General features: G+C 44.4%; 1 protein-coding gene across 2 annotated transcripts; it reads right to left on the reverse strand.

Annotated features, from left to right (window-relative positions):
• Positions 1 to 7,006: 7,006 nt before the first annotated feature.
• RALB (RAS like proto-oncogene B) lies at positions 7,007 to 55,053 on the reverse strand. 2 transcript variants are annotated; one of them, XM_041739767.1, is made up of 6 exons: positions 54,902 to 55,015; positions 54,126 to 54,165; positions 28,346 to 28,511; positions 19,046 to 19,254; positions 14,944 to 15,121; positions 7,007 to 8,575 (listed from the first exon to the last, which is right to left on the reverse strand). In XM_041739767.1, the coding sequence occupies exons 3-6, from the start codon at positions 28,457 to 28,459 to the stop codon at positions 8,477 to 8,479; spliced, it is 600 nt and encodes a 199-aa protein (XP_041595701.1). In that variant the 5' UTR covers positions 28,460 to 28,511; positions 54,126 to 54,165; positions 54,902 to 55,015; the 3' UTR covers positions 7,007 to 8,476. The 2 variants fall into 2 exon arrangements, with proteins under 2 accessions (XP_041595701.1, XP_041595700.1); XM_041739766.1 differs by lacking the exon at positions 54,126 to 54,165 and having other exon boundaries at positions 54,902 to 55,053.
• Positions 55,054 to 72,089: the final 17,036 nt, after the last annotated feature.

The raw sequence follows: 72,089 nt of genomic DNA on the forward strand, positions 1-72,089 counted from the left end.
CCTGCAGCTGCGGGACATTTGGAGGGAAGAGATGATCAGATCTGGGCTGTAGAAAGAGAATTTATTGTTTGTATATTGTTCTACAATAAACCTGAATTTAAAAAAAAAAAAAAAGTGGGCAAAAGTGAAGGCAGTAAAGGAATGAGACCTCAGGAGAGTCAGAGGTGCAGGGAGAAGCAGGACAAAGCCGAGATAGGAAAGCATGAGCAAAGATTGAAAAAGGCTTCCAATTTTTCAAGAAATCGGAATTTCCTTTTTTTGATAGGAAGTCACCTGTGACTTTGCCCCCAAAGAGCCCGGCAGAAATGGAGAGGACAATAGGCTCTCTCTGGTTCACATTCCTGGAAGATGAGGCTCCCTCCCCTGGGCATGAGGTAAATAATCATAGCTTTTACTGTTAAAGACAAAAAGACAAAATATCGATAATATTTTCCGACACCTACACAATTCAAGCACCTCCGCAGAAAAACCAAACCAAACCTGTTCACACGCCAAACGCCATTTATCCCAAATAAAGAGCCCAATCCACACAGCAGGAGTTGGGAGATGGCCAGTGGCATCTGGGGGTGCTCCCGGTTATCAGAGCCCTTTGGGACACCGCACTGCAGAGCCCCCCGGCCGGACACCCCCCAGCACCTCATAGGCCCAGCTGGCCACCCATCCCCAAGGGCCACCTATCACCCGTCCCCACAAGCTGAGAACCAGGCCCCAGCTGGGTTGGTGCTGCACCCAGGTGAGGAGGCTTCGGGCCGAGGCAGCAACTCGCCTTCACCTGCTCACTGAGGTCAGCATGTGACTCAGGAAAGTAAGTCCCAGTGGCCATTTACATATTTTGCCACGGGCTTAAAATGACACCAGAGGCCCCTGGGTGGCTCAGCAGCTCCGGCCGTGATCCCGGGGTCCTGGGATCGAGCCCCGCATCGGGCTCCCCACAGGCACCCTGCTTCTCCCTCTGCCTGTGTCTCTGCCTCTCCCTCTGTGTGTCTCATGAATAAATAAATAAAATCTTTACAAAAATAAAATAAAGATACCATTTATTTGTTTGCACTGGGTGAAACAGATTTTAGGAAAGCTTTTCCGGTCGTAGCTACTGAAAACACACAGGGATTATTTGATGACTTAGCCCTTAAGAAGTTCATCAACTTACCTTTATGATTGCTGTGGCACACTCACCTTGAGATGCATTCGGTTTCACCACTCGAAATAATTAAGCTTGTTTTAAAATAGGAAGTTGACAAAAGCCCTCTCTCCTAAGGATTCTGGGACTCCGAAATCGTTCAGGTGTCCGGACTTCTCCAACGCCCAGGAGATGCTCCAGTGGGAGAGTGGGAGGCGGGATGCTATACCGAAGCAGCTCTGCCCTCGCAGCAGCTCGGGCCTGACCGTGCTGCACAGTTCACAGCCTAGGTGGGGGACACTTCTCAGCTCAGCCGTGCTACCGGGGTCCTGACACAACCTAAGGCTGCGTTCTTCTGCAATGCACATACGTGTCAGTCCTCCTAGCGCTACTTCGGACAGTACTACAACAGAATGTCTAGCTTGGTGGCACACATGTGAATGAGCAAAAATGAACACTTAGCTACCCTACGTCAGAACACACTCTAGCATTTAAATTAGACAAAGATAGGAGGAGGGCGGGTAGTATCAGGGGAAGTATCTTTTCATAGAGAAGATTAGCTATAAACCCAAGAGCCCAAATTAGCTCTACAATTTTTACATTCTTTCCACAATCCTCAAAAAGTAAAACTTCTGTAGTCACTCATTAAAAAGAGGTCGGGGAATTGGTATCAGCAATATGCATTTTTAAAAAGATTTTATTTATTCATGAGAGGAGAGAGAGAGAGAAAGAGAGAGAGAGAGAGAGGCAGAGACATAGGCAGAGGGAGAAGCAGGCTCCCTGCAGGAGCCTGATGCAGGACTCGATCCCAGGACCCTGGGATCACACCCTGAGCCAAAGGCAGACATTCAACCATTGAGCCACTCAGGCGTCCCAGCATATGTATTTTTAAAAGCATCATTGCCAGGAAGCCAGACAGCAGACTGACTACAAATTGGCAGACAGGACAGACCTAAGCCTGATAACAAAACAGATCTCCATGATCACCAGTCCCGTGGGTAAGTCCATTCAGATTTCTTGACCAGATTAACATAAAAGAACATCTAAAGTCAACCCCATTTTTAAAAAGATAGGACAAATGAGAAATCACTACTTCATATAACAGTTTTATCTGTTTACACTCAAGAGATAAAAGACCAAAAAATATGAATGGAATCAAGACAGGCTTAGGGAGAATCCACAATTCCCTCACCTTAAAATTGACGGTAAATAAATATAAAGTAAAAATAAAACAAAATAAAGTTGATGGCAGAAGGCAACCGTCCAGGGATGCCTAGGTGACTCAGCGGTCAAGTGACTGCCTTTGGCTCAGGTCATGATCCCACGGTCCTGGGATCGAGTCCCACATCGGGATCCTGCAGGGAGCCTGCTTCTCCCTCTACCTGTGTCTCTGCCTCTCTCTCCCCGTGTCTCTCATGAATAAATAAATAAAAACTAAAAAAAAAAAAAAGAAAACAACCATCCAGACCCGGACCTGACCCCAAATAATGAAGTCCACATCCCTGTAGAACAGGGATTGGCACAGGCACCTCCTCATTTAAGATGACCCATGCAGGAGCTCAATTGTTTCACTCTATGCTTTATTCAACACTGATATACAAAAAAAAAAAAAAAGGGAAATAGTAAGTACTTGTGAAAATGACAACAGGTCAAAATGGAAGCATGAGCTCAAATGTTAGGTCCTCCTGTTTCCTGACCCCTGCGTTCGAGTCCTAGTCCAGAAAAACTCCAACAGCCAAGAGAACAAGAGAGGGCTGCTAGTCCAGGTGGAAGTTTGACAAATTTATGAAAGCCACACTCTGGAAGGGCAGTGATGGATGGAAAAGAAGGGAAGAAGGCTGTGAAGAGGATAGGTTGACTGCCCAGTGGGGGCCCCGAATCTATAGACTTGTGAACTTCGAGCAGCAGGTGTATGGAGAATGGCTGAAAATAGCGAGGTTGGTCAGGGGTGTGCTGGCAAACAGTCCACCTCGCTCCCGCAGACAACACTGCATCTGTCACCAGGGCTCTGCTCTTTGAAGAAAAAGAGTGTCTGGGGAGAACCAAGGAGGCCAGCTTGGCAGCTGGCATCCCCAGCTCAAATGTATGCATTTGAGCATACAAGTATGCTTCCCTGGTTTAGACATTAGGGGTCTGCAGTACTGTGACTGGTTTCCCACATTCACCCCAAAGTCAAGCCTGCTGCTTCACAACTCCCTACTCCTGTACCTGGAGCTCCTGGCCCATCTCTATAGTCCCTCAGAAGGGCTGGACAGCCAGGTCACTGGATGCTTGAGGAAAACTGCAGCTTAAAGAAAATAAAGAACAGAACAAAGAGAAAAATCAGATAAAAATTAAAGGTAACTCTGGGAATAGAACTTTCCAAAGATCTAATATCCTCAGAGCCATGCCATGGGGGTTGCCTGGGGAGCCTTAGTTGGTTGAGCATCTGACTCTCAGGTTTCAGCTCAGGTCATGATCTCAGGGTGGTGAGATCAGGCCCCGCTGAGCATGGAGCCTGCATAAGACTCTCTCGCTAGCGCTCTCTCTCTCTCACTCTCTAAAATAAATAAACAAACACAACCTTTTTTTAAAAGTCATGCTATTGTATCCATGAGGCCAAGAACAGGTGCTATGAAAAAGGAACAATTACAGGCAAAGAAAGCTCTTGTTTGCACAAACAAATACATGAATAATGAGTTGGGAGAAAAAAAAAGCTGATTGCACTACTTTAAGCTTCAGGAGGGCAAAGGATTTCGTGTTTGGTCACTGCTGAATCTTGATGACCTCCAACAGTGTTTGGCAAATCACAGGTGATGAGAGGAGGGGGAGAGAAGGGGGGAGAGAGAGAGAGGGAGGAAGACAGGGAGGAAGGGAGGGCGGGCAGCTCTGGGAGAAGATAAATCTGGAACATACAGGAAGAGATGGTGCAGATAATGCATCAAGGTGGTCCAAAAGCAGAGATTGGGAGTTCTGGAAAGCAAGCACAGAAAACAGAAGAGGAGGATTATTCAAAGAAATTTCAGAAATGCATTTCTAGAGCTGAAGAGATGCAAGTGAAAGATGCTACTGAGTGCCAGGCAGGATGAACAGGAAAGACCCACGTTCAGATCTGTCGCTGTGCCATTTGGACACTACAGATAGAGAGGATCCTCTACAATTCCAGAGGAGGAGGGGGAAGCAGAGCACCCATTACAAAAGGATGGCAGTAATAATATGTGCTCAGAGACAATGAAGCAGAGCTGCCAAGTTCCAAGGGAAAATTATTTTGAACTTAGGATTCCATGCCAAGCCAAACTAGTGATTAAATAAAGGGCAAAGGTACCAAGACTTCCATACACAGTGAGAGACTCTGAAAGCTTACCACTAAGGCACCCTTTCTGAAAATGTACTCCCACAAAATACAGTTAAAAACCAACAAAGGAAGCTATGGGACACTCAGGAAACTGGAATTGACCCAAGAATCTATGAAAACCAACCTCAGTACAGCAGTCGTGTAGAAGATCTAGAAAGTCATGAGTCCAAATGAGATCAGGCAATCAGAGAGCTCTATGAGGAAGGTCTTCTGAAGAAGAATGGAAGCAGATCCCAAGCAACAGAAAGAACGTGGCATTGGGGAAATAGGATGTATCATTATCCTCTCTACAAGAAAAAATGCAAACTTCAGGAAAAATGGGAGGAAGGAGTGTGGCGGGGTAGGGGGGCCACTGCATAAGAAACCATCCAAAAATGAAGCGAACTAAAATGGGGCAACTGATGGAAGAGACCATGTGACCGGATACTAGGGCCACTCTCTTCTATATGGTGTCAACAGAACTGTGTAGCCTGGAGAAGACTCAGTCACCACATGGTGCTTGGCTCAGCAATGAGTCATATATACGTAAGTCACCATCATCCAATTGTTGTTGACTGGTATTCAACTTTTAAAATTAATCTACTGATAAAGCAGGAAAGCAATACTCCTTTCCTGAGTTATGGTCACAGAAGAGAACATTCATGTCATCGACCTTGACAATATAAAAGTGAAAGCTGTCACAGGAAGGAAAGAAAGAGGTAGGAGGGGGCCAAGAGATAAAGGGCAGGAGTGTTAATATTTTCATCCTTCAGAGCGGGGAGCCAAGAGATGCTGTCAAGAGTTGCATGAATAAGAAACAAGATGCTTAAATATAGTTTTAAAAGATGTAACTGTCACCAAGACAGGAATTAAAACAGTCCTATTACTGTCAAAAATGGGGTAGGGGTAAGGGACATGAGAGAGCTACACCCTCATCTCCCACAGCAAGTCATCACTGGGAACGTCTGAGGTCTAAGATCAAGAAATCATGGCATAAGAGGAGTATTGAGAAACTCAGGAGGACTTGAGAATAGAAACAGCTGAATATGACTGTCGGGGAACAGGACTGGAATAGAAAAGCCAGACCAAAGAGCATCCATTACAAACACTTCTAGACCACTGGAATTTTAAAGCACATGCAGTTGCAATTTTGATTAAATAATTTTGATGAATTTTTTAAATAAAAATATCCAAGTCAAATTTACTACATGAACTGTATGCCTGTGTATTTCCCCACTGTTACTATTCACCCACTGTTAAGCTTCTATTGTATTTTTAATGTAGCTTCTAGACCAACAGAGGTGAATTCTGTATTTCTATTGCCATTTAGGTTTATATATTTTAATTCACCTCATCTAAAACATGCACAGTTTTCCTCACACTTTTATGTCACTAGAATCAGGATGGGTTCACTTAATTGGCAGGTTTTTTCTCGGTGGTCTATAAATTATGGTGACATCTTAAAAATAATGGTGTCTTGGATTTGATGCAACAGGATACTTATAGCAAATTATAATGTTTAGGTATTTTCCTCCATGTTATTTTATGAAACCATAAACTGCTGCACCTTTTTTCTACTACTTGGCCCCTCCCTCATTATACTGCATCCATATGGTCTTGGGGTCTTTTCCAGAACATCTAGGGCCTTTGGACCAGCTGTTCCCTAGCCTGGGAAACTCCCTGCACCCACCCAAGCTGTAGGCACATGGTTTCTCCTTCAGGGCATGCAGTCCCAGCTTAAGTGTCACTGTGCAGAGATGAGCGTGCTTGTTGACCATGCAATTGAAACCAGCTCTACTGCCCAGAAACACTTATCATATTACCCAGTTTTATTTTCATCAAAACACTTACTCTGATATTTTCATTTGTCTCCTACATCACCGGAGCATAAGCTCTGGGAGAACAGAGCTCTTGCCTACCTTGTTCAATACCATCCTAGCACCTAGAACTGAGTCTGACACCAAGTAGGTGCTCAAATATTTCTAGAAGGTATACTTTAGGAAAATAATGGTAGGCTCTTGGACACAATAGATCAACATTTAGCAAGTAACCGTGCTTCAATTTTATAAATAACATTGCATCCCTAGTTTTCTATGTAAATGAATCTCATATATATAAATTCTTTTGTTAGGAAGATGCATTTCTGACTGCTATCCAGTTTAATATAATTTTAGAAATATACTAATAGCACAAACCAAGAATAATTTCCATAGCGCGAGATAATTCATACCATCTTTAATATACTTGTACATCTTCCAAATCTACCTATTGACTACAACTGATATCACAAAGGTTGTTTCAAAAACTTCAAGAGTGTGACTACCTTCGAGTTTTTAAACTTTACAAAGAAAGAGTAGTCTTCTCTCCCAAAGGAAAGATGAAGTTAAAATTAATGTTTATACTTAAATTTACTTCCCACAGACCAGTTCAAAGGATTAACTGAAATAAAGTTTGTCTGATATCGCAGAACATCTAACAAGATCAATAATGAGTAAGTTACTGTCAGTTTCTCTAATACTTGCATTTTACATATATGACAAGAGGGGAAAAGAAAAAGGCTGAAACCCTTGAAAAAGTGTTTTTGTCTGCTTTTTTTTTTTTATTTAAAAAAAGACCATGATTCTTTGGGAGGTGATACAAGATTGCTTTCCAGTCAGATCATAATTTCCACAATTTCTGTAATAACTATAAATTTGAAAGTTTCCCACTCTCCCCACCCCAATTCACTTTTGGCATTGTGTGTGAAATGTCACTTCCAAAAAATGGGGGAAAATATGCTGAATACTGGGTTTTCATCACACAGGACTCCTTTCCTAGGAAAAATTTTCTGGTGCTAAATTGAGAATATTCATACAACAATGCTTAACAATATCTCATCAGTAAAAGCCATTTTCTAACCAACTCTATGGCTGTCTGAGAAGAAAATTACATAGAATAGCAGCCAATTCTCAGAGGTAAAAAGGCAATGGCTTATCTTATCCTTTTCCACTTCTCCTAATTTTACATTCAGAATTAGAGCAAATCTATGAGAGGTAGCAGAAGGTCTGACACAGGCTCTGGCTTCATGATTTGAAAATACAATTTCAACTCATCACATTCTTCAGAAGAACTCATTATACTTAAAAGAAACACACAAAGAGGCTCTCTTAACCTCTGCATGCAGAGGTTGGCCAGAAGGACATACATTGGTTACCAGCAGAGAAGGATGGGCCTAACCATCTGGCAATTAGGAGATGGTGTATCCAAAGATATAGTCTTGATCTGGTTAGAAAACTGTGTCATTTGTAAAGTATATTACTCTCGAGTCTTCACTTACTCTGCTAAAAAGAAGCTTCTACACAAAATCAGGATGCTACAGGAGAGAAATAGCTAACACAGGCTATCGTTGGCTAATATTTAAATGCAAAGAATTCAACTTTCATTTTCAATATGTGGGAAGGGTTTGTGAGCTTGTTACTGACGTATTTGGCCCAATTCATATTTATTTTTATTTTTTCACTGTGCTTCAGATCTATGGGGTATTGCCAAAAAACTTATCCCAAAAATCTCTGAATTTTTATTAGAGCTTAATGGATTTATTTGAATACTTCTGTTAAGCTGATAAGAGTTAGGGAGAGTCTTATCCTACTCCCTTCCCCAGACCTAATTAGACGTTTTTATTTCAAAACAAAAGATGGTGATATTATAAAACTAGGGAGGGAAATAAGATGCTATGACAGTACACTTCTTTTTAGTTAACACTTATTTCTTACCTATAGCACTACGTATGTGATAAAACTTTTGGGAAGGAGAAGGGAAGAAGGAAATTCCAAAACCTCCCAACAAAGTAGCCATTCCAATGCATGGACAAGGGCTTATTTCTTCTGCCAGCCACTGATTCACAAATATTTTCCCCATTTAAAGTAGTATGTGTGAATGAGGTTGGGGAGAGCAAGGAATACATCAAGGAGTCAACTCTACTCTTCTCTTAATGAGCCCGCCCTATGTCCTTAGTGGTGACTGACTTCATCCGCCATCTTGGCTTTCAGATTAAGCAACATCTTTCTTTAAAACTTTTCTTGTTCTTGCTGCTTTTCTTGCCATTCTTGTCTTTGTTCTCGGACATTTTTTTTGGCTCTGATTTCTTTCCTTAGGTCAAAGAACACCTGGGGTGGGGAGGAAGGCATGAAAAGAATAGGGAAGAAAAAGCCATTTAATGATTTCATGAAACAATTCCACTAAGCAGGATATGTAGTTACATTTTAAAGCATAAAGCAAACTTATTTTTAGCAACCCTGTACCAAAATTTGCATCAGACTTTCTAGCATTTCCAACCAGGAGTCAAGGTTAAGAATAGGAGTGCCTGCTACCGGGTGCTTTCTTAGATACTACCATGAAATCTTTATCATGACCTTACTAAGGTCAGAATATCATTATGCCTGACAGCTTCCCCAGCAAAACTAGCAGACTTGGAACATGGTGGGGTGGGGAGAAAAGCATAAACAAACTAAGGCTCCTGCACCAGGAAATCGGGAAACGGGGAGGAGAGATGTGCTGTCCCACACCCTCCCACGCCCATGCCCCTGCCCTTATTCTCAGGAACAGCCACTGTTCCATTCCTTGTGATGTTCGCTGAAAGGAACTTTACCAAGAACTGATAGAAGACTTGTCCTTTGAATGCCAGTGTGTTACTCAGATACAAATTATCATTTGTCACGATAGTTTGGGTTTTGCCCTCTGCTACCAGCAATCATGCCAAAGTGCTGATGATACCCAAGCAGACAAAATATGCCTCCTACAAAGAAACATTTCAGATTTCTCAGAGGGAATGACAGCATGAGACTGAGTGTAGCCTTTAATCTTTGGATGTTCGTACAAAACTACACACTCCTTTTATTTTCATAGACATACCTTCTTCTTGGTGAAAAGTAAGATCAAGCTTTCCAAGTGGGAGACTCCACATGCATTTACTACCAGCTCTGAGCCCAGAAAAGGACCCCCTTCCCCCAAAGTGACCTAAGCACTCCACCCACAAGAGCAGCAGTGAACAGCTTCAGATGTTACAGCTTTTTCTTTTTGTTCTAACAGCAAAGGCAAGAAGGGAATGGAATGTGTCCAATTGAAAATGATGACGAAGTTGTTCATAGCTGATCTTATCAACAACCTCCCGTCCTTTCGTGTAAATTGTTTACAAGTGAATACAATGCTGCCAGTCATAAGTTTCTGCTGGGTCCTGTTTGGCAGGTCAAGCTGGTCCAGTAGAGGAAGGGGAGATGCAAGGTGCCCTGCAATAGCCCCAACCACCACCACCCTGTCAAAAAAAAAAAAAAAAAATACACATCCATGGTTCCATGCTGAGAAAGCCTTCCTGATTTTTTTTTTTTTTTAATAAAATACATGTCTGGATTTCCTGCATGTTCCTACACGTAGGAAACAATTTGATAGAAAGAAAGAGATTTGGAATAGCATAGGAATAAATATAAGAGGTGAGAAATAATATGAAGAAAAAATACTTAACAAGTTAACATGTTTCACCTCTCAGACAGATTTATATTGTAGATGCTACCAAAGTGCTTCTAAAGTGAACGAGTTCTGGGATCCCTGGGTGGCGCAGCGGTTTGGCGCCTGCCTTTGGCCCAGGGCGCGATCCTGGAGACCCGGGGTCAAATCCCACATCAGGCTCCCGGTGCATGGAGCCTGCTTCTCCCTCCGCCTGTCTCTCTCTCTCTCTCTCTGTGTGACTATCATAAATAAATAAAAAATTAAAAAAAAAAATTTAAAAAAAAAAAAATAAAAAAAAAATAAAGTGAACGAGTTCTGAGGAGAAATAATGACGGACACCACAGAAATACAATGAATTATAAGAAAATATTTAAAAATGATATACCAACAAATTGGACAACCTGGAAGAAATGAATAAATTCCTAAAAACATAAAATATCCCAAAATAGAATCAGGAAAAAGAAAAACAAAATTTGAACAGACTGATTACTAGTAATAAAATTGATTACTAGTAATAAAATTGAATTCGTAATCAAAAAACTCCCAATAAATGAAAGTCAGGGACCAGATGGCTTCACAGGTGAATTGCACCTAACATTAAAGAAGAGTTAATACCTATTCTTCTCTAACTAGTCCAAAAAAAGAAAAGAAAAAAAGGAAGGAACACTTCCAAATCCATTCTGTGAGGTCAATGTTTCCCTGATACAAAACCAGACAAAGAAACCACAAAAAAAAGGAAACTACAGGGGACCCTGGGTGGCTCAGTCAGTTAAGCATCCGATTCCTGATTTCAGCCCAGGTCATGATCTCAGGGTCATGAGACTGAGCCCTGCATTAGACTCCATGCTCAGTGGGGAGTCTGCTTGAGGTTCTCTCTCTGCCCTTCACCCCCCATACCCTCTATCTCTCAGATAAATGATAAATAAATCTTAAAAAGAAAAGTATAGGCCAATATCTCTGATAAACACAGGTGCAAAAATCCTCAACAAAATATCAGCAAACTGAATTCGACAACACATTCCAAGGATCATTCACCACAGTCAAGTGGGACTTATTCTAGAGATGCAAAAGTGGTTCAATATTTGCAAATCAATCATCACATTAAAAAGAGAAAGAAGGGCAGCCCCGGTGGCTGAGCGGTTTAGCGCCACCTTCAGCCCAGGGTGGGATCCTGGAGACCCGGGATCAAGTCCCATATCGGGCTCCCTGCATGGAGCCTGCTTCTCCATCTGCCTGTGTCTCTGCCTCTCTCTATCTCTCTCTCTCTGTTTCTCATGAATAAATAAATAAAATCTTTAAAAAATAATAATAAAAAGAGAAAGGATAAAACCCACATGATCATTTCAATAGATTCAGAAAAAGCATGTGACAAAACACAACATCTGTTCATGATAAAAATTCCCAACAGAGTAGATTTAGAGACAACGTACCTCAACATAATAAAGGTCATATCTGAAAAACTCACAGCTAACATCATACTCAATGGTGTAAAAATGAGAGCTTTTCCTTTATGATCAGAAACAAGAATGTCCACTCTTACCACTTCTATTCAAAATAGTATGGAAATCCTAGCCACAGCAATCAGATAAGAAAATGAAATAAAAGACATACAAATTTAAAAAGAAGAAGTAAAACTGTCACTATTTGCAGGTGACATGATACAATATACAGAAAACCCTAAAGATACCACAAAAAAACCTATTAAAATGGATAAATTCAGTAAAGTTATAGGATACAAAATTAATACTCAAATTTGTTCTGCTTCTATACACCAAAATTGAAGTAGAAGAAAGAAGAATTAAGAAAATAATCCCATTTACAATTACACAAAAAGAATAAAATACCTGGAAATAAGTTTTACAAGGAGATAAAAGAACTACACTCTGAGAACTATAATACGTTGATAAAAGAAATTGAAGATGACATAAACAGGGATCCCTGGGTGGCGCAGTGGTTTAGCGCCTGCCTTTGGCCCAGGGCGCGATCCTGGAGACCCGGGATCGAGTCCCGTGTCGGGCTCCTGGTGCATGGAGCCTGCTTCTCCCTCTGCCTATGTCTTTGCCTCTCTCTCTCTCTCACTCTGTGTGTGACTATCATAAATAAATAAATAATTAAAAAAAAAAGAAGATGACATAAACAAATATAGATATTGCATGCTCATAGACTGGACGAATATTATTAAAATGTCCATACTTCCCAAAGCCATCTACATATTCAGTACAATCCCTATCAAAATACCAATAGTATTTTTCACAGAACTAGAACAAATAATCCTCAAATTTGTATAGAACCACAAAAGACTCTGAATAGCCAAATCAATCCTCAGAAAGAATAATAAAGCTGGAAGTATCATAATCCCAGATATCAAGATATACTTCCAAAACTTTAGTAATCCAAACAGTGTGGTCTTGGCTCAAAAGCAGACATATAGATCAATGGAACAGGACAGAAGGCACAGAAATAAACCCATGATTATATGGTCAATTAATCTAAGACAAAGAAGACAATAATATATACTGGAGAAAAAAACAGTCTTTTTAATAAATGGTGTTGGGAAAACTAGACAGCCACATGCAAAAGAATGAAACTGGACTACTTTCTTAGACCACATACAAAAATAAACTCGAAATAGACTAAAGATCTAAATGTGAGACCTGAAACCATAAAACTCATAAAAGAAAAAACATAGGCACAAGCACCAAGTTTTGTATGGAAGTCGTGAATAACTATATTGTACATGCACACCTGAAGCTAATATTGCACTGTATGTTAACTATACTGGAATTTAAATCAAAGCTTGAGAAAAAAAGAAAATATAGGCAGTAAGTAATTTCTTGGACATCAGCCTTAGCAACATATTTGTGGATCTATCTCCTCAGGCAAGGGAAACAAAAGCAAAAATAAACTATTGGTAGTACACCAAAAGAAAAAGCTTTTGAATAGGTAAGGAAACCATCAACAAAAGAAAAAAACAACTAATAAATGGGAGAAGATATTTGTAAATCATAAATTTGATAAGGGGTTAATGTCCAAAATATATAAAGAATATACAAAACTCAACACCTAAAAACCAATAATCTCATTAAAAATGCACAGAGGACCTGAATAAACATTTTTCCAAAGAAGACCTACAGAAGGCCACAGGCACATGAAAAGACACATCACTCATCCTCAGGGAAATGTAGATCAAAACCACGATGAGGGATCACCTCTCACACCTGTCAGGCCAATAACAAGACAAGAAAATAAGTGTTAGCAAGGATATGGAGAAAAGGAAACACTTGTGCACTATGGATAGAAATGTAAAATGGTACAGCCACTATGGAAAACAGTATGGAGGTCCCTCAAAAACTTAAAAACAGAACTACCATATGATCCAGTAATTGCACTACTGGGTATTTATCCAAAGAAAATGAAAACACTAATTCAAAAATATATACGCACCCTGATGTTTACAGAAGCATGATTTACAAGAGCCAAATTATGGAAGCAACACAGGTGACCACTGATAGATGAATGGATAAGGAAGAAGAGGTATACATACAATGGAATATTACTCAGCCATGAAAAAAAGAATGTGATCTTGACATTTGTAATGGCATGGATGGGCTTAGAGGGTACTATACTAAGTGAAATAAGACAAGCAGAGAAAGACAAATGCCATATGATTTCACTTATATGTGGAATTTAAAAAGCAAAAGAAACAAACAAAAACAGACTCTTAAATACAGAGAACAAACTGGTATTTGCCAAAGGGGAGGAGGGCAGGAGGATGGGTGAATTAGGTGATGGAGATTAAGAGGTACAAACTGTCAGTTATGAAATAAGTCATAGTGATGAAAAGTAGAGCACAGGGAACAGAGTCAATAATACTGTAATAACACGGTGTGGTGACAGATGATGAGTACATTTATCGTAATGAGCACTAAGTAATATACAGAATTGTTAAATCAACTTGTTGTACACCTGAAATGAATATAACATTGCATGCCAATTATACTTGAATAAATATTTTTTTAAAAAAATAAAGTGAGTCCTCTCTAACACCAATATTCTAAATACCAATGTTCTTCTAGCATCACTTCAGGCTAAAGCTTGATTACAAATCTGTCCCTCTTCAGGTAATGAGTAAAGGAGAATCATTTCCCCCTAAGAAAGAGCAATGTAAGAAGCGCTTTGAGGGATTCAGATGCTGCTGCTGCTGAATACAAAGCAGATAACAGCCACTGCCGGGCTGCCAAAATGAAATAGGTTTAGATGTTACAAGAGCATGGATCATGAGGTAAGAGCCAATGAACAAGGTGAAGGCAGAAGGCAAAGCCTCATCTCTAAGGCTGTCTACTTTAAGTGTGTAGCAACCACTTTGAACCTTAATTCTTTTAAAAAAAATACTAACAATGGCAATCACTGGTAGGTGGATTTTCAAATTGTCAATGTCCATCATTTTCAAGGTCACCCTTTCATTGGCTTCAGAGATCTGAATGAGAAAGTACGCTGGGGATGAGTAAGAGAGAGAAGAGAGGAGAGATCCCTAGAGAGTTGATCCTAAGAGCAAAAACTAATTAGAAGCTAAGTTATAAAGACAGAGCACCTTGGCTCTGCCAGTGGCCAGTTAGGTGAAAAGAAGAAATCTAACTAATATCTCAATGACAGCAAAACCAAGATACACCATGTGTCTTTGGGGAATCTCCTAAGAACCTGCTGAAGAATGTGATCCTGAAGAACAGGCCACAGAAGATGAGAGCAGAGGGAAGCTACTTATGTCCGTCCTACCCGGTCTGCACAAAGCCAGGGCCTCATCTTACCACACTTCCAAGGGCCATGCCAACACTAAGCATACCCACAAAGGTGCATGACTCTGAGTTGTTTTAACTCCAGGGCCAAATCCTTCCAGGGCTTCTCACTATACTGGTTGAGACATCTGGAAAAATCAGTCCTCCTCTACATTCCATAAACAGTTCCCTCAAAGCCAAACAGATGAGGCATCTACATTCTGCTGTTTCTAGGAAACACACACAGAGCACACACCTACCTTGTCCACATTAGCTCGCGTTTTAGCCGATGTCTCCACGTACTGCACACCCCACTCCTCTGCTTTAGTCCTCGCCTCTTCGATGGGCACCTGCCTCCGCTCCTCTAGGTCAGACTTGTTTCCCACGACAAGCAATGGAATTTTATCTTCTTCAGCCTTAACACGGAGGATCTGTTCCCTAAGGCATAGCATCAAAATAACCAAAACAAAACAATACAATACGGCTGAAAAAGCTTAAATAAGAACTCAATTTCACTGATGCCTTTTCCTAGGAAGCAGAAAAACTTGTTACACTTAGGACATGTTCCAAGGACGCACTCCGTAGATCCTGCCATAAACTAGACAAGTGTTTTCAAAGCCTGGTTCTCAGTCTGCCTATACCAGAGGGATGGGGGTTGCTCATCACAGATACAGATTTCTGGGTCCAACAGGAGTCCTGCAGAAGTAATGTCTGAATAGGGGCCCAGGATTCTGCATTTCAACAGGGTCCCAAATTTATGTTTAGGCATTGAAAAATTTTTAACAAAAAGAACTTGGGAACCGCTGAGATAAAAACAAGCTAAGAGAAGTATCTTCATACATATAAAATGCTTATTAATTCCCTGTAAAAAAAATGCTATGATTTCTTTGTGAGAGTAACAGCTATGAAGTCAATGTTTTTCATAATGAAGGTAGTGGTCTATTAGATCATGAAATGAGTTTAATGAGTCACAACCAGTAATTTTTTTCCTCAATGAAACAATATTATAGAACAGAAACTCAGAGGGAATCTTGATCAAGTATGGTTTTGTGAGACTTCTGTTTCGATTCTAACTGTATGTGTGTATGCAGCTGTTCCCCCAAAGACAGGTTCCATTTGGATACAGTAAATGTTACAGCCAACAGAATGGAGTCAGTTATGTTAGGCTGTGTATTTTAATGCATATTATATTTCTACTACAAAGTGAAAAAAGAAAGAAAATAATGCACATTAAATTTTACCTCTACTAAAACTATCAGCTATCTAAAATGATTAATCTAGGGGCACCTGGGTGGCTCAGTGGTTGAGCATATACCTTCAGCTCGGGTTGTAATCCTGGGGGGTCCTGGGATAGAGTCCCATATCAGGAACCCCGCAGGGAGCCTGCTTCTCCCTCTACCTCTGTCTCTGCCCCTATCTGTGTGCCTCATGAATAAATAAATAAAACCTTTTCAATAAATAAATAAAATTATTAATCAAAATCCAGCATTAAAAAAATTAAACATTCCATTGTCATTCTTTTGGTCCAGTAAAAACACTTCTACTTTCTAAAATACTCCAAGAAGAGACTCCTTCAAAAGCATATTTTATGGAGCTCTGCATTGATTTTTATATGACATAGGTAATATTTCATAATAAAAATATATTATATAATTACAAGTTTTCCATTAGAGTCAATTTAAGTATCCGATATCAAATGTTCTAAGAAAAATGAAAAAAAAGAAAAGTAGATGCTTGAAAATTGCCTTTTAGCAGCTTTGCTATAGGTTACATTTCAACAGAGGTCAAAGAACATACTAAACTTAGAAGTTATATGATCAACACAACTATGAACGAGAAAAACTAATAGCTCTCTGGTTTATTAGTCATGCAGACGTTTGTAACATTACCTCATTAATAAACATATTCAATCAAAAATGGGAGTATCGAGTCTGGTCTCTTCTTACAAACCTATTTTTCTAGCTTATTGAATATCATCCAGGGAAATTTTCAAGGAAGATAGAGCATATTAACGTTTTAAGTTGGGACCTTCCCATAGATTAGAAATGCTACGTTTGAAAACTGCAAACAGGCATATGGTGAGTTTAACTGCAAAGGCTCAGATACTGTGCCTCCACTCTTTGTTTCCGATGCCTTGAGAAACCTGGACAGACCTGTGACTTTTATCTGATTCTCCAGAGTTCAAGTCAGAAGTAACTTGCCCAACCTTTTTTTTTTTTTTTTTTTTTTTTTTTTTTGTAGTCATCTGTCCTTTTGCTTCTAAGGATCCCTGTTCTCACATAATGACTGACACCCATCTCTCAAGATGAGATGAGACTCTGCTTGGAATCTCTGAGAATGCATGAATGTTGTCTGTGTGTGTACGATAGTGTGGGGGGACAGGACGAGGGCTGTATTGTCTATTCTCTTGTCTGGACTCTTCCACTGCCCATCATTTCCCTTCTTGGCAAGTCATGGGGTAATGGGAAGTCAAAAGGTACAGGATATGCAAGAAAATAAGGAAGTGTGTGCATCTGTCTTGTTTTATCCTGAAGGACAGAGAAAATAGGATTATGTAGCTGCAAACACAATTATGAATATAGGGGCTATTCCCACAGAGAGAAAAATCTACGTGTATTGGGAAAGTCTGAAAAATTAATAGGACTGCTCATAAGAGTCGTGATCATATAACTGATCACCACAACACACACACTTTAGTACCAGAGAATTTAGGTGTTCCACCTCTGAAGACTTGACACTATGCAGCATAGCAACAGAGCGCTACTTTGTTTACCTCCCATTCACTCTGCTGGTTTAGCTGGGTTCACCCCTTGAGGCCTCCCGGGCTCACGGATGCTTCTTTCCCAATATTTAGTTTCCCCATTTTGATCTTTGGCTAATCCTTTAATTTCTGACCAAAACTTGCTAAAAAATGGCGGGGGGGGGGGGGAGTTTCTTTTCTCCCCTTCTTAGTTCCCTATTAGACTCTAGATCTGGTTCTTAAAATCAAAAGTCCTCTGGATATAAGGAGAGTAGATGAAAAAATACAGTTGTGTAAGAGAAACACAAAGCATATGAGGCAAGGAGAAAGACGCCCTTCTCATTAGAATTCCTAAGGATTATGCCTAACAGCTCACATTTCTTTATGACAAAATGAACTTCCAGTAACTTTAACTACTGCATTTAGGGCCGCCTGCTGGCTCAGCGGGGAGCCTCTGCCTTAGGCTCAGGGCGTGATCCTGGGGACCTAGGATAGAGTCCCATATCAGGCTCCCTGCATGGAGCCTGCTTCTTGCTTCTCCCTCTGCCTGTGTCTCTGCCTCTCTCTCTGGGTCTCTCATGAATAAATAAATAAAATCTAAAAAAAAAAAAAAAAAAAAAAAGCTACTGCATTTAAAATGAATTGCAGCAGTTAATATTCCACCACACAAGCACCAGGTGCTCACAGTGTGAGAAGGCACGGGGCCACCATACAATGCAGTGGCCATGCAGCCTGCCCCAAGAGTTTACAGCTTAGAGCCTCATTTCATCTCATCAACTAACAAGTGCAGTTTCAGACAGAGAGAATCTCCAATGTTAAGTAAAGTTGCCCAGGGTCACAAAACTGCTAAGGGGCAGGGGATGGATTCAAAGCCAGATCTGTCTGATTCTAAGGCTGGGCCCTTTCCATTCACCTCTGCTAACAGTCCTTACGGTAGCAGCAAATGGTCACTCGGACACACATCCTTCACTCTCCTGACAATGTTTCATCAATCTCAAAATAGATCAAAAGTATTACTTTTCTGCAAAAGTATAAAAAAGATAAAAATGGTTGAGGTGCCTGGGTGGCTCAGTTGGTTAAGTGTCTGACTCTTGATTTCAGCTCAGGTCATGATCTTAGGGCCCTGGAATCAAGCTCCACATCGGGCTCCGAGCTCAGTGGGGAGTCTGCTTGAGATTCTCTCTCTCCTTCTCCCTCTGCCCCTACCCCTGCTTGTTGCTCTCTTTCTGTTTCACTCTCTCTCTCTCTCTCTCAAATAAATAAATAAAATCTTTGGGGAAAAAAAGATATATTTTTATTAGTGAACTCCTCAATCACTGTCCCTTAGGATTTATATGAAAACAAAATTATAGATTCCTGAGAATATGGAATGGCTTCATCCTCTCTAGGGACAACAGATTCTTAAGATAATTTATATTCAGAAATTATAGAAACAGGGAAACCCAAAGAGATTATAACAAATGGTGGACTATCATGTGCCAAGATTCAAAAAGCCGCAGAAAATTCTTCTTAATAGCAAGCTCAACCCTCTACTACTGTGCTCACCCCTAAAGTCCTGCCAAGCCAAAAAAGAGAGGCAAAAAGCCTCCCAGAGTCTGGAGGCTATTTCACTTCAAACATACCTGAATTCAGCAGTTGCTGTAAACGATTCATGTTCTGTGATTGAGAACACGAGGAGGAAGCCTTCCCCACTGCGGAAGTAGTTGTCTCGAATGGCTGCATAGTCCTCTTGTCCAGCCGTGTCCAGAATATCTATCTGGACTTCTTCTCCATCAAGAACCACTTTCTTCCTGTAACTGTCAGCTTTGGTAGGTTCATAGTCTTCTACAAACTGAGGAAGTAAACAACACGATCAGTAATTAACAAAGTTTTAAGGGAAAAAAAATCTGCCAAAAAATACATTTCAATACATGGGCACTTGACCTACAATCAACTGAGTATTTATTGGGTGCCTATCATTATCACACTATGTACAAAGCACTATGAAATAAAAATAACTCCTTATATAACACTTCTGTTCTTTATTGCTCTCAGCTCTACCACTTTTTATTTATTTTGCTTTTAAACAAGAGCAGATATTCCCATTTTGTAGATGAGGAGACCAAGCACAGGGCAGAAGGAACACTTGGCATTATTATTCTCAGGATAAAATTACAATAACAAACACTGGCAAGAGTGAGAAGCAGAAGCTCTTACATATAATCAACAGAAGTATAAAACTCATCTGAAAAGTAATTTGGCAAAAGAAACTAGGAAGATTAAATATACACATAATGAAATATAAAAATAAACCCATCAAGCACCAGAAGAAAACATGGGTGAAATCCTTTTATTACCTTGAAGTAGGGAAGGCCTTTTTAACTATGACTCAAACTCCAGAAGCCATGTAAGAAAAAATTGATAAATTAGACTACATAAAAAAACTTTTAAAACTTCCATATGGCACAACACACTATAAAGAAAGACAAATGACAAACAGGGAAAAAGTATTTGAACCCACATCACAAAGAGCTATATTTAAACAGTTCCTAGAAACAGGGAGAAAAAAAGATCAACAATCCAATGGGGAAAAAGTGGCAACAGACATAAACAATTCACAGAAAAATAAATACATATGATGTTAAACATACGAAAAGATGTTCATCCTCACTGAATATAGAGAATGGAAATTGTTAACTACATGGAAATAGCATTTTTCACCTACCAGACTCGCAAAAACCCCAATGTTGGACAACACACTCTGGGGAAATAGGCCCTCTTGTACATGGCTGGTGGGAGTGGAGAACAGTGCAGTCTTTATGGAGATGAACAGAGCAAGACCTAAGAGCACTGGAGAAGCACTCATCCTCAGTCCCAGCCACTCTGCTTCTAGGGATCTAATCTACAGCAACATACAAGGTGATCCCTGTGGCACTGTGACAGCAAACAATTAATAACCACCCAAACATCCAGCAGCAGGCACCCACCAATGGAATACTATGCAGTTATAAAAAATGACAAAGAGAACTACGTACAGATACATAATAAAGGTCTCCAGATTAGAAGTCTACCTTTTGCACAAGTAGGGAGAATAAGGAAGAAATGTGTGTGTGTATAGTTGTTTGTATATATATTATATATATTATATATATATATCTTAACATATATGTATATGCCTACGTACCTATGTATATATGTATGTATATGTTTGCCAAAAAGATACTCTGAAAAGAAATAAAACAAACAAACTTAAAAGTTATGAAACATGGGATGCCTGGGTGGCTCAGTGGTTGAGCGACTGCCTTTGGCTCAGGTCATGATCCCAGGGTTCTGGTATCAGGTCCCACATAGGGCTCCCCACAGGGAGCCTGCTTCTCCCTCTGCCTATGTCTTTGCCTGTGTCTCTCATGAATAAATAAATAAATAATCTTTAAAAAAGAATACTTTAAAATTAAATCAGTGCTGGTTTAGGCAGATATCCACATGCAGAAGAATGAAGTTAGACCTGTACTTCACATCACATACAAAAATTAACTCAAAATGGATTAAGACCAAAATGTAAGAGCTAAAACCACAAACTCTAAGAAGAAAACACAGGTGTAAGTCTTTATGACCTGAGACTTGGCAATACATCCTTAGGACCTCAAAAGCACAAGCAACAACAAGAAATAAACTGGACTTCATCAAAATGTAAAACTGTCATGCTTCAAAGGACACCATCAAGAAAGTGAAAAGATAACCCATAAAATGAGAGAAAATATTTGTGTATCATCTAAGAAGGAACTTGTATTACAAATACATAAGACACTTAAAATTGAACAATAAAATAGCTCAATTTAAAAATAGACTAAGGACTGGAATAAACATTTCTCTGAAGAAAACACACAAATGGCCAATAAGCCCAATATCATCAGTCATCAGAGAAATGCAAATCAGAACCCCAATGAAGTACTACTTCATACATACCTAGGATTATAATCAAAAAGAAACAATGACAAGTGTTGGCAAGGGTATGGAGAAACTAGAACCCTCATACAATGCTTGCAGGATTATAAAATGGTGCAGCTGCTATGGAAAACAGTTTTGCAGTTCCCAAGAAGTTATACGTACAGTTACCATAAGACCTAGCAAGTTTCACGCCTCAATATATTCAGGCAAGAGAATTTAAGACATAGGTCTATAAAAATTTATACACAAATGTTCATGGTGACATCATTCAAAATAGCCAAAAAGAAGAAAGAATCCAAATGTCCATCAATGTATGAATGGATAAACAAAATATAGCATACCCAGACAATGGAATATTACTCCGTGATAAAAAGAAATGAAGTACTGCAGTGCCTGGGTGGTTCAGTAGGTTAAGCATGCAACGCTTGATTTCAGCTCAGGTCATGATCCTAGCATCATGAGATCGAGCCCCACATTGGGCTCTGTGCTGGGTGTATAACCTGCTTAGGATTCTCTCTCTCGGGATCCCTGGGTGGCGCAGAGGTTTGGCGCCTGCCTTTGGCCCAGGGCGCGATCCTGGAGACCCAGGATCGAATCCCACGTCGGGCTCCCGGTGCATGGAGCCTGCTTCTCCCTCTGCCTGTGTCTCTGCCTCTCTCTCTCCCTCTCTCTGTGACTATCATAAATAAATAAAAATTTAAAAAAATAAAAAAAAAGGATTCTCTCTCTCTCTCTCCCTCCACTTGAGTGCATGCGCTCTCTCTCTCTAAAATAAATAAATAAGGATCTTTTTAAAAAAAAAAAAAAAAAAGAACAAAGTACTAATACAAGTTACAACACAGTGAGCTTTCAAAACATTATGCTAAGTCAAAGAAACCAGATATAAAGACCACATATGATATGATTCCAATTATATGAAATGTCTAGATAGGCAAATCCATAAAAACAGAAAGTGGTTGTCAGGAACCAGAAGTGGAAGCAGGGGAGGCAATAATGAGGAAAAATTGCTTATATGTAGGGAGTTTTCCCTTTTGAGAAAATTCTTCTAAAATTATATAATGGTGATGATTGCATATCTGTGTGAATACACTAAAAAGTCATTGAATTGTACATTTGAAAAGGGTATCATGGTATATGAATTATATCTTAATATATTGTAATTTAAATTTTTAAAAATTTAAAAATTGAACTGAGATTATCAGTTTGAACTTATGGCCCCTCTGAAGAATACCCTTAAAAAAAGCCTCATGCTAGGGCACCTGGGTGGCTCAGTGGGTTAAGCATTCAACTACTGATTTAGGCTCAGGTCATGATCTCAAGGTTGTGAGATCCAGCCCCACATGGGCCTCTGCAGTCAGCAGGGAGTCTGCTTCTCTCCATCTACTACCTCTTTCTCCCCTCTCCCTCAGCCCCTCTCACCACTCATGCACACCTTCTCTCTAAAATAATTTTTTTTAAAAAGAGCCTCATGCTGCCAATTGAGAGCTAATGGTTCAGATTATTTTAAATTTCAAATAAAAAAATGAAAAGAATTTTATATTAGGTTCTTACATTTGTATTAATAGTTGTATTAAAATACACAATATGTGAAAATTGACCTATGCTTCACACAGTGTCCTTTTAACTCCTTTCCAAAGAGACAAATCCATGACCCCAAAAAACCCCACCACCCAGTGCAAATCTCTGAATACCACCATAAAGCACCTCAATTGTATATTTCTGAGCTTTCAAGTTTAAAACCAGCAAGAGTTCCATGGACTCCCGGGACATAGGAAGTCAGAGTGTCCTGATATGACTGCATACCTCTGTGCCACTGAAAAGTGTACAGATTATTAGGACATAGATTACAATCTTGATGTTTCCTTTTTTCCACTAGAAACAGGAAATCCCTGATGTCTTGGTATCTGTTAAGATGCTCCATGCTCCTGGTCTTGCAAGGCTGTGTGTGATTCAGTTTCAGATGCCCAAGACACAAAACTGAAGCAAACTTCATAGAGACTCCTTCTTACTGAGCATGTCTAAGATGCCTTAGCTAGCCACTGAGCTAGCCGCAAAGGAGTATAAAAAGTCAAAAATAAAAAGGTTAAGCTCTCCCTCCAATTTATCTCAAAGTCAGAACTTAGCCAAAAAGAAAAACTTCTGAGACCACTGCTCCTCACATAATCCAATTTTCATAGCAATTTCACCATATAAGCTAATTTTTTTAACTTGGGGTAAAGCACTGACCAAGAACAAAGAATGTGGGTAGCCCATGAGACTTTAGATAACTGGCATCCCCAAGCACAAGACTCAGTTTCCTTCTCTGTGAAATCGGGCCTTACTAGCTGACATCTCAGGCAGGAGTCACCACACTTGACCATATATCAGAATCGCCAGGAGAGCTTCCCATTTCCCATTTCTAGAACACTCTAGAAATGTTATCCAGAAGGTGTTGTTTTTTTTATAATAAATTTATTTTTTATTGGTGTTCAATTTGCCAACATACAGAATAACACCCAGTGCTCATCCCGTCAAGTGCCCCCCTCAGTACCCATCACCCATTCACCCCCACCCCCCGCCCTCCTCCCCTTCCACCACTCCTAGTTCGTTTCCCAGAGTTAGGAGTCTTTATGTTCTGTCTCCCTTTCTGATATTTCCCGCACACTTCTTCTCCCTTCCCTTATACTCCCTTTCACTATTATTTATATTCCCCAAATGAATGAGAACATATAATGTTTGTCCTTCTCCGATTGACTTATTTCACTCAGCATAATACCCTCCAGTTCCATCCACGTTGAAGCAAATGGTGGGTATTTGTCGTTTCTAATGGCTGAGGAATATTCCATTGTATACATAAACCACATCTTCTTTATCCATCATCTTTCGATGGACACCGAGGCTCCTTCCACAGTTTGGCTATTGTGGCCATTGCTGATAGAAACATCGGGGTGCAGGTGTCCCGACGTTTCATTGCATCTGAATCTTTGGGGTAAATCCCCAACAGGGCAATTGCTGGGTCGTAGGGCAGGTCTATTTTTAACTCTTTGAGGAACCTCCACACAGTTTTCCAGAGTGGCTGCACCAGTTCACATTCCCACCAACAGTGTAAGAGGGTTCCCTTTTCTCCACATCCTCTCCAACATTTGTGGTTTCCTGCCTTGTTAATTTTCTCCATTCTCACTGGTGTGAGGTGGGATCTCATTGTGGTTTTGATTTGTATTTCCCTGATGGCAAGTGATGCAGAGCATTTTCTCACATGCATGTTGGCCATGTCTATGTCAGACGGTGTTTTTTAAGAAGGTGCCCCAGGAGATTCTGCAATCACTACTAACATTTCTTCAAGCTCCACAATTATGATTCTGAAACTATACTGTCCAATATAGTAGCTACTAGTCACGTGTCACAGAGCTCAGCAGCCACATGTATGAACAAGTATAGATACAGAACATTTTCACCAAGGCACTATTTTAGAAAACTGGGGCACCTGGGTGGCTCAGCCTCCTGAGCGTCTGCCCTCAGCTCATGTCATGATCCCAGGGTCCTGGGATGGAGCCCTGCATCCGGCTCCTTGCTCAGTGGCAAGTCTGCTTCTCCTTCTCCCCACCCGGCCCTTGTGCGCACTCTCTCTCTCTGTCTCTCAAATAAAGACATAAAATCAAGAAAGAAAAAGAAAAAGAAAAGAAGAAAAGAAAAGAAAAGAAAAGAAAAGAAAAGAAAAGAAGGAAAATCAATTAAAGACTTCTAAAAACATACATCGTTTCATCTCCATTCTTTCCTTGTTCTGATTTTATTTTGCCATTTCTTCAATAAATGCTGCTCTTGGGGATCCCTGGGTGGCTCAGCGGTTTAGCGCCTGCCTTTGACCCAGGGCGTGATCCTGGAATCCCGGGATGGAGTCGGGCTCCCTGCATGGAGCCTGCTTCTCCCTCTGCCTATGTCTCTAACCCTCAATCTCTCTCTCTCTCCCTGTGTCTCTCATGAATAAATAAAATAAAAATCTTTAAAAAATAAAAATTTTAAAATTTTAAAATTTAAAAATTTAAAAAATAAATAAATGCTGCTCTCCAGTCCTCAAATGTTAGCACACAAAAAAATAGACTATAATCAAGCCTCACATCCCCTTGTTTCTCTGAAGATACTGGGAAGAAGGGACAAAGCACTTCTGCATGCATCTTTTCCCCTCCCTCTTACCATATGCACACAAACAATACATAATAAAAAGGAAAACCCAGATGTGACTGCACTACTTAGTCTCAACTGCATGAGCAGCCATGCTATTGATAAAACTACCTGGACTGTATAATTCTTTGTTGTGGGATCTCTCCTGGGTACTGTAGGATGCCTAGCACCATCCCTGGCCTCTACCCACAAGGGCTAGTAGTATCTGTCCCCTAGTTGGGACACCCAAAAATATCTTCAGACATCACCAACGGTTTCCTGGGAGTGGGGACAAAATCCTCTTCCTCATCTTGATTAACAAGCTACTCTAGTCCTGTCTCCATCTTAACTCTGCTCCTCACCATCTCTTCTTCCTAGACTTCATAGAAGAACAATAAGAAATTTTCAGTAAGCAAATCATCTTACTAAGCAAAAACAAAGACTTTCAAAGCCATTATCAAAAACTGCCTCTCCTCTTTGCGCAAAAATGTTCTGGGTAAATCAAGTGGATTCTGCTAGATTTCCCCTACTTTGGTCTCTAGTATAAGATAAAGAGAAGGAAGGGGATCCCTGGGTGGCTCAGCCGTTTAGCGCCTGTCTTCAGCCCAGGGAGTGATCCTGGAGTCCCAGGGTCGAGTCCCACATCAGGCTCCCTGCATGGAGCCTGCTTCTCCCTCTGCCGTGTCTCTGCCTCTCTCTCTCTCTCTCTCTGTGTCTCTCATGAATAAATAAATAAAATCTTAAAAAAAGAAAAAGAGAAGGAAACATCAAAGACAAGAGTTTCTCATTGTAAAATATACAATGACCCAGGAGGAAATCAAGGTTTTGGTCCAAAGCTTATTCATTTTGGGGCCCCCTTTTAAGGAAAGAATATAAAAATATACATATAATATTAGATACAAAAGTGAATATCTAAAGTGAGAAAAAATCATAATCCATTAAAAGTTTTTTTAAGTGGACAAATACTGTGGCAAATATACCTTCAGGAGACCCTCAGTGAGTCATGCCTTGTATGATGCTCTGCCCTTAAATGCAGAGGAATCTGTGACTGGCTTCTTACCAGAACAGGCAACGGTCACGAGATCACCCCATGATTACATTTCCTTACGTAAGAATCTGTCTTAGCTAACCAGAGAGACTCTCCTACTGGCTGTGAAGAAGCAAGCTGAAGTGTGAACTACCTATGGAAAGGGCCTGGTAGCAAGGACCTGCGGGCCTCCATCCCACATCTGCAAGAAACTGATCTCTGCCAGCACCCAGAGCTTGGAGGAGAATCCAAACCTCAGCTGAGCTCACAGCCACAGCCAACACTGCTACAGCCTTCTGGGACCCCAAGCAGAGCACTCAGCTAAGCTGTGCCAGACTTCCAACCCCTGGAAACTGCAGATAACAAATGTGTGTTGTTTCAGACTGCTAAATTTATAGTATGTCACATGGCTATAGAAAACCAATATGAATACCACTTATTTCACAAAATAACACATTTTTATTAATTAGCTGCCTGGTATACCTCTAGTATACCTTGCTGCTGATTTGTTTGCCATGTACTCTTTGATTATCTCATAACACCTGCCAATGATTCTCTAATACTTCCTATAGTGAATAAAAAACAATTTAGTCTTGTCCTCTAGCATAATCGGTCCAAATTTCTCTTTTATTGAAAGTTTAGAAGGGTTTTTTCCGCTTCATAATGACGTGACATTATTAGTAACAAAAGTTTTAGGACTATTGTCAAATTTAGGAAATCTTTATTGAACTTCCTTGTAAGAAGGTCTAAGATCTAGAAGAAACTTCCAGACCAGTCTCTTGCTCCGTAGGTCTCAACCCTTGTTTCCCCTCCACGGCACACACATTTTCAGAGCCAGGTGCCATTTTCAAGACAACATTCACACCACGATATACTCCTGGCCCTGCACCTCATGTCACAGTGCCAGATGAGTCAGCAGAGTGGGTGGTGGGTATATTCCTGGAAGCCATTCCTCTAGTGGGAACGCTGGTAATAACCACATACCAACATGACTCCAAACCACATAAATATATTCCACTAATTCCCAGCTAAACATATCCTAATTCAGCTTCACTCAGCTAGATCCCAAAAATGGCCATCACCACTCCAATACCATCCAACATTAGAGGAAGTTGGACAGAGGGCAAGTCTAGTGAAAATAGATCTATCTAAACAGAAAGATAATGATCAGAACCGAGCGTGGTTAAAGGTATCTCCCTTTCACAAATTTTGTAAAGCACACACCTGTGTGAGCTTATGCAAGCTCTAGTCAGAACACTCTTACCTATAGTATCAGCCAAGGGCCATCAGGCAGGGACATTTGTTGCCATGGAAATCAAAACTGTGTTGTCACATTGGACTCGGGACCAGTTCCATTATCTACATTAAGTGATACAAATTTGAGGCAAGGACAGTGAGAGCTTTCCTTTGCTGCATGGGAGAGAACTAGAGAGAACCAGATGTCTATCACTTGAGGAAAGACTCTTATGACAACTTAGCTCTCCCTTTCAGTATCTCTCCAAATGGACTTTACAAAGCTAATTATCTGACCTGTTCTTTAGAAACAGCCTCTTCTCCTGTTCGTGTCAGAAAGAAAGCTCAAAGGATGATGGGAATCGTGCGAGCAAGGACCCCCTCACATTCCTGCCACAGTTGAAATTCCTTACCAAAAATCAGCAAAGTTTTATGCTGGTTAGACCCCCTAAAAAGCTATTCAGAAACCATGTTAACACAAATTTGCCCCATAATCATCCATGCGTGTGAGGCAATGAGCACATGGACACAGCTGGAAAAGGGACATTGTTACAGCGGACTCCATGACAAAAGCCACCTGTGCCTGGCAATGTCTTACCTCATCATACATGAACTGAAGAGTCAGGGCCGACTTGCCAACCCCTCCACTGCCGACCATGATCACCTTGTGAAGGGCCAAGGAGCTCTGGCTCTTACTCTTGTTCGCAGCCATCTTGCTGATTTTCTAAGGTTGCAACACACGAACAAAAGACCTAGTTGAAGAGCTGCCAATGAACAAGACAAAGACTTAGAAGCAGTTTGATTTCTACCCAATTAAAATTAAATGAAATCCATATGCACCAGAAAAGCCAACCCAGACATTTCAATAGAGAAATAAATCTTCTAGGTTCCACAGAGATAAAACAATCCCTCCAACAACCCCACAAGTCATTTACCACAGCAGAGCCAGAGAGAGAGCAGAATGGAGAGAGAAAAAAATAGGTATGCACATCCAATGTGTGTATCACTGGGGCAGGTGGGGAAGGACAACCTGCCACTAAAAATCTATTAGGTCCTCAAAGTGCTTCACCCAGGGCAGAGTGACCAAAGAGCTCCCAGTCCCACCTTTCACCCCTACCCCAAGTCATCTGGAGCCCCAGAGAACACCAGCACTCAGGGACCTCAATCTCCACCCCTTTATTCTACTCCTCACCTCCCCTTGTCCCTCTACCTCCTGACACACACACCCACACAGCCCCCCCCCACAGGCCATGGAAGTGCTCAAGAAGAGGAGGGCTAAGTGCAGCTTTTATAATAAGTACCCCTATGCGGCACATGACAGAGTTAAAAGAAGGAGAACGAAATTATTTTCCCCAAGTGCATTTAAAGTGATGAACTAAAATGAGCTAAACTCTCCTATAATTAACAGTTGATTAGTCAAAATCAGTTTACAATCAGACATGAGATAAAAAGAGATTGGGGGGGGGGGATCCCTGGGTGGCTCAGCAGTTTGGCGCCTGCCTTTGGCCCAGGGCGCGATCCTGGAGTCTCAGGATCGAGTCCCATGTCGGGCTCCTGGCATGGAGCCTGCTTCTTCCTCCTCCTGTGTCTCTGCCTCTCTCTCTCTCTCTATGTCTATCATAAGTAAATAAATAAATATTTTTTTAAAAGAGATGAGGGTCCCTGGAATTAATGGGAAGATAAAATTTTCCAAGTAGATACCTGGAACTTATTTTAACTCCAGTGCCAAATTTTATTTTAATCAATTTGTATGGAAAAGCCTATTTTACATAGACCACAGGGTAAAGAAAAGGACGTGGGGCTGGGCATCTCATGGGCCTGAGCCCAGGTCTGCTATTTGTGAGCTGGGAGACTTAGAACTACCTGATTTCCCCAAGCCAGTTTTTTACCTGCAAAAACCAACCATCATTTACCTTGTTCGATTCTCCTGAGGATTAAATAAGACAACACATGTGAATGACCTAATAAGCACAGTGCCTAGCACCCAGTAGGAACTTAACAAAGGCTGATTTCCTTCCTAGCAAACCTAACTTCCTAGCAATTCTAACTTTTTAAGATTTAAAACTTTTTTCTAATTACAGTATGATAGGCTCCTATTTCCATTACTGACAAAGTAACTTGAAAACATCACCACTAGAACAATAAATTAATACACATAGCACACACATAAATCATCCAGGCAAAATAAAGCAACATTGTTTTACATCAATGATTTCCATCCTTGGCTGCACAATGGAAATCACCTGGGTAGCTTTAAAAACATCCTGATGTGTGGGTCCCACCCCAGAGATTCTGATGGAATTGGCCTGGCATGCATCCTGGGCATGGGACTTCTAAAAGCTTCCCAGGTGATTATAGTGGATGCTCAAGATTGAAAAGTTCTCTTACATACACAGCTCAGTTCAAAAGAAAGAAAATCCCTACGGTAGTGCAAAAACTCAGGGCAATAAGAGCTGCTATTCCTGCAGTCCTGAATAGCTGCTGTTCTTGATAACTTCAGATTTCACAAACACACAGGGCTAGGAGACCAGATGCTCAGGCCAGGTGGGAGTTAGAACTGAGACACGAAGGCCCTTGGAGGAACACACTTAAGGTAAAGAATAAACTAGAAAAACATTTGTTGACCAACAGGAGACAATGACAAGGAAGTCTGTCTGACTGAGCCCCAGCTGCATGGAAGTATACCTAGAAAATATGTGACCACAACACTTCTCCAAAGCCAAGAAATTAACATAAAAAGCAGTCCCAGGCTGGTCATGGTGCCAGAACACAAGGCAGAATGATTAACAAAACCTCTCTGGGGCGACAACATACACTGAGAGGTCAGGACACTCATAGCTAAAACTCACAGGTAGGAGGTCCACAATTCCAACCTACAACACACCTAAGAATATCACCATACATGGGAGTCCACATCCATAACAAGCAGGACTTTTTGGACAATTATAAAAAGTATAATTTGAGCATTTTTAAAAGATTTTACTTATTTACTTGACAAAGAAAGAAGAGAGCATATGTAGGGGAAGCAGAAGAGGGAGAAGCAGGCTCCCTGCTGAGCAGGGAGCCCAATGTGGAGCTCAATCCCAGGACCCTGGGGTTATCACCTAAGCCAAAGTCAGATGCTTAACCAACTGAGCTATCCAGGTGCCCCATAATTTGAGCATTTTTAATAAAGCCAAAATCAAAATATTAGAAAAATGGCATTATCAAAAGACCAGGAGTTGAACAAGAACCCCTCTGAATGTCTAAAATATTTTTTAAGTACTTAAAACAAAAAGTTATAAAACCATAGGGGAGAAAAAAAAAACCTATCATTTTTTTTTCTCTACCTATCTTTGGCTCATTAGCTGGGGCCTGAAGATTTAACTGACAAAAAACAGATTAACAAAAGAAAAACAAACAGGAGCTTATTACTGTGAGCATCTCACATACACACACAAATTCAGTGATGAGTAACTCAAATGGGGTGGTTAGAACTTCGGCTTACATAGCATCTTAACAAAATAATAATAAATTTTATAGAGAAGTGACAAGACCAAAAAACAAAAGACTCTGCACTTCTAGGGGTAACAAACTATGGAAAGGCAAATACTATATAAAGGAAATTGATGGATGATAAGAACTGGTGAGTAGGGTGTGTTATGCAGGCTCCTCCAGTGCCTTCTCTGGGCTGCTAAGAATCTTCAGCTCTCAAGGATAGTTCTGCCCTCCTGGTAGAAAGGGAAGGCACAGAATCTTATTTTGGTCTGTTACTTTTCAACTGCCTTCAGCTCAATATGCCTCCAGCATATTTTGGGATGGCATCCTCTGAACCCTTTCAATTCTTAATAAAAAATTTAGGAAATAGGAGGTTCTGGTTGGCTCAGGTGGTGGAGAACTCAACTCTTGATCTCAGGGCTATGAGTTCAAGCCCTGTGTTAGGTACAGAGATGACTTAAAATTTAAGAAATATCTAAACTGTCTCTGAAAGAGAAAAATATCATTCATGAGTCTGCCAGGCAGAGATATTCACTATTAACAGTAGACATCCTGCCAGTATTCTAATCTATATATTCCTATATATAAGACCTATTTGAGATCATATTTGTGTAGTTCTCATGTTCTCTCTCACGTATTATATCCATCTGTCTCCTCAGAGCAGACTGAACAGAATTAAACCTTTCCTTGATTTAAGGACCATCGTCAGCATGAAATCAGTTATGTGAGCAGCCTTGGGCTGTGGTGAGAAGGATCAGATGTCCGCTTCTTCTGTGCCTTCACAGGACCTCAGTTTACTTGCCTATGCCAGTCTTCTTTCCACTGCTCCTTTTCTAATTATGTGCTTTTTAATAAGTGTTCTAAGCAATTAACTAGATAATTAAGCACATTTGAATTGTGACTAAAATAGAATAAATGGGATAAGGCGTGGGCTTCCCCAAAAGGCTTTACTTTAGGAAAGTGAAACAACTTTTGACCTAATTTCTGGTCCACAAGTGTTTTCCAGAGAGCTAAGGTTGGTGCATGAGGTTGGAACCTCCAGACTATCCATCACATAATTTCTTTAAAGCAACCTTGCTCCTGTGAATTATTATAGTTGTATGAAAATGGAGAAATAATCTTCCAGGTTGGGGTGGGGAAGGTTTTCAAACCCATGTAGACATATATCTAATTCTGAGCTGTTATTTTCCAAAAACAAAGTCAACTTTTCTAGAGGAAATCACAATAAATGAACTGAAGACTATTCAGCAAATCTAAAGACGTCTGCCAAAGTATCTGTGCTCAAAAACTGAATAACCACAGTGGATATTTCCAACCTACATAAAACTGCTTTGATCAACTTGACCTGATGAAGGGAAAGACAGGATAAAAGCAGAAGGGCTAGCCAAGTGCCCATGACCAAATCAATCCTGGAAACTGGAAATGCCCACCTCCAGGCTCCTGACATTGGCCATTGTCAGTCTACCTGTTGTTTTTGTTCTTACTTGTACTGAGAGTGTTCCAGAAACATGGTCTTTGACTCAAGAAACTGTAAGTCTAGCAATTTAATAAATCCTGTGGCAGAACGATGCAAGTCAAGGGGTGCTCTGAGAACACAAAGGAGGGATGTCTAAATCAGACTAGAAAGTCAGGCAAATTCTCCCAAAGGGAGCAACTTAGGAACTGGGATTTGAAAGAGTGGATTTGATAAAGAGAGGAAGAGAAATAACAGGAAGAAAACAAAGCAGCGCAGTTGAGGAAGTGCATGCTGATGATTTAATGCTTATAATTGATATGCCTACTCAACAAATGTGTTATTAAAAAAAAAAAGAAAACAAAAAACAAAAAAAAATGTGTTCTTAAAAAATAATACAAGTATCCTTTTCACCCCAACATTTTATGAAGTTTCAAACTTTTAGCAAAGTTGAGCAAACTGCACAGCAAGTCCATATACCCACCACCTGGACTCTCCAGTTAGCGTTTTGCTCCATTTGCTTTACCACAATCCCCATTATTTGGCATCCCTCTTCCTATCCATCAATCCATCTTACTCTTCTGATGCATTTCCATGTAAGCTGTAGACATCAGTACACTTCATCCCTGACTTTGGCGGAGACATCATTTTTTACGCAGCAATCATACTCTCCCCCCCACATACACACACACACACACAAACACACTGCCTTCACTAACAATTTCAGAACTCTCTCTAAAGGGTTAGCAATCCTCCTAACTATGTGGGTTCCTGGCCAATACATGAAGCCACAACACAGACTTTCCATAAGGGGAATGAAGGCCCATAACACCAAATCCTGGCATGGCTCTCACTGGGTCAGAAGTCTTTTACAAGGAACTTGAGAAACACACCAGTGAACACCCTTTACTATGTCTCCACCTACTAACAGGAAAGCTCAGCAGTTAGATTCCTTTTTGTTCAAAAAACATTTAAGTGCTACCTTGTGCCAAGCCGTGGGTCTCTGCCTTAGAGAACTTAATCCCCTAAGGAAAGACATACAACTAAAGCATTTTAATAGACTTTCTCACATTCAGTGATGAACACAGTACAAGACATAATGGAAAGCATAATGAACTCCGGGAAGAGAGAATCAGGAAAGGCTTCAGAATTGAAGAAGAGTTCACTCAGCAGACAAAGAGTGAGAGAGGGGAGCTTTCCACGCATAACTGAGAGCACATGCTAAGGAAAAAAGCATGAAACATAATAGCAGGTACCAGGTATCACATGATATTGAGAAGACAGTTTCATCTATAAACGAGCGTGACATGCCATCTTGAGAAACCTACCTGGGAGGAAATAGGAGGCCACTGCGAGGTGTGTACTCCTGCCCAAGTGACCATGTAAAGCATTGGATCAATAAGAATAAACAGGGCAGCCCCTGGTGGCGCAGCGGTTTGGCGCCGCCTGCAGCCCAGGGTGTGATCCTGGGGACCAGGGATCGAGTCCCATGTCGGGCTCCCTGCATGGAGCCTGCTTCTCCCTCTGCCTGTGTCTCTGCCTCTCTCTCTCTCTCTCTCTCTCTGTGTGTGTGTGTGTCTCTTGTGAATGAATAAATAAAATCTTTTTTAAAAAAAGAAAAAGAATAAAAACACATACTCCCATACAGAAAAATGAGACACCTCAAACTAAAAAAACTTCATTCAGATGGTTCAGCAGGGAGGCAAGTGTTGGGAAATGCTTTTCCTACGTCATGTTCTGTGATACATTAATATGAGACAAGGCTCTCTACAATTCAGCATTAATTCAAAGACTAGAACACATTCACTTGAGAAGAAAAGTTATTAAAGCAAATCACAATATATAAACCACACAAATGCATGTTAGAATGAAGGAGTGTTTTCTAGTGGCCCTTAGTCCCATAGGCTAATATAATCATCAGTCTTTGGTTAAACTGAGACTAGGAGAAAATGAGTTAGTAGGTAGAGTCAAAAAGCCACCCTGTCTGTAACAGAGTTATCAAGAAAATCAAATGAGGGGGATCCCTGGGTGGTGCAGCGGTTTAGCGCCTGCCTTTGGCCCAGGGCACGATCCTCGAGACCCGGGATCGAATCCCATGTCGGGCGCCTGGTGCATGGAGCCTGCTTCTCCCTCTGCCTATGTCTCTGCCTCTCTCTCTCTCTCTCTCTCTCTCTCTCTCTCTCTGTGTGTGTGTGTGTGTGACTATCATAAATAAATAAAAAATTTTTAAAAATTTTAAAAAATCAAATGAGAATTTGAAAATGCAGAAGAAAACTTACTCCTCCCGTCCCTCTCATAAAATTCCAAGTGTCCTAGGTAATATGGCCCACAAAAGCATATGAGGAAATTCTTAGACACTGTACACATGCAAAGAATTGCACTCAGCATTTTTTTCCAGATAATATAACTTGAAGGTAACCTAGATATTGCTAATAGGCCATAATCATAATACTTCAGTCTCCCAAAATATCATCCATGTTTTTAATATTTAAATAAGAATCCAAAAGGAAAGCAATCCTAAATCTGGGACAATTAAAGCACCAAAACAATTAAGGACAGTAATGACAACAGACCACTGAAAAATTAGGAATTAATGAATCCATACCTATAATAGGTATTAAATAAACAACGAAAGAGGTAGAGCTCTTGCTTCTAGTAGAACGCCAAAGGCAGACTGATAAATGCAGGGGGTACATCTGAGTTGGAAAATCAACATTTTCTAATTATTATAGTAAAGACTGGTCTGGGCAAGAATCATTAATAAATGCTAAATCTAAAGGGGAGATCTGGATGAGGAACAGGATATTTGCACGGTCTCCACATATTAGTTATGAATCAGAGTCTGCATTTTAACAAGCAGCACTACTTAAGTGTCAAGGCAAATCCCAATTATTCATAACACTTCCTGTTACGATCCAAATTCAGAACAATTTGATCTAAATTAGGGTCATGAAGAACCCTCCCAAAAAAAGCAGTGCTTTCAAATATGAAGTAACACAGGAAACAGATGGATTGCAAGGATTGTAATAAAAAAGTAAGACGCAATGACACTGCCTACTCAGTAGATGTCATATCTGTTAGTATTGAAAATCGACATGGAATCTTTTTCTTACATCTAACACCAAATTATTCAATAGTTGTAACAAAAAAAAAACTGAAGGACTGTACATGAGTGTGCCAGTGTGTGTTGGCAGCACTTCCCTTCCTGCGCTGAATCCCTGTATCACTGTCATTTTAACAAGACAAATTGTGGTTGGTTATTGGTCAGCAGTCTTAAAGGCACTCCTTGGGGAGAGAGATAGTGGCCTATTCCTATGTATGTCACCAGGACCTAGAACTCTGACCTCCAATGTATCAGAGACCTAGAACCACCCAGAGAGTAAATAAAGGAATGAATGAATCATGAGGAAAGGGTTTCAAGAAATGAAAACAAGGACACATTTTAAACGATTTTCCATGACGCATACTAGGCCACATTTCTCATCAGTGTTCCATTAAGGAAATAATGTCTTGAGTGTTCTATTGTGAACACTGATTCTAGACAGTACATCATTAAAGTAGCAGCCCTCCCCAGAGGTTCTTTTTATGGCTTAATAATAAATGCCATTAGTTACAAAAGTAATAGTAATTTAAAAACAATCCACATGCACACACACACTCAGGAGACAAGGTGAAAACACTGGTCAAAGATAGACAATTAAAGATCAGTAAAAATAGCAACTGAAATGGATTGAATTACCTCAAATTTGTTCACAATAATACTTTAAGTATTATTGGTCACCTTTGGAGGACTAGGAAAACAACGCATTATTTTGAAAATTGGTAAAGACAGAGAAAGAATTTAAAATGCACTATGTTTTTCCTATACACTGTACTAACAGGTGACTAAATACAGCTGATCCTTGAACAGCATGGGGGCCTTAGGGCACCACCCTCCCCCTACAGTTGAAACTCCACATATAACTTTTGATTCCCCCAAAATTTAATTACTAATAGCCTTTTGTTGACTAGAAGCCTTACATGAACCATTAAGTAACACATAGTTTGTATGTTATATGTAGTTATCTATACTGTATTCTTACAACAAAGTAAGCTAGAGAAAATGTTAAGAAAACCTTAAGGAAGATAAAACGCATTTACAGCACTGAACTGTATGTACCAAGAAAAATCCACATATAGTGGACCACACAGTGGTCCAGACTCATGAGCAGACTCATGTTGTTCAAGGGTCAACTCTAATGGATGAAACAAAGTTTCCCTTCACAACATCTTCTAACAAATCAAAGAATGACAGAATTTGGGCTACCACCATTTTGAAATTCCTCACAGATTAAGAAAATCTAGCCCTGAAAATCAAAGGCTGCTAACATTATTTAAAGAAAAAAAAAAAAAAGACAACTTGACATTATGAGCACTTTGAAAAAGATAACCATCAAGACGTAGTCTTGCAAAGAAAGCTTCTATATCTGACTGCTGATGTATGGGAAATAGAGGAGACAGGAATATGGTGAACATCACCACACAGGCACACACCATCAGGAACATAAAAACCAGAGTGGAGGGGCACCTGGGTGGCTTAGTGGTTGAGCATCTGCCTTTAGCTCAGGTCATGATCCTGGGGTCCTGGTATTGGGTCCTAAAGCAGGCTCCCTGCATGGAGCCTGCTTCTCCCTCTGCCTATGTCTCTGCCCCTCTCTCTGTTTCTTTCATGAATAAATAAATAAAATCTTTTTAAAAAGAAAACAGAGTGGAATAAGCCACCCAGTTTCTTCAACAAATACATTGCAAGATGAAAGAGAGATGGGGAGGGAAACCATAAGTTATGAGAGCTGAGACATAAAAGTAAGTGAAACATATGGACGTCAATTTGGATCCTTAACACGTACAAAAACTGGGAAAATCTTAAAGTTGACTGGATTTGATAATACTAAGGAATTCTTGTTTTTAAAAATTCCAAGTAATTTAACGTAATCTCATTACAAATGAAATGATATATGGGATTTGTCTCAGTTATCAAGGGGGAAAGGAGTTGGGATACAGATGAAATAAGACTGGCCATGAATTGATAATTTTTGAAGCTGACTGACAGGTGTAAGGTAGTTCATTATACTGTTCTCTGTACTTTTTTGTTTTAGATATTATTTATTTATTCATGAGAGACACAGAGAGAGAGGCAGAGACATAGGCAGAGGGAGAAGGCTCCCCTGCAGGGAGCCTGATGTGGAACTCAATCCCAGGACCCCAGAGCAACAACCTGAGCCAAAGGCAGATGCTCAACCACTAAGCCACTCAGGTGCTCCTGTTCTGTACTTTCATACATGTTTGAAAACTTTCACACTTAAAAATTCATAAAAAATAATGACAGAAATTTAGGTGCCTGGGTCCCACCCCCGTAGAGATTCCAATTCAGGAGTATGGTGCTCTGACACCTATGTTCTTAGGTTCCCCAGATGATTCCAATTCATGCCCAGCTTTGAAAACCAATCCGTTGGACTTGATACTCTTTGAGAACAGATCCTGTATCTCTTTTAACCACTGATTTACACATGACCTATTACAAAAAACATACTTAAATGTTAATTGAATTCATTAACTAAGGTTGGAGCCATTTTCTCACCCTTAATTCTCTAAGTAGAATACATATGGCACTATGGACCGACCTTCAAAAGAAATTCTTTTTTTTTTTTTTTAATTTTATTGATTTATTCATGAGAGACACAGAGAGAGAGGCAGAGACACAGGCAGAGGGAGAAGCAGGCTCCCTGCAGGGAGCCTAATGCAGGACTCAATCCCAGGACCCTGAGATCATGACCTGAGCCAAAGGCAGACACTCAACCGCTGAGCCACCCAGGTGCCCCTCACATGAAATTCTTATTTTCTATTAGTCAACAGTCTCACAATGAACACTCTCCTACCACCTTTGTTTTGGCAAGGGCCATGGTATGTTGCCATCTTAAGAAAACTGATTCACTTATCATAATCTGATTCAAAAATTTTTGGGAGTTTTCAAAAAAATGTTTTCACATGAGTTTTCTAGTATTGAGATGGTGATGATGAAATATAATCTAAAGTCATGCCGAGAGGCATTTACTTTTCAATCAGTCCACAAGTGAATGTTTTCCTCTTCATATTTCTCTCCTTAACTATAGGCCTTTTTCACACTATATATAGTCTTCTACTGAACTCCTGTTCTTCAACTTCAAGTACATTAATTTCCCTAATTTCACTCTACAGTTTTAAAGCCTTCAGAAATAGGGGAGCTGAGGAAATGAGAAAGAAATTTTTTAAAAGATTGTCTTGGGAAAGCATAGCATAATACCAAAGATAAGACAAAATAATCAAGGCTTAAAATGATAGACTCAAATAATGAAATACATTTAAGAAAAAAAAAGGAAATACATTTAAAGAAACAAAAAAAGTGATTGTGATTTGAAAATGCGTTCTTGGATTTTCACAAGTTAGAACAGTAGAGAAACTCTAAAAACCAGGAAAAGTTTTTTTAAAGACTTTACCAAATTCTATCAATATCTAAGTCTTAATCTTTACTAAATCAGGGTTGGAAGATTATTACCACATCTGCAACAACTTTTTGCAATCCTAGTTTGGATCATCTGCAAAAACAAATGGCTAAGCCCTGTTACATCATAAGTTCCAACTGAAATGCTTAGTTTTAATGGACACACTCACAGGACTGAATTACCACGAAGGCTTCTACGAAGCCTTCCAGCTCACCTCCAAAGTCAAAAAGCAGAGGACTACTTAAAGTATGTTAAGTATATTGAGAATAAAAGGCCCTTTTGGCAAACATACATCAGTAAAAATGAGTTTAAAAAAGATTTCACTAAATAACACACTTTACACAAATATGCAACTTAAGGGACTGTCTACCTAGCTTCTCTTTTCTAGAAACTGTTCCTCTCCACATGTAATAACTACATGGTTATTACAGGACAGGGGAGAGGGGTGAGGGAGGTAAGACATGCCAGATTAGTATGTGGCCATGTCCCTGGGACAAATCGACTGATCGCAAGGAGGGCACTTGCCCCAAGGTAGGGTATGGGTCAATACCGAGCAGCTAGGTCCATGATGGCTACAGCTGGGACAGGGAGCCCCAGGCCGAAGTAAGAGCACAGCAGCCCTCCTGTGGCCCTTTGGACAATGGACTGCCCTTCCCAAAAGAAGCACCTGCTCATTGATGGGATTTAGGAATGTCAAACTTCTGATTCTTTAAGAGATACGAGTAATTTGGAATTTTATGTAAAATCTCCCTCTTTAAATGTTAATAACTAAATCAATTTTAAAAACACTGTGAGCAAACAAAGCATGTCTGCAGGCCGCTCATTTTTGCAAACTGGCAGCTATGTTTTGTTGGCAAGTGGTGAAAGCCAACCTACAGCAAGAAGCAGAGACAAAGCCAGCACAGGGGGAGGAAACACGGGAACAGTCTTGGCAGCATTCAGGGGCTGGTTGCAGCTGCTCCTGAGTCCCGGCCTCATCCTGGGCCCCTTCCTTGGCTTGCTTTTTCATTTCCCTGCTGAGTCAGTGACATGCACTGGTGTCCACCCAATAAATCCCCCTTTGTGGTGTGAGCTCATATCCCTTACGTTTCTGTCACTTCCAACCAAGGGAGTCCCAACTGACTGTACGTAATGACTTTGAAAGCACACATACAATTCAAGTCCGGGGAATTGGACCCAGGAAAGGCCGGAGGGGAAATATCATGATACAAAAATACTTCATTCTGCATGAATAAGGCATGAGCTCTACAAAGAGCAAGATCCAGCTGAAGATGCTTCCAGGCAATTCAAATATTTTGCCCCCTTATATGATTAGGGGTCTGGTCCACAATGAAAGAAACCCCAACTAAAAGTAGCTTAAGGAAAATATTTATTGGCTCATGTAACCACATATTCAGGTAAAAGCTTGCTGCAGAGGCTCAGCTGAAGTCTCCAGAACCCACTTTCTCTCCCCCATCCCTAGGCTCCACCTTTCCCACCTCTCCCCTGCTACCCTTCCCAACCCTGAGCCTTTCCACAGTCATCATTCACAAACCCAATTCCTTTTCCTATACAACTTTCAACTTAAATGTCACTTCCTCAGAGAGGTCTTCCAGGACTCCTGCACCGCAGATAGCCCCTCTCTCATCTTCCATGTCGGCCCCTTGTCTTCTTTCACTGAACCGATCACAACTTGCAATTCCCTTCTTTTTCTGCATACTTTTTGCTTATTTCTTACACTACTATTAAGGGAAGCCTGTATCCAGGTCTGCCCTTTCCCTTCTTAAACTCTTGTGGACTCAATAGTCTTAGGACTATTTCCCTGTTACGGTATAAACCATGCTTCAGCCTAAAGAACATAAAGTTTACTCAATTTTATGGTCATCATAAAATCTAGAATACTGTGCAAACTTAACACTTGGATTCATCCATTTCGTATTTCCATTACTGATGGCCAAAAGCCTAAAAAGTTTAAGCCATCATTTCCTCGTTCCAAAAGCCAAGCTTGGCAAATGGATGATGTTAATTTCTATTCTTTTAAGCTTTTGTGGATTTATCACTGAAGACTTTGACTCTCTTAAGGTTCTTATTTAAGTATTTATTTGAACTTATTATGGGGTTCTCATTATTATTCAATTGGTAGTGACTTTTTGGACTGACCATCTCTCCTAGGACTTTGCATTCTGAGAAAGGGCCATAGCCCCTTGCAGGAGCGAGCACAACTTGATGGGGTTAGTGACCAGAATAACACAATACGTGGCTCAGAGCCTCTCAGCCCTTGGTACTTACTGCTGGTCACCTAGTGAAGAATGTGTATGGGTTACCTAACAATCTCTCCATGGACACAAACTCACCAGGGCTATGACTGAACCTCTACTAAATCTTTCTATTAAAATGAAGACACTCGGTCTTGACTTCTCTATTTGGTAAATTTGTATTTTCTTACTGCTTTTCATTGACTAGGGCACTCGGGCAGTGACAGTCCCAGAAAAGACACAATATGTCATCACAGTTCTCGGAGCTTCTCTTTTGTTGTGCTCAGCCTTGCCTACACATGTTCTCTTAAAGAAGGAAACTCAATTTTCCCCTCCCCTTGTGCAACTGCTATTGTCATTAGCCCCAGTGGATAGAATCTTTTTATATTGTTATACATGTATGACTCAGTTTCCATGTCTATAAAAATAAGGAAGTTGAATTAAATGGTCTAAGCTCCTTTCCAGTCTTTTGCTTTTTTTTTTTTTCCTGAAACCAAATCTGCAAAATAACTTAAATCAGTGCTCCTGAGAGTGCTGAGGGCAATTTGTTTTAGGTCTTCCTGCTCCTAATGAGTATCTCTTTATATGTTCTCCCACCAAAACACACATCCCCCCCACACACACACACACCCCTAAATTAACTAAAACAAAAACCAGAGAGCTCTGAAGTCGCTCACCATCAGCACTCTGCTTCTAGTTTGTACCCTTATGCACGTGTCATTCCTTCTAAGAGGACTGTTCTTCCTCCTGATGGAGGATTACCCGTAACTTAACACTTAGCCTAAATACTTCCTTTGCTCCTTCCTGGATGTCCCCCAGCAAGGCTGACCCTCCCATAAGTGGGTCCCAGGGCCTGCCGATAAGCCTACTGTGGCACTGAGATGTAAACTGGTCATTTCCTCTTAGATGAAGTCTATCTGTCCCACGACACTGAGGGCTGCCCATTCGTCTTTGTGTGCCCAGCATGCCTGGTACTTAGGAGATGCTCAGTACTTGGATAAAATAATCGAATTCTCCATCTGGGTTGAGGGGTCCAGTCTCAAGAGGATATTTGGTAACTGGTAAACTCTGAAAAGCTAATTCATTTATATGATGACTTTCCTAGACTTCTTAAGCAACTAAACTACAAGTGGGAGGTAATTTGCAAGCTCCGATTTTTTTTTAAAGTATACACCTATTTATGAAATAAAGTCCTCTCCCACCATACCCTCGCCCCCAGTGTTATCAGGAGCTTTCACTGGTCTTGGAGAGGTCGACCAATTTATACACACTTCTGTTCCTTTCAGCTGCAAAGGCAGCCTCAGAGACATCAGAACCCCTTCATCTCTCAGTAGCTGAAGGTCAAAATTTGGAACTAGCCTCTGTTCTGACTTACCCAAATGCAATCCAGTTCAGGGATGTACTACTATTATTTCTACTTCTACAGCACCAACTAGCATATCACATGCACTCCAGCAGAGCTTGGAGAATTACAAGGTCACTTACCCAGTCTACAGCAGGGCTAGAACCCAGCAGTCTGGCTTCTGAGCCCCAAAGATAATCAGCAAAAATTTGATTATATAGGATTTGAAAATTTGGCTTCTGCAGCATGTGACTTCTGCCATTATCACCCCTAGTTTTAAAGCTCTGTAGATTTTAACATCTTTATATGTTATTTCTACTGCAGTAGTGAAGATTTGTGATTCACTGGTAAGAACAGTTTACATTTTCTTTTAGTAAACAAATTTGGAATAGAATGGCTTCTAGAAAATTCAAGCCATTACTGAAAAGCAGTCAGCACTCCCGCACAATTAACTGTCCCAGGGGCAACTCCTATTTTCATTTTAATGTTATCCTTTCAGACTTTGTCTCTACTTACACAAACATGTATGTGTGTTAACAAAAATGACAGATCTTTATTACATATATGAAATTTCTAACTTTTATTAATAAAATGTATATTTGGAAATTTTTAAAAATTAAAGCTCATTACAGAACTGAGGTAGGGTAGGGAAGACCTTCAAACACCATGTGAAATACTGGAATTTTTATCAACACAGAACTAAAAATCAGAAAGTTAGTGAAGGGGCTCCTGAGTCGCTCAGTCAGTTGAGCGTCTGTCTTCAGCTCAGGTCATGATCCTGGGGTCCTGGGATTGAGTCCTGCATCAGGCTCCCTGCTCAGCTGGGGGTCTGCTACTCCCTCTGCCCTTCCTTTCTATTTGTGTTTTCTCTCTCGAATAAATAAATAAAATCTTTTTAAAAATTCCGTTAAAGACAGAAAGGCACAGGCAACCATGGGACAAGTTCTAGGAGGAACTACATAACAAAAAGGCAGTTCTTATATACCCCAAAGGACGGAAAGCAGGGATTTGAACAGATCTGTCCTCCCACATTCATGACAGTACTGTTCACAACAGCTGAAAGTGAAAGCAACCAGTGTCCACTGATGAATGAATGGAAAACCCAATGTGGTCTCTATCCATATAAGGGGATATTATTCAGTCTTAAATGGGAATGAAATTCTGACAGAAGCTGCAACATGGATGAACCTTGAGGACATGAGGCTAAGTGCAGAAAGCCAGTAGAAGCCACAAAGGGACAAAACTATATAATTCCACTTCTCTTAGGCACCAGAAAGAGTGGATTCATAGAGATGGAAAGCTGAAGAAGAGTGGTTGCCAGGGGCCAGGGGAGGAGAGGACAGGAGTTCGTGTTTAACGAGCACAGAGTTCCACAATGGGATGATGAAAAGTGTTTTGGAGATGGATGGTGGTGTGATTGCACTACACTGTGAATGCACTTAATGCCACAGAACTATACACTTAAAAATCACTAAACTGACAGAGCGGCACCTGGCTGGCTCAGCCAGTAAAGCATGTGGTGACTCTTGATCTCGGGGTCATGAGTTTAAGCCCCACACTGGGTGTAGAGCTTACTTTTTAAAAAATCCTAAAATGACAAATCTTATACCATGTCTATTTTACCACAACTTTTTTAAGTAGTTCTATACCAGACGCCTGGGTGGCTCAGTTGACTGAGCGTCTGCCTTTAGCTCAGGTCATGATCCCGGGGTCCTGGGATCAAGTTCTGCATCGGGCTCCCTGCTCAGCAGGGAGTCTGCTTCTCCCTTTACCTCTCCCCCCACTCCTGCTCTCTCTCTCTTGCTCCCTATCTCTCAAATAAATACTTCATTTAAAAAATCTTTAAAGTAGTTCTATACCAACTACAGTGTGGGACAGGAGAGAAAACAGCTTGAAGTCTGGAGTCTGCCATTGGGCAGCCAATGTCCTTCATTCTTTTAGTAAAGTTGCTTTTCTCAGCATGAGTCTCCTCTATTAAAATGCACAGAGGATGTGTATCCTCAGGGTAATTATGGAGACTAAATGAGAAAACACCTATCATAACACCTGGCTCTGGGGGCAGCCCGGGGTGGGGGTGGGGGGGCTCAGTGGTTTAGCGCCACCTTCAGTCCAGGTCCTGATCCTGGAGACCAGGGATCGAGTCCCATGTCAGGCTCCCTGCATGGAGCCTGCTTCCCCTCTGCCTGTGTCTCTGCCTCTCTCTCTCTCTCTCTCTCTCTCTGTGACTCTCATGAATAAATAAAATCTTAAAAAAAAAAAAAAAAAAACAAACACCTGGCTCTGAGTACTCAAGCACTGACCTGGTGTTTAGACATCATTCTGATATTCTAGAAAGTTCTGAGAAAGAAAATGGCCTGGCAGCCAAACCGATCTAAAGGCAGGATGAGCTGCCAGTCCTTAAAGAAGGACAAGCATAGGCCAGAGAGATTCTTCTGCCAAGACTCAGTCCTTTGCCGAAGTGATACCAGACCCGAACACTGCACTAGGAAGGAAGAGGCCTGGCCTCTGGACCTCATTCAGTCATTCACTGTATGACTAGGCAAGTCAGTCCACCCCACTTGGCCTCAATATTCACCCTATCTTTCAAGGTAACTGGGAAGGAACAAATGGGAAAATTCATACAAAAGGCTTCAGGGCCTCAGAAGCATTGTCAGTGTGGAAACAAGAGTAGGAGTATTATCAACAGAGGTTCTTCAGACCCTTCTCTCTTCTCTGTCACCCAAAAGACAATGTCACTTATCTTCAGAAGCATTGCCAGTGGGCATCTCAGGACCTACCCTAAATCTTCCCCCAGCAGCTCTGGAAATTTCTCTAACAGAACTAGTCCTTCAGGGCACCTGGAAGGCTCAGTGGCTGAATGTCTGCCTTCGGCTCAGAGCATGATCCCAGGGTCCTGGGATCAAGTCCTGCATTGGGCTCCCTGCACGGAGCCTGCTTCTCCCTCTGCCTATGTCTCTGTCTCTCTCTGGGTCTCTCATGAATAAATCAATAATCTTAAAAAAAAAAAAAAAAAAGGAAAAGAAATAGTCCTTCATTGTCTTCCCTGCTGGGCTGTGTGAAGGGTTAGGGAACCCATGACTGGGGAGCTACAGAGCCAGAACAGAGTCTACCTTCTCGAAGGGGGCAGCATACTGCTGAACATCCTCTACCCACCAGAAGTGCAGGTGTCCTTCTTCCCTCATTACTAGGACTCCCTTCCCAACAGGACTGCAGCCATGCTCTGGAAGGATTCATTCCCATCCACCCGAGCCCACCCAGGCCCAGGAGAACACCTGCCAACAATTCAAGACCCTCTACCTCTTCCAAGAACGTTCCTCTACCTTTCAGCTTCCTGTGAGACTCGGGTGTGCCCTGGGGACACCATATTTTAAATAGATGCCATCTTCCTCTCTAGCCATGTGCCTCAGGGCCAGGAAGAAAGAAGTACCCTTTCTCCCCCAACCATCACTTCCAGTAGAGGACCTCCTTCAGAAAAATAATTTCCTTTCTCTCACAAAAAGCCTGGATCTTGGGCAACCCAGGTGGCTCAGCAGTTTAGCGCCTGCCTTCAGCCCGGGGCATGATCCTGGAGTCCCGGGATCGAGTCCCACGTTGGGCTCCCTGCATGGAGCCTGCTTCTCCCTCTGCCTGTGTCTCTGTCTCTCTCTCTGTCTCTGTCTATCATGAAAAAATAAATAAAATCTTAAAAAAAAGAAAAAGCCTGGATCTTCAAGGTGTGAGCAATTTGCTTTCCTGCACCTTGCTGGCCTCACGTCATCTCTGGACCTCACCACTTCCCTCACATATTGGTGGTATTTGCTTCCAGTTCATAGGCTTCCTTTCCACTTCATCTCCTGTCATCCTCCTCAGGACTCCTACGTTCATATGGACAACCTGTCACAGAGCTCAGCCTCTCCCAAGTCCTTGACCTCTTCTCTGAAAATTATTTCCCCTATTCTACATAACACAGTTGTGCTGCTGCCCCACACTTTATCACCATCAGAAACAGCTGTCTCCTCCAGGTCACCAGCCTCGGTCTCCTTCCTTCTAGCTCCTCCTTCCTTCTAGCTTGCTTATTCCCACCAACAGTATCACTACCACAGTTCTCTGCCTGCGGGTCACTTCCAAGCACTGGCCTCCAGAACCTTCTCTCTGCATGAACTCCCTCCTTCTGCAGCTCAGATCTCACAGTATGAAAGCCCTCTGGCTGACAACAGTCCCCGCCTTACCCCTTTCATTCCCTTCCAGCCCCAGCATCTGGCAAGCCAACTTGCTGGAGAGGTAAAGAGAATCTTGCAGCTGTGAAGCCTCACATTAAATGCATTTATGATCCCAAACCAGGAATGGGCATTCACTCTACACTGCCTAGATATTTTACTGTGATCTCCCCTACACCATCCCAATGCTCCCTCTCGACAGATTATCTTGCCTCTTTTTTCCTAAACACAAGCCATCAGGGACAAACTCCCTCAGGGCTTCTCCACCAAATCCACAAATCTCCCGGCATCCATGCCCACCTCCTCCTGTCTCTCTCTACAAGGACAGCACCCTCCTGCTCTTAGCAAAGACCAAGCACTCCACACAGGCTCTGGACTCCATGTGCCCCTACCCCCATGCCCAGGAACATCGTTTCTGCCATTATCCCCTTTTTCCTGCATCACTAATCTGTCTTTACCTCCATTGAGGATCATCCCCAACAGCAGACACTCCACTTAATCTTCATCCTAAACACACACCCCTTTGATCGCCATATGTCCCTCTAGCTAGTGACATGATTTTCCTGTAGCCCTGGTTATCTATACCAATGCTTCTCAAACTTTAATTACTGGGGAATCTTGTTAAAATGTGTATTCTGATCCAGTAGGTCTAGGGTGGAGCCCAAGAGTCAGCACTGCCAACCAACTCCCAGACGACTATTCTGGCCCAAGGACCCCATTCTTCATAACAAGCCCCCCTCCCCTTTCCTTACTGCTTCATTTACAAAGTCCTTTCTAGTGTGGCTCCTTCCCCCAGCACAACTTCCTGAAACTGGGCTGGTCAGGATTACCAATAAACTCCAATAACAACTGTCCTCTTCATCCTCTCCCGTGCCCTTCCCCTTTTACAGCGGAGCTTGTAACACCTGGGAGAGAACGCTGCCTGGAAAGGGGAAGGCCCATGGTAGGTCAGTTCAAACAGCCCTCTTGGCATCTCCCTCCAGGTACTGTCCCTCCAGGTACCGTCCCTCCTGCCTCTAAAGCACCACACTCTCCCACGGGGCTTGCTGCTTCTCTGGCAGTGCTCTGGCAGCATTGTTGGCTGGGTCTTCCTCCTCTACCTGGCTTCTAAATGTCATCAGTCCTCCTCAGAGTTGGGTCTTACATCCTTTGCGTGTTTGGATGAGTGACCTCATCCATTCCAGAGCTCTACAAGCAGCTTCCAAACCTTTAGAACGCAGCCCAGACCGTTCTCCTGACCTCCAGACCCCTCTCCCTCCACCCTCCTGTACCTGTGTGGGTGTCCTGTGAGAATCTCAAACCCAACATTCCCAAAGAGAATTCTTGATTCTTCCTTCTCCACTTCAAATCTGCTCCTTCTCCACTATTCCCCACCTAGGAGTTACTCAAGTATCTAGTTGTATCCAAGTTTTAACTAAAGCCAAAAACCTGGGAGTTATCTTTGCTTCCCCTTGCCTCTCCCCCAACTCAGTTCGTGACCAATTCTGGTTTCAGATCCAACTGCTTCTTCCATCTCTGCCACTTCCTAGGCCTGGACACCAACCACTGAGCAGCCACGACTTCCTAAATGACTCATCATGGCTCCTCTTCAATCTATTTCCCATATAGTCTTTACTGCAAATTTTCCAAAAATACAAATAAAAGTGAGTGTAAAGCCCTCCAATGGCGTACCATGAATAAAATCCAAACCCGCTATCCACCATGGCCTACAAGACCCTACACAAACTTTTCCTTCCCCAGCCAGCTTTGCCTTCTTTCAGTTCCATGAATATGCCATGTGCTTTCCTACCTGGTCTCCCTTCTACATGCTCTACTCTCTTCTTGCATTGCCTTTAGGAAGCCCTGAAGCAAGAGAAAGCAAGCAAGTACAGTCAAGTAACTGAAGGAGACCCTTGAGGCTGCCTGGAGCAGAAAGAAAGACACAGAGTCTGCTTGATGAGATTATGTTAGAAAGGAAAGGGCCAGATCATCTAAAACCCTGTACACCCACCAGTTTAGGGATTTTAGACTCTCTATTGAGGGCACTGGAAATCCACTGCAGTGCTTCGAGCAAATGGGTGACATAATTAGACCTGCACATTGAGAAGCTCACTCTCGTGAGACTGTGGAAAAAATAGAAGGGCCTGGAGCAGATGTGAGAGAGATGCCAGAGACAGTGGTGGCCTAAGAGGATGACAGCAGATCTGAAGAAAATGGCTAGATATTGGAACTATTTAGGGGGATGCGACACTGAAGTACATACTTGCTCCTTCAGATGGCCAAAATCTAGTTCTCGTATATATTTGGTCTGCATCCAGTCTCTCTCACAGATCCCCAGACCCTTGGAATTTCCTGCCCGCTAAAGCCAATGGGAGCATCTTTTGTTCTAACATATGGACTCTTTTTATAGGAACTGGTCCTCAGTTCCTATAAAGCTTCAGAGTCACAAAGGTGAAATGCGTGTCTTATTATTCATAATAAAGCTTTTCCACCACAAGTGGGCTTGTGCTAATGAGGTGACCTTTAGGCCACCTGAGAATGGGTGCTGGTTCCCAGAGGAATCAAGCTGGAACAGGGGGTTAGAACCTTCGATCCCACCCCCTGACCTCAGAGGTTGACTCAATCACCAATGGCAATGATTTCATCAATCACGTCTATGTAAGGAATCCTCCATAAAAACCCAAAAGGAGGTTCGGAGAGATTCCAGGATGGGGAATCAGAATAATTCCATGTACCAAATGGTGGGCCCCCAGCTCCATGAGGACAGAAGCTCCTTTGTTCAAGACCTCACCCTATGTATCTCTTCATGTGACTGTTGGTTCAAATCCTTTAATATCCCTTGTAATAAAGCAGTCACCTACTGAGGAAATGGGCTTCCTGAGTTCTGTGAGGCACTCTAGCACATTAGCCGAACCCAAACAAGGGGTAATGAAAACCTCTGATTTACAGTGAGTCAGTCAGAAGCTCGGGTAACAATTTGGACTTGCAACGGACATCTGAAGTGGGGTGTGGTCTTGTGGGACCGGGACCATAATGTGTGGAATCTGACATTGTCTCCAGGTAGATAGTGCCAGAACTAAGTTGAGATGTAGACACCCAGGGGGGCACCTAGGTGGCTCAGTGATTGAACATCTGCCTTGGGTTCAGAGTGTGATCCCAGGGTCCTGGGATCAAGTTCCACATCAGGCTTCCCGCAGACAGCCTGCTTCTCCCTCTGCCTACATCTCTGCCTCTCTCTGTCTCTCTCTCATGAATAAATAAATAAAATCTTTAAAGAAAAAAAAAGAAAGAAAGAAATGTAGACACCCAGCTGGTGCCAGAGAATTGCATGGTGGTGCAGGAGAAACCACACACACGCTCCTCCACCTTGGAAAGGGGTACAGAACCCCCTTAGGCATGAAAAAATGGAAGAACTTAATGGATAAGCACCTATCATTTTTAGATTTTAAAAAAGCTTAACTTGCAAGTATGTGTAAAGATACCCCCCTGAAAAAATCCACTAAGAATAGGATCAGCTAAAAAAAAAAAAAAAAAAAAAAAGAATAGGATCAGCTAATCCACACTATGACTGTCCAGCAATCCTTTCCTGTTTTTACAGCCAGAGTGGGGGGGAAGGGAAGGAGAGGGGCGATCGGAGAGGTGGGATGAAAGAAAAGGAAGATACTAACTCATAAATTAGGGCAGCAATTGGGAAAAGAGCCAAAAACAGGGCGAAAGGAGACACGAGCTGTGCTGAGTGTCCAGTCCGCCCGGTGATGACTCCAGCAACCTTCAATTTGGCTGGGATGAACAAAAGCTATTTTTACCAGCCTTCACTTTCTGAAGTTACAATTTAACATGATTTATGAACGCTCCCGTTATCAATACGCTTCATTCAAAGGATATCTGTTATACAAAAATACTACAATCACAGATGTTTCAGAGATAAGAAGGGAACATAGAGGTCGTTTAATCAGGCTGCAGGCTCAGGACGCCCCTTCTCTCCAGCTGCAGACGCTTCAGGAAGATTTCACCTAGAAGCTAAAAGAGTAAAGCCCTTCTATCCAGGTGGATAATTAAAAGTATTAGGTTTTCAAAAGAGAAATGCAATAGTGCTGGCCAAATAAATACTGTACAAAGATCTAAAATAATTGGGGTGGAGGGGCAAGGTTTAGGTTCTCTAAGATTTTTTTAAGCTACTTTGCCAATGAGTTTTACACAAAAAGGGGTGCTTGGGTGGCCCAGTGGGTTAAGCATCTGCCTTCAGCTCAGGTCATGATCCCAAGGTCCTTGGATTGAGCCCTGTGTCTGGCTCTCTGCTCAGTGGTGAGTCTGCTTCTCCCTCTCCCTCTGTGGACCTCTCTCTCTCTCTCTCCCAAGTAAATAAATAAAATCTTTTTAAAAAATACACAGATGATTAATGACTAATTTTAAGCTGTTCATCAAGGAGTTCATTTTGGCAGTAATTTTTTCTACCAATTTGTTTTAGGGTTAAAAAAAACCCTCAGCTGTTCCATTTGGTTTAGGGATCAGTAAGATTTAAATTTCTAATTTACAAAGCTACTGCATATTTGGCTAATTAATTCTTTCTAGCATCTGACAATGAAGAACCAGAAGAAGGAACATAAAGTTAAAAGTCTAATATTAAAAGTTTCTAAATTGGTAAAACTCCAGCTGTATTTTATTCTTCTGGAGTACATACTTTAATAAGCATAGGAAACAAAGATTTTTCTCAATAATGTCCAGTCTAAACCTTCAAATTTAGTAGCCTCTGACAACATCAAAGGTCCTCAAGCTCCCCCTGTGCAGTCCCCTCCCACACTGTACCACCTTTGGTCTATGTGCCAATAGAAGGGATGGTGTGTCCTTTCCAACATTAGATGCAAAGATAGCACACTGTCCATCTCTCTCTCCCTCTCTCAGATCACTTGCTCTGGAGAGAAACTTAGTTGCCATGTTGTGAAGAGTCCTAGGGAGAGAGGCCCAAGCAGTGGAGCACTGAAGCTTCCAGCCACAGCCATGTGAGTGAACCATCTCAGAAGCAGATTCTCCAACCCCAGTCAAGCCTTCAGCTGACAACAACCTCAGAAGAGATCCTGAGCCAGAAGCACCTGCCAAGCAGCTCCCAGATTCCTGAACTTCAGAAACTGTAGGAGATAATAAATGTCTGTTCCTTTGGGCTGTTATGTTTGGGGTAACATAGTATACGGCAGAAAATTCATTCAGGACAAACTATAGAGGTAGCCAGCTACACAGGACCATACTGTACTTCCTTCAACTCATGCCATATGCTAAAATTATGTATGTAGGTAGTTTGACATGTTTCATCTGGATCAGACCTCATTTGAAGTTTTCTATGTCAAGTCCCAATCTCATGAGCTTAGAGTATACTGTATCTAAATTGCCCACAAAACCCTGGCAAAAGCAACAATGGCAATACATTAGCAATTATCAATTAATAGCACCATTTCCTGCATTTATATTCCAATTTTTTCAGAAAGCACAAACTCTCCAAAGATTCATGGACGCCCACAATGACACACAGAGAACACTCACAGAAATTATGAGCAGTTCCTTTTTTTTTTTTTTTTTTTTTTTAGAGTAACATAACCTTGCAATACCTTCCCCCTTTGACTTCCCACGGCCACAGTCTTTTCATCTTTCTTCTCACTCTCACCCATCCAAAAGCTTACACGCCCTCTCACCTCCTGGCCCTTCTCCTTTTTGAAACCTTTAAGGATATGTACACATATACGCCCATGTTTATATTCCTAAGTAACCAAAAAACTGAGAAGCTAAAGGAGCCAGTTCATGGTCAAATCGCCAAGGCCAGATATGTATCTGGTATTGCTTAGATCAGTGGGTCTGTGGCAAGCGGATAGCTGATGCTCAATAAATGTTGATCTCCCTCCTGTTCCTTACCCACCTCCTCCATGATCAGGAAAGAGCTCCACTTTCTCTGGGACTCGGGTCTCTCTGATTCAGACTTAAAAACACATGTTCATTTAAAAAAATAATCTCAAGACTCTTGCATATATATCTTACAGCAGGGGTTGTTTGTTTAGAAGTAACTGGAGTCAAGGAAAAGTGGGACTCTTGTCTATCATCTTGAGACAAACTATGCTGGGGACATTAGAGGAGTTCACCAAGATCTCTCCCAACACTGTCGTTATACTGTCTCCAAATTTAGCTTTCAGAAAAGGTCTCCACCGATGTTTCCACCTTCCATAAATTCCAAGAGTGGAGAGGAATTTGGTAACTAAATGCAAAGAGGCATTGTAGGATTGGGCGATGTGGCACAATGCATTACCTCAACTCCCTGGTTTACAGATTTCCAGAGTCTTGAGCCATCTCCAGCCAAGGCAAGAACCTTCCAGAATTAAGGCAAGAATTCAGGACATTTTCTTCTACTTGCACCTGCCACCGACACCTGTCTAGATTCCATTCAACGTTCTAATTCTTGTCTTCCCACCTACGTGTCTTGGTCCCATATTCACAAAGTCCTGGGAAAGTTTCTAGCACTGGAGAGATCTTGTGGAGATCTCAGCTCCCCCACTGTTTCCAGTGGGAAATACCATGAATCGAAAAGGAAGGAAAGACTTGCATTCGGTCAGAAGAAAGCAGACTAGGGGACAGGACTAAAACCACACACAAAGAATGTGTATCCCTGCCTTATTCCTACCCCCACCCCCATCCCACCCTCGCTACCACAAAGAAAACTTCAAACATTCCGAATTTCACGTAATCCTAACAGGGAGAGAAAACTTGCCACCTTTTTACTGCTGTGGACTCTCCAGCACAGCCAGGTGAAAAGTCATGCTCAAGACCCCTCCATTAGCAGTGCTGCAAAACCAGTATCGAACCTAAGCCTCACACTCTGATATCCTTTTCTTCCCAATATTCAACGCCACCACCATAGTCACTCCATTTCTGAGAACTTCCATGTTCCACCTCTATTGCCCCATGTTTAAGAAACATGGCACCTGGGTGGCGCTGTGGTTGAGTGTCTGCCTTTGGTTCAGGTGGTGATCCTGGGGTCCTGGGGTCGAGCCCCGCATCATGCTCCCTACAGGGAGCCTGCTTCTCCCTCTGCCTGTGTCTCTGTGTCTCTCATGAATGATACTCAGCTGAGTCTCTTCCAGGGGCAACTGGAAGCAGTCTGCCAGCCACAAGAACTCCCCCCCCCCCCCAAAGACTCACCTGATAACAATATCAAAGCTCCAACGTTTCCAATACTCATCTGTAAGTTAGCACAGAGAGGACATTGCTCAAACAAGCAGTCTGGGCACAGCTATCTCTGCCACTGGCAGTTCTGAACCAACCGCGACCCCCATAACCTGACATGCCCACCAGTGGGCAAGAACAGTGGAAGCCCAGGCCGAACAGCTCGAGTCCGCGGTGCCTCCTAGTAGAAGCCACACTCAGGGCCAGCCCCTACCAGAAGGGAGCTGAAGGGTGGGGGACGGAAGGGGGGGGGGGCAAGGAAACAACTTGAGGCTTACTTGCAAGGCAGGACCAAGAACAAACAGACCGAACAACTTTTGGAACACGGCCCCGGGTCAGTCCAAGTTCTTAAGGCACTAATAAGTTTTGCAACACAATTCTAGCTCTTACCCTGCCCAGAGCAGCAACGAAAGCACTAAGGAAGTGGACCATCCTCGGGCCGGAGGCCCGAAAGGGCAGGAAGTGGAAGCCGAGGCCATTTGTGGGAAAAGGGAAGGAGCGGCGAAAAGGGAGAGGCTGGGGCGCCGCCCGGGTTTCCTCAGCCCGGGCCGGGCCGGGAGGCCGGGAGGCAGGGAGGCTGGGAGGCTTTCTCCATCGGACCTGCCGGGCAGAACCGGGCCGAGAGCCCCGCGTCGCCCTCCGCCGTCCCCGCAGCCCGCGCGCAGACCGCGGTGCAGGAGGCCCCCGAGCGCGGGGCGGCCACCCCACTTCCCCGGCCCGCGCCCCACCCCGCCCGCCGCGGGCACCCCTACCTGGGACCGTCCCGCGCCGCCTCGGCCGTCCGCACCGGTCCCGCCGCTCTTAAACCTGCCCCGCCCTCCCCTTCGCCTCCTCGCGGGGCCGGACCCCAGCAGTCCCCCGCCGATTTGTCATGGAGCAGCCCCGGCTCGCGGCCCCACCCCCGAGCGCGCCCCCGCCGTCGCCTAGGCAACCCCGCCTCCCGGGCGCGCGCGCTTCCCTTCCGCTCCCGCCCTCCCGCGGGCCACGCCCCCCGGGAGCCCACCAGCCAATCCAAAGTGGGGCTGGGAGGCTGGGGCGGAGACTCGGCCAGTGAGAAGCCGCCTCGGGCGGGGGGCGGGGCTCGGGCTCGGCAGGCCGCCCCGCCCACCCCGCTCCCCCTCCCTCCCGCGGCCGGGTGGCTGCGCGTGACCGCTGCTGCAGCCGGGGGGCGCGGGCCTGGGGGCTCGGGCGTGCGCGGGTGGAGGGCGCTCCGCGGGGGTTTGGGTCAGGGCGAGGCCCAGCCAGGGGATGCAAAAGGGAGCCGCAGGCTGATAGAGAAAAGCCAAAATGACGACGCGGCGCGGGAGGGTCTCAGGGCCCGGCACCTGCGGGTGCCTGCGGCAGCGGACCTGCGCCTGGCCCAGCGACATCCCGTGAGCTGGCACGGGGCTACTCGGCCAGTGCCAGGCAGTAACCTGGTCCAGATCACATACAAGGGGGAGAACCCTAACCCCAGTTCCTTGAGGCAGGAAGTGCAGGAGGCAGGCTCGCGGGCAGGTTGGTCTCCCACAGCCTGCCCCGGTCATTGACCTCCAAATCCAGGGAGGTCATTGTAATTCTCTATCCAAATAGGGCTTCACCTCGGGTTGACGTTCCTAACCATCCGGCCCTCCCCAGCGCTGACTCCTCTCCACTACCACCACCACCTGCACCACCGGCTCCCCTCCACCCCCAGCCCCTCACCCCCGCAGGGTTTGTGGTCCCTCTGGCCCTTACACAAAACTCACGGCAGGTCACACCGTATCTCATTTGTTTAAATGCCCGCCTCTGTAATCTCTGGGGATGGAAACTCTCTTGTTCAAGTTGATATCCGCAGCAGCTAGCTAATTCTTTCCTTGTTAATAATTACACGTTAGGATACATGTGTATTACATGAGAGGTTTTGTGCCTTGATTAGATTGTTATGTAAAAGCAGCCAACAGATCCAGGCCGGCCACCAAGGGCTGTATCAAAAGGCACAGAAGAGGGGCACCTGGGTGGCTTAGGTCCTGACACCCCAGTCCTGGGATGGAGTCCCGCATCAGGCCCCTCATGGGGAGCCTGCTTCTCCCTCTGCCTATGTCTCTGCCTCTCTCTCTGTGTCTGTCATGAATAAATTTTAAAAATTTTTAAAAGAGGTAAAAAAAAAAAAAAGCACAAAAGCTATACCTTAGTCTTCAATAGAAGGCTTAATCAAAACAAACAAACAAAAAAACAAAAAAACACAAACCATGTGACTGGAAGAGTATCCTACTGTTAGACTATCTTCAATTCTCTCTTTTATCTTTCTCATTCACATTAAAGATTTCTTGCATGCTAAGTATATGACGGAAATGCTGCTTGGCAGTATAAAGGAGAAAGGGAAGAGGTGTCTCAAAAAAGTTCTCGAGGGTTTACAGCCTAGAAGGGGAATCAGATCCAAACCTCTTCGTACGGAGTAATGATTAAGTGCACCGGTTTGGAATCAGGAAGCATAGGTTCGAAGGAGGACTTGACCATATAACTAGCAATTACTTTATGAAATCTCTTAAGCTCTGTAGGCCTCAGTTTCCCCAGCTGCCCAATAGGAGCAGTACTTCCACTAGGAGCTTGGGAGTGCCAGGTGATTGTCACCAGAGTCCATGATGGACCCAAGGCCCATTATATCTGGGAGTGTGTGACACCATGAATACTGGTGCAGCCAATACTGTGTGTAGCCGGGTGGAGAAGAGCTGCTGTGGTGATGCCATTTTATCCAATGGAAGTTTAGACAGGAGAGCTGCCTGCAGCATCCTGCCCAAGTGAAATGAGTAGTTCAGGGAACGAGATCAGGGTCATGGACAGACCAGGGTTTTCCCACCCCGAAACCCCCAACACCCACACTAGGCACAGGAGATGTTTTCACCTTTCCTCAGTTGTGTAAGTTCCATTCCTTTGTGTTAGTAACAGGATGTGATAAAGGATGCACTGCCTTTCGACCCCCAACCACCTATCTACCCACCTCAGCCTTCAGCACTCAGATCTGCTGGACTTTACCAGTAGGATCATCTGTCCAGTTCCTGGACATGCCAGGCCCTAGCTGAGTGTTGTAGGTTCAGAGGGTAATGGCAGGATGCTTTTGGAGAGGCTGTACCCCAGCCCAAGAATATGTCCCACCAGAGAAAGATCACTGGCAGACCTTGGCTGTGGCTGCCTCCAGGATTGCTCATGTCAGGCTTCAGGATACTCTTGTCTGCTAAGCTGCTCTAGGGAACTCTGACTCCCAGCAGAGCCAGGGGCCTGAGAAACAGGAATACAAGTTCCCCAGAAGGTCCTGCAAGGTCCCTCTAACCCTTTATGGCTGCAGAAAGAACATTCCAGACACTCCCTCCTTCAAAAGTATTTACTGAGCATGGTGTGAATCTTTAGTGCTGCTAAACAGTATTTCCACTTCTGGGCACTGGGTAGGATTGAACTTTCTAGCTCCCTGTGTTGGGTGGGGCTACGTGACTGGCTCTAACTAATGACCTGTGAGCAGAAGGGTCACATAAATCATTTGGGGGCCAGAGAACTCATTTGCCAATGTGAGACCCTCCGAAGCTCTTGTCTCTATGGGATGGCCGCTGGGAATGTTTAGGTGGTGGCTACCCCATCAGCCGGACCCCTACAGTGCGCATGCACAGCACTCCTCCTGCCAACCTGCGGTGGACACTTAGCATGAATGAGAAACAAACCTTTGTGATTTGAGGGCACTAAGATTTGAAAGTCATTTGTTACTGCCTCCTTGCTAGCCTGCTCTGACTGACACAAGGCCCTCAGGTGTGCTAAGCTGGGACACAGTGGTGGTGGACAGCTCAGAGAAGAGGTAATAACCCAGTGGACAAGCAAGTCAATAGTTACAAATTGTGTCATTACAAATTACTTGAGGCTGGGTAGCAGAAAAAAGGCCTCTTTAGGAGTAACATTAAGTTTATGCCCTAAAGGGTGAAAAGGAATCAATCCTGGAAAATGTTGGCGGAGAGGGGAATATCTCAGGCAGAGGGGCAAGCATGCACAAACTTCTAAGGCAGAAAGAGGAGAAGAGGACCCCTCTTAAGAAAAGACGGGTCATTCAAGTGGAGGGGGCTGTAAGCAGGGGACAGTGAGGCCACAGAGAGGGAGGTGGGAGCCAGATTAGGTGGGGGCTTCTATGTAATGATAAGTAGATTGGAATTTACTCCAAGTGTGATACAGACCTACTGAGGAGGTTTAAGCCAGGAAGGTGACATGTTTGATTTAGACTTTTTTTTTTTAAGACTTTATTTATTTATTCATGAAAGACACAGAGAGAGAGGCAGAGACATAGACGGAGGGAGAAACAGGCTCCCTGAAGGAAGCCCAACGCAGGGACTCGATCCCAGGACCCCGGGATCATGACCTAAGCTGAACGCAGATGCTCAACCACTGAACCACCCAGGTGCCCCTGATTCGGGCTTTAAAAAGACCACTCTGGCTGTTATGTGGAAAATGAGCTGTGAGGGGCAGGATGTGGGAATGGAGGTTAGGAGACCGTTTCAGGAGTCCAGACAAAGTGGGGCCCCAGGAGCGGAGGCTAGAAGCGTAATCTGCCCTCAGACAACAGATGTGGAGAGACTGTAGGAGGAGGGGAGCAAGAGAGCTGATGACTAAACCAGGGGTTTCTCCTGCCAGATCCCAGAGGAAACAGGGGCAAGCTGGAAGTTGGGGCCCCCAGAGCTGCTTTGACCCCAGGAAGATAGTGCCCAAAAGGCAGGCAGGAACAGGGGAGGGAGTGGAGCAGATAGCTGACCAATTTCCTAGGTCATCAGCAGCATCGGAGACTTGTTCCCATGAGCCCACAGTGTCACCTAAACAGATGGTATTACTAGACAGAGTCTCACAAGCTCCAACACCCCCATGGGCATTTGATGCTTCGTGTCTACCTGGATTTGAAAGGACAAGTGCCACCAATCTATAGATGAAAAAACAGAAACCATTCTTGCCGACTGAATGTTATGGCAAAAATCTGCTGTCAATAGCAAAACTAGGGGCACCTGGGTGGCTCGCTCAGTCGGTTAAGTGTCCAACTCTTGATCTCAGCTCAGGTCTTGATCACAGGGTTGTGGCATCGAGCCCTGTGTTGGGAATGCACTCTCAGCAGGGAGTCTGCTTAAGATATTCTCTCCCTCTCCCTCTGCCCCTCCCCCCACTCATCTGCCATCTCTCTCCTTTTCTCTCTCTCTCTCTCTCTCTTAAATAAATAAATCTTTTTTTAAAAAAAAACAGCAAAACTAGGTGGAGTTCATCTTCAGGACTTGGGTCATCTTTCTATTCTGTTACTCCACCCTTCATGCCCACATGTTCTCTCCTCACTTCCTGCCATCTCACCCTATCCCTAGGAGCAGGTCTCACAGCCTCATTCACATGCAGGACTAGATAACTAATGACGGCTCAGTAGGTACCCACTCCTTCCTAGACGTTTGGATCATCCAGGTGATCAAAGCCTAAAGTCCAGGCCAGGGGAAGTCATCAGGGGAGGACTGGAGATCTTTAATTCACAACTGCTAGAATGGAATGATTTACCCCCTCCTCAGGAAAAGGCTCAGACTCCTGAGTCCTCTTACCCAAGGCACCAGATAAGGGTAACATATGATTAGAATCCTCTCCAAAGCCTGGGTACCATCCCCAAGCCTTCCTGTCCTTGCAGTTGTTTGCTGACAGCTACCAAGAAAAGCCCCTAGCGTTTGCTTTTTCCCAATACATATTCAAACTCTTGACTTTGTTGCTCAATCTAGGTATTGCCACTATAAAAGACTTACTGGGGGGTTTAAAAACCACTTTTTGCTATGTGTCTCATTGAGAGCCTCTCTTTCCTCATTACCATCCTTCTCTGTGATCTCTGCAGCCCCAGCCAGCCAGCAGGAGCTAACCAGATGTTCCTGGGAATAGCTCTGCTACTAAGGCAGAGCCCGAAGTAATTAGCTAGAGGATGAGCTTTCATCTTCCAAAGAAAGTCATCTACTTGGGAAACATATTAGAAAAAAAATGGCTCATTTCTATGCTAAATTATTGAATTAGCTAGATTTATCTTTCTGCCATCATAGCTTATAAAAAGTAATCTGCCAAAATGAAGTCAAATCTGTCTTTTTTTTTTTTAAGTCAAATCTGTCTTGTCATTAAATACTAAGTGTTCATCATTATCACTAATCCCCACTATATGCCCGCTCATGTTCTCCCCCACTTCCATCTTTGTGGAGACACACGCTCCCTGCTTCTGAAAATCTTCACAGTGATCAACCACCACAGATCTGGTACTATTGACCTCCAAGTAACCAGATAAAAGCCCCTTCAGGGAGAGGGGTACACACAAAGCCCCCTTGCACAATCTGCGCAGGTGACAGTCCCAGTCTTGGTACTCAGGACCATAAATTGCAGGAAGCAATTTACTCTCCAGGTAGTTGGGCAGATCCAGACACAGCAGCTCAATGGGAAGGGCCAGCTGGCCAGAGGTCAGAATTCTGCTCTCTGCCCCTCTAGTCCCATTCCTGCCTGCTCTCACCTCCCACAGGGAAGAGGAGAGGCCCAGAGCTCAGAAGGGACATGTTTGGTGCAGGTGAGGCTGTGGGGAGCCTCTCAACCAAGACCAAGGTCCACCCTCCCCAAGCAATTCAGGCTGGCACCACGCCAGGTCCTGTGCCTAGCACTTTATAACGTCATCATGTCATCTTTTATGGCCGCATAGTCTAAGAGGGAGCTATGATTTCCTATTTAGAGAGGGGTCAGTGAGTTTGATAGGCAGCGGAGGCCTCAAACAAGCTGTGCCTGACTACAAAACCATACTCTGTAACACAGTCTCTACCACCTTCCCACTGACAATTGCAAGCTGTGTGACCTTGGACTAGATACCTCCCCTCTCTGACCTGTTTTCTCGGTACAGTAACAGTCAGCCTTGAGTCCACACTGAGCACCTGCAATGGGCAGGAGCTGTTCCAGGCAGCAGCTGTCTGGGACTTCTAGGGTTTGTGCTCTAACACCTCCTGAGTGGGTACCTGGATAAGGTAGAGACCACACCTTGGCAGAACCAACTTAGCTCCTGACTGTTGGGGTCCCATGGGACTCCTGACCCTCAGTGTTCTTACCCCCTTTTCCTCACAGCCTGAGGCCATCTCCAGGAACTTCCCTGGAGGAGTAACTGGTATATAAAGGGTAAGGTTAAAAATTACCTGACACTTAAACATAGGAGATCAGGACCTATGGTTAACCAGAAATAATAACTTATGACTATTGTCAGTCACTCACATTTTAGAATTCTTTTAATCCTTCCTCGAAGCTGAGGTGTTATACATCAAAGTGCCTACTACAGTGACCCATAGTAAGCCTCATCAAATACCTGTTATGGATAGATGGATGGATGGCTAAGTAGATTGGTGGATGGATGGATGAGTGGTTGGGTGGATGGATGGATGGAGGGATAGATGGATGGATTGGATGGGTGAATGCATGGATGGATGAGTGATTGGATGGATGGATGGATGGATGGATGGATGGATGGATGGATGGATGAAGGAACAGCTGGAGAAGGACAAGGGCATGCTTTTCATGACCTGGGGTGCCCTGATAAGGCAGGCATGGGAAGGTAGACACAGAAGAGGGAACTGGGCAGCTAGAGAGCTGTCTGAGGATCTGAGCGATGCAGGCAGGAGATGGAGAAAGCACACACAAAGAAAAGCATGCCAGATCTGGAACATAGACCCCAAGTGTCGACGGTGCTAGTCTCTGTGTGCCAGCCAGGTATTACTCACACCTGCCAGTTAGGGTCCCTGCTGTCTGCCTGGTCAGCTACACTGAGTAGAGGCTGCCTCTTACATCTCAGGAGAGTGACAGGCTAGGTCTGATAGTCAGTGACCAACATCTGTGGCAGGCCTGACTCTGCCTGAGGCCAGGAGGCCCCAGAGTGTCCATCCAGCGGCCCCTTCTCAGTGAACAAAGCCCCAAGACTAGGGATTGACATGGGGGACATACTTACACTACAAAGTATTCATTGTTAACTGGAAATTCAAATTTATCTGGGCATCCTGTATGTTTATTTGCAAAAACTGACAACCCCACCCAAGCCCAGGTATCTCTGGATAGGCAAATCTCAGTGGTCCCCACTCATTGACATGGTCAAAGCCCCCAGCTGTAGTACTTGCCAAGAGGGGAGGAACTGACTCCTGGACAGAGGGACTCCCTCCACCCCACTCCCACAGGGCATATAATATCTCCCCAGTGAGGATGGGGGGATGGGGGGGAGTCAGAGCTAAGCCTCAGGGAGGAGGATATGGTGAGGGGCTATCCCTCCAGGCCCAGTTCCTTCCTCCTCATTTTCTGCAGCCTTCCTCCTAAGGAAGCCCCCCTGGCCCCCCCCCCAACCCACCAACCTGCACCCATTCATTCCCTCAGCATATAATGACTGAGAGTCACAATGGCAGATCAGCCACGACCTCCAGCCTTACCCAACCTCACCTCATCTTCTACGAAGCCTCCTGAATGGCTCAGGCCTCTCCCATCTGTCTATACATTTTCACAATCAATCACACCGCTCCTCCATTCTGCTCTCTGATGGGGGCCGTGTGAGGGCCCCCAACCGAAATCCTAAGACCCCAGCACACATCGCGCCCAGTGCTACAGCATGACACAGCTATTGCCTCAAACAGAAAGAGGATTTAAACCCTGACCTGCTACCTCCCAGCTGGGAGCCTGGAGCAGGACTTGTCATGCCTCTAAGCCTCAGTTTACTTGTCTACAAGGAGAGAGCTGTAGCAGGGAGGTTGGTGGAAGGATTTAAAACTATGCTGCAAGTGCTTGATGCCAACCTGGCCTGTAGGAGCCCCTTAGTTTCCTGTATCTCATTTTGCTTTAGGTTAACTTGTTATTTTTATTTCCATGTTTATTTGTGGTAAAATACACATAATGTAAAATTCACCATCTTGACCATGTTTAAGTGTACAGTCCAGTGGCATTAAGCAGGGTCACGTTGTTGCACAACCACCCAACCACCATCCATCCCCAGAGTTCTTTTCATCCTACAAAACTGAAACCTGGGGGCACCTGGGTGGCTCAGTGGTTAAGCATCTGCCTTTGGCTCATGTCATGACCTTGGGGTCCTGGGATCGTGTCCCACGTTGGGCTCCACACAGAGAGTCTGCTTCTCCCTCTGCCTGTGTCTCTGCCTCTCTCTCTGTGTTGTGTCTCTCATGAGTAAATAAATAAAATCTCTAAAAAAAAAAAAACTGAAACCCATCTTCATTAACCCTAACTCCCTCCTCCCCTCTCCCCAGCCACTGGCAACCACCATTCTCCTTTCTGTCTCTCTGACTTTGACCACTCGAAGGACCTCACATAGGTGCAGTTATACAGTATTTGGTTGTTGTTGCAACTGGCTCATTGCACGTAGCATAATGTCCTCAAGGTTCAACCATGTTGTGTCATGGATCAGAATTTCCTTCCTTTTAAGGCTGAATAATATGCCATTGTGTGTAGACAGCACATTTTGCTTATCCATTCATCTGTCAGTGGACGTTTGGACTTTTTCCAACTTCTGGCTACTGTGAATAATGCTGCTGTGCACACGGGGGTGCAAATATCTCTTTGAGCCCTTGCTCCCTGTTCTTTTCAAGCCCCTGTTCTTTTGGATACATACCAGAAGTAGGATTGCTGGATCATATGGCAGCCCTCTTTTTAATTTTTTTGAGGAACCGCCATAGCATTTTGCATTCCCACCAATGGTGCTCCAGGGTTTCAATCTCTCCACATCCTCACCAATGCTCACTGTTCATTCTCTGACAGCAGCACCCCCCCAACACACACAATGGGGGTGAAGTGGCCATTTCCTCTATTTGGGGACCCTGCTCTCAGCAGGACCCAATGGATGTTTGTCCTGTGAACTGGATTCTGTCTCAAGCTCTCTCAGCTGGTCCTTTGGCTCCCTGAGATGCCAACAGGGCTGTTTCTCTCCCTGGGGGGGGACCTCGGGCCCTGTGGCTCTGGGGGATCACATACCCCTAGAGCCACCTCAGTCTGCTTCTAGGGCAGGCTCGGGTAGCGGGGAGAGAGGGTGAGGGCATGGCACAGGGTCCTGGCCACCGGATAACCACAGCCCCTGCAGCTTTGTCTGCTGGTGCGGCACAGAGACATGCCCTGTCAGCTCTGGCAGGGCCAAGGACAAACACAGCCCTGTGACTGATGGATCCTGCATCCTGTGGCTGCTAATTCCTTTCCAGCTTCCCGTACTGACTTTGCTCCACTTCCCAGTTCCCAGGAGAGAGGCCTTCCCTCCTCCCCTGGAGCCCTGCTCTCACTGCCCTGCCCAAAGGCAGAGTGGGTGGTGGCCTGAGATCCTACCAGGAGGACCCCATCTCCAAATCCCCAACAGTCACACATGGTGCCTGGAAGCCGCCCTCTCACTGGCTCCACAGCACACACAGGAGAAGGCACCCCCAAGGAGGCTGGCAGAAAATAGTGGAAAATGGTAAGCTCTGATCTCTGGAATGATCTAGAACAAGACTGGCAATGGCAGCAGGCTGCGGATAGCCTGCTGTTCCTCCCTTCGAGGAGGATGCTTTGTCACGGCTTTGGAGCCAGAGAGCTGGCTGGGTTCAAACTGCAGCTCCATCAACGCATGCTGTGTGACTGACACAAGCTCTTAACCTCTCAGAGTACTTCTAGGCACATGAGGACGTCACACGTGAATCACAGGGCTGCCCCTGTGGCTTTTCAGAGCATTTGGGGTCCTCCTCATGGGGAGGGGGGATCACATCCACCCGACTGGCACTAATTAATGCAGAACCCCCCCCACCCCCGTCCATCCCCATCCCCGCCGCTACAATCCCACACACATTAGAGCATCGGTTGGAACCACACACAAGATTCAAGGTTGTTATCCTTCCTTTTTCTGACATGATCTGGCTTGTTCTTAAGAGAAAAAAACAGCCCCTCTGTGGCACGGGCTCCACACCACCCTTTGTGTTTGGGCTTCTAGGGAAACAGCAGTCCGATGACGGTTTCCTTCCAGGACCCTCCTGTCCCCCGCCCCCCTCCAGAAATTTCCCCAACGGCTGCCAAGTCCACTGATAAGAAAAGTGAGCCATTTCCAGAAAGAGGCCCACACATTTCAGAGATGTGGAACAGAGGCAAGGCCTCCCCAGTGCCCCCCACCTCCACACCACCCCACTCCCCACATGCGCAGTCACGGGTCACCTGGGCTCCACTCCCAACAGCACGGGACCTCGTGGAATGCACCAAGGACACATAGACAGATCAACCCTGCTGAGGGTTCAGATGATCATCTCCTCCACTGCTTGTCGCTCCTGCCCCTGCCCCCAAGTCCTGGACATTAAGACTATGCAGGGGTCGGGGGAGATTGTTGCACCCCCACTACACACCCGGATCTTAGAGGAACACAATACACATCCATTTATCCTTTATTTGTTGATCACAAACCAGCTGCCGGGCTCTGTCCTGGGTATTAGGGCACAAGAGTGAGCAAGAAAGCCCCTCTAGGGCCCAGGGATGGGAGGCCCAAGCAGGGCTGAAGTAGGCCGGGGGCCGTCCTTGCCCATTCTCCCACCCTGCCCTCCTTCCCACTCCTTGTCCCCATGTTGCTGGTGTTCAAAGCCCCCAGCACACTCTGCTCGCTTGAACCCTCCTCCACTGAGGGAGCAGGGAAGATAGTGGGAATCCCAACAGAAGAGCAAAGTCCACGGAGGAGAAACCGCCTAGCCAAAGACAAACAAGGTGCGTGGTGCAGGATGTGATTACAACCATGAGCACAAAGGAGTGGGGAACACACAGGGAAATGAAAGTGAGGGATCCAGCTTCCTTACCCAGCTCAAGTTTAAGACAACTCTGAAGAGCAAATCCCAGTTTTCCTTCCACCTTTTGTTCCAGGAAGGGCGATGTGAGGCTGCAGGGCCAGGACCAGGGCCTCAGGCTAAGCCTGAGTCAAGGCTCCCCGTGTGCACCCCTCTGTGGGATCAGCAGCCTCCCTCCGCCTCCTGCCCTCCTGGGGTGCCACTTCCCCACTCCCAAACCCCATCCACACACAGTCATGATGGGTGTGTTCCCTCAACACCTTCAGTGACGGTCCCCACCTCTAACTCCTGGAAAGTCCAGGTTTTCTGCCACAAAACCAGGCCCTCACCACCTCCTTCCTCCCTGCTGCTCCCCAGACAGCACGGAGCACTCCAGTGCCCCCCAATTATTCACATCCCTTCTCCTCCTCCCCTGCAGCTCTCCACCATCTCTCTGCTCCTCCTCCAAACTCAACCAAGCAGTAGGGCTTCCCTACCACCCCACTCCTCTCTGGAGAAGTATGCTGGCCCCCCTCTGCCTTCCATTCCCCCACCCCACCCAGGGACTGAGGGCTTCATCTTCTGTCTGTATCCTGGGGCCCGGCACGGAGCAGGAGAAGACGAGCATTATTGAGTACCTACAGTGGGCTGGCCACTTCCACGAAGGCCATAGCAAATAACGTTCACGACAAATCCATGACCTCAGAAGAGAGGGCTTCAGAGCAGAGTCATCACGGGACAGCTAAGTAGGCAGCCAGCTGTCCAGAGGGAGGTGGAGCTTGAATTGGGCTTCCAGAATGAAGAGGATTCTGGCAACACCCAAAGGAGGGAGGGAGGAAAGATGGACAGCAAGCATTCAAGGCAGGGGACACGGAGAGAAACAAAGGCCCAGAGGTGGGGAAGCCCCAAGAAGCGACTGTCCAGGCAACATAGGACCATTTAACAGAGGAATCGGGGATGTAGCTAGAGAACTCTATCAGGAGCAGAAAGCCTGGAATGACAAGAAGAGCACCCGCCTGCCATGGAAATGGGGGAGCTTCTGGGTAAGGGTGAGCAGTGTTTTCAAGAAGGGGAACCCTGGTTGACAGCCTCATGTCCAAAGCCTTCCCAGAAACAGCTCTGGGAGGCAAACCCACTGTCCCAGTCCCCACCTTCCATGACTCACCTCTCCTCCTCCCAGGGGCCCTCCCATGCTGGACACTCCTTAGCTCAAGTTTCCTCGGCCCTTTTCTGGTCACTGTGTGACTGAGCGTGCACACACACACACACACACACACACACACACTTGTGTACACACATGCTCATGCCCTGGCAAGCTAAAGGTGCAGCCTGTCTGCCTCTTTCTCTGAGACCTCACCCAAGATCTGCACACAGCTCTGATTCCTAATAACCTCAGCTCCCTGACTTGTTGCAGCAGAAGCACCCAGAGCTCCACTGGTCAGCAAAGGGGAGCACATGCCCTATTGACTCTCGAGAACCACACAGAAGTGATCAGGTAACCAGGACCATTAGCCCAGGGCCTGATGAGGCCTCCTGTCTCACATAGGCTGCCGACCCTCTCAAAGGAAAAGATCCTAACACAGAGGAAGGTCCCAGATGGTTACAGTTTGGGGGAAGCCCACAGCCCATGCTCACTGCACTTGCTCCTGCGTGATCGCAGCAGAAATGTGATTCGTGCTCTGGCCTCCCTGGTCTCCGATCAGCCCCAGGGAGCCTGTGCACACCAGACTCTTCGTCTGTAGGACCGCCAGGCAGAAAGCTCACTACTGCCCCTGACCCCCAAGGCTCTTGCAGGTGCTTGGCTCTGACCCTGACCGACACCTCAACCCCTGAATGGACCGTGTGATCCGGCATCCTGAGAACACCCATGGGCTGAATGGGGGCTGTTACCTGGCGTGCAAGGTAAGTGGGTCTGGGAGAATTTATGAAGACACTCCGAAGAGCCTCTCACCCTGGATACTCCCCCTCTGCACTCAGGAGGGAGGACGAGAAGCAGCGCAGGGGGTCCCGTCCTACTTGGCAGCAGCCAACCGTGAGCCATAGTTACGGCACACAACCTGGCTCTTTGGTCTTAAGTGATTAAAGACTTGGCCAAACCACCGGTCAGACAGATTTTCCCCCAAGCCTCACATTAATTGGTTTTTGGATCCTACAACCCACGCTGCTGAGCCGGAGCTCCTGGGTGTCCCACGGAGGCTTGGATGCGGAGGCCCTGACCCTGAGGCCAAAGCTGGCAGACACCTGGGCTGGGCCTGCCTGTGCGGCGAGCGAAGGAAAGCAGCTCAGGGGCCCTGCCCGAGGTGCCTGGGCTGCTCGACTTGCAAGTTCAGGGAGGCCCCGTGGGACAGGCGCTAGGCCGGCCACCCCGGTGGCCACTAATGAGCGGATGTGTTCTGGGCCATCTGCTGTGGGTTGTCTCCCTGTGGGCGGCTGCAGCTGGGCGGGGGGAGCTGCCTGCCTTGCAGCCTCTGCCCTCTTCCTGGCATGAGCCAGCTCAGCCTGGCCTCATCCACAACCTGTCCTTTGGGCTCCAGCTCAGCAGAACACGGCAAAAGGGGGCAAAGCTGCCTGCTGCCCCCCTCCTTCTCCCTCTCTCCCTCTCTGGCATCCCTTGAGAGGCAGGAGGTGATCAGAGATTTTAGTTACTTCTACATCCTACTTGGGACATAATAGGTGCTCAATAAATACTACTTTCTCCTCCCTGGGTGATGAGAGGCCACACACAGATGGGTCAGAGCTGCACTCTGGAGCCGCACCACCTGTGCACTCCGGCTCTGCTGCTTTCTTGCTACCTGAGTTTGAACAAGTCACTACCCACCGTGAGCATCAGGGGGCCTCACGTGCTAACATGCACACCATGGTGCTATGTACTGCGGTGTCTGCAGTGGTGCCCGGCCCACGGTACATGCCATATAAGCATTTGACATTACTTAAGAGAAGAATCCAGCTGTGTCCACATGAGGGATTGAAACAAAATAAAAACTTGAATCCAGTCTTAAGGAGTAAGGACATGGGCCCCCCAGGTCCCCACTCTGACCAATGCCTCTCAAATGCCATCTAGAGATGGAGTCCAGGCTCTGAGAAGTTATAGACAATCCATGTGTTGGCCCCACTACTACCTTCCTTGCCAGCCACACAGGAAATGCTTCTGTCACACAATGGCGGGGGTGGGGGTGGGGGGAGCCTTTAAACACAGACCAAGTAGTAAGTGACTTTTCCCACCAAAGAGACAATAGAATCACACTCCCTCTCCAAAGCTGCACACAAAACGCTGATCTTGATGGAGGTTAGAATACAGCCTCTGGAAGAGCTCCTTCTCATCCAAGAGAGAAAGGGATCAGGTTGGAGAGGAACCACTGCAGCTGGCAGCCAGCATTGCCCAGAATCTGTTGAAGGGAATCAGCGGATAAAGATCGAAGATGGCAAGATCGCTATAAAAGTAAGTGGCCCCTGGGTGGCTCAGTGGTTGAGCGTCTGCCTTCGACTCAGATCATGATCCCAGGGTCCTGGGATCGAGTCCCACAGGGAGCCTGCCTCTCCCTCTGCCTCTCTCTGTGTGTCTCTCTTGAAGAGATAAATAAAATCTTTAAAAATAACCACCTCTCTCAATAGGAGAATGGCTGACAGTCGCCAAAGGCTTCCTGCTCATCAGGATGGGCCTGAGGCTTGCCAGGCCTGCAGTTGGCCGATTTCGAAGCCGCCCTTTGGGGTGGGCTCGACCCACACCCCCTTTTACAGGAAGGGAAAAGATGGGTGCAATGACTAAGCTTCTTGCCCAAGATCTCGCAGCAGGTGAGCAGCAAAGGTGGGCATCCAGACCAGGGCTGCCCTGCATAAAACCCAGGCTGGAAATCACAACTCTGTGCCCCAACCAGAGGCGAGTATCTACACACAAGGACCCGAGGCCAGCAGACAGAGGCAGGCGGGGACAATGAGAGCCACATGACAGTGTGCCAGGGCGCTGGAAGAAGAACGACCTGAATCTCTGCCCTCTGTCAGTTCTGCTGGGCTGTTTGCTTCTAGGGAGAAGGACACGAAGCCAAAGGCCACCACCTGCCACGTGCGCTTAGAAGCCAGACTTGAGAGGTACCCGCTGCCAGCCAGACCCACCCCAGATCTAATGCCTCCACATCCCTGTAGGTCCCCATTCAGGTGGGGGGATGAAGGAAAGAAACGAACTGATGATTACATCCAGATTTCCACGCTGAAGACGGGGGCGAGACAGCAGGGATTACCGCCCCCTGTCACAGAAATATGCAGTCTGCTGCTTGCATTTGTGCTGCCCATGACAGGAATGTGGAGTTCAATGCTCTGAGCAAGGTCATGAGGAAAGGAGAAAACCCAGCCACTCAGGAGTGTGTCACCTCCTTACCTCCCGGTCGCCCGGCGACTGGCCTCACCCACCTTGCTGCTCCTGGTGGCTGTGACCTGTGATGGGCCAACCGACCCCGTGCTCTGGGGGTAGGGCAAAGTCCCCTCCCCACGTCCCTGCAAAATCCTGGGCACCGCCTAAATTATTACCTCAGAAAATGGGTTCTTAGCCACTCACCTCTGGTCACCCAACATCAACGCACACATACGTTTCTTAATGGTTAGAAACTGGCTCAAGGCACCTGGGTGGCTCAGTCTGTCAAGCATCTGCCCTCAGTTCAGGTCAGGATCCCGGGGTCCTGGGATCCAGCCCCACATCTGCTCAGTGAGGAGTCTGCTTCTCCCTCCCTCTGCCCCCCCCCATTCATTCATTTTCTCTCTCTCAAATAAATGAATAAAATCTTTAAAAAAAAACAGCTATTATAAAATAATTTTTATTTTTTTTTAATTTTTATTTTTTTTTAATTTTTATTTATTTATGATAGTCACAGAGAGAGAGAGGGAGGCAGAGACACAGGCAGAGGGAGAAGCAGGCTCCATGCACCGGGAGCCCGACGTGGGATTCGATCCCGGGTCTCCAGGATCGCGCCCTGGGCCAAAGGCAGGCGCCAAACCGCTGCGCCACCCAGGGATCCCTATAAAATAATTTTTAAAAAACAACTTGGAAACAGCTGTTTGGCAGACATCTTCCAGGTGTTTTTCTAGATGAATGTCCATTCTGAGCAGTGGCGTGGACGGCATTCCGCTAGTCCTTGCACCGCTGTAGAGACCAGACGGTAGAGTCCAGGGACCTGGGTTCAAATGTCGACTGTGCGCTGGGTCTCCAGTGGCCCGAGCCTCCCCCTTACGGTGGGCAGCCTGTCACACAAACGGTAGCACTTCTCCCTATCACGCCCTTGTCATCATTCTTCTATTAAACAGTGAAAATCGTTCTCTTGCCTCCTCTTTTCGAAGCCCCTTTTTGCCAGAAGGGGGAAATGGAACCCTCTATTTACTTCAAAATGCATTCTTGGTTTTTTTGTCAATTAAGAAAAAAAATCTTCGCATCTCTGCTCCCCACACGCCCAACTCCCTCCTCCCATGTAATCTATGGCATTGCCTTGTGCTGACACATCTGCTGTCGTGGTACTCAGGGTCATAAACCATTTTTACAGGATTTTTTAATCACTCACTTAGAAACTTTAAAGTAAAACCTCTTTCTTCAACCCCCCCCCCCCCCCCCCCCCCCGCTCTGTAAAAGCACTTAGAGCTCAACAAATGACCCGTCTTCATGGGGGAAGTCTGGTGAGGCCGGATTTGCAATAGGAATTCATTATGTGAACAGTAACTCACCACCGCAGAGGCTCCCTGAATAAAGCCGGGAAGTTTATAGTCGCTTCGGGCAATTTGGAAAGATCCTCAGTGGTGGTAAATAACGTTTATGTTCTTACACGAGAAAACTCCAAGACCAGCAGGAACTGTGCAGAATTTAATTTTTTTCTTAGGGAGGGAGCTGCTGCTCCATGAGAAGAAAGGGTTGCTTGGTCTAGGTTTTAACCTGTGATGTATCTCTGGCCCCGGAGATGTATTTCCACTTTATATTCAGATGATCCGCGGTGAGAAAGCAACCCCTGTCTCCTCCCCTCGCAGACGATGTCCAGAGCAGGGCACTGGACAGTGCTCAAGATTTATTTCTACACAGAGTGGTCCTGAATTACGGTTCTGTGGCAGGAGCAGCATCGGGGGAAGCTCCCTCTCTGACGAAAGCAGATGAGCTCTGGCCTAGATGTCTTGACATGAGATCCATGCCCCCCACACACACACA

The sequence above is a fragment of the Vulpes lagopus genome, chromosome 24 (genome assembly GCF_018345385.1).
Source record: "Vulpes lagopus strain Blue_001 chromosome 24, ASM1834538v1, whole genome shotgun sequence".
NCBI classification, from domain to species: Eukaryota; Metazoa; Chordata; class Mammalia; order Carnivora; family Canidae; genus Vulpes; species Vulpes lagopus.

What these genes read in the sequence shown, in the direction of transcription:
- RALB (XM_041739766.1), bottom strand. Translation starts at nt 28,459, where the DNA reads ATGGCTGCGAACAAGAGTAAGAGCCAGAGCTCCTTGGCCCTTCACAAG. An exon ending in ACAGCAACTGCTGAATTCAG is followed by an intron (nt 15,122 to 19,045) that starts GTATGTTTGAAG and finishes GCTATGCCTTAG; the next exon opens with GGAACAGATCCTCCGTGTTA. An exon ending in CGCGAGCTAATGTGGACAAG is followed by an intron (nt 8,576 to 14,943) that starts GTAGGTGTGTGC and finishes TCCCCACCCCAG; the next exon opens with GTGTTCTTTGACCTAAGGAA.